This window comes from Nyctereutes procyonoides, unplaced genomic scaffold, assembly GCF_905146905.1.
Source record: "Nyctereutes procyonoides isolate TBG_1078 unplaced genomic scaffold, NYPRO_anot_genome, whole genome shotgun sequence".
NCBI lineage: Eukaryota > Metazoa > Chordata > Mammalia > Carnivora > Canidae > Nyctereutes > Nyctereutes procyonoides.
In genome coordinates, this window is record NW_026575134.1 from 36,706,182 (window position 1) to 36,778,270 (window position 72,089).

The window sequence follows — 72,089 nt, forward strand, 5'->3', positions numbered from 1 at the left end:
TTAAAAAATTCTTTAACCAAAAATAATAAAAAAAAAAAACCTCAAGTGATGGTTTTCCCAGATCATCCTATTGGCCTTCCAGGCTCTCTTTTAAGAATTGCTCTAGGGGCACCTGGGCGGCAGAGTGGGTTAAGCACCCAACTCAGGATTTCGGTAATCTCAGGGTGGGGAGATGGAGCCCTGTGTCGGGCTTCTTGCTCAGCGCAGTCTGCTTGAGATTGTCTCTCCCTTTCCCTCTACTCCTTCCCCTGCTCATGGCAGCATGTTTTCTTATAAATAAATGAATATATCTATATATCTTAATGGCTGATTGGATTTCACTACACTAAGCTGAACTGAAAAACTGGAAAGTTCAGTCCAAATCAAGGTTAACTAACCTTTGGGGGAAAGCTTTGAGTTTATTTAAAAACCCTTAAAGATGCCAGAATTCACTAAACATTCCAGAATCATTTTACCTCTCAATGCCAAAACTAAGTATGTACTTCACCCAGAACTTTGTAGAACCCACTTACGTGGTATCAGTATTGCCACTTACTTTCTCTTACAGCACCAAATGGCCGATTCAACCTAAAAAAAAATAACGGCAAGTAAATACTACCTTGACGTCTAAATCATACACTTGGGCTACCAAAACCAAAATTTAATTTGTATTCATCAAGTTGTTTAATGTCACTGACTGGTTGTTGATAACAAAAGGGTACTTAGGTAATATTTACATCTTCAATGGTTTCAAGTCTCCTTTTGTAGGCCATATTCTTCTATCTTGGTTTTAGAGAAATTCTCTCAAAAAGGCAAAGATCCTGCAACTATGCCCTGTGTCTAGTTTTTATGCATTGGCCTTCACTTCAAAATGTGCCTCCGAAAAGAACTGAGTAAAAGAAGGAACATCCAGCATGTTTATGATGAAAATCATGAGCCAACTTTTGTGTTTTCATGCATTATCTGATGAAGTTGGGAGTACTGGAAGGTTTTGGCTATTTTTGCATTTGTAAGCATTTTACTTTTAGTAAGTCCATTTGTCTCAAAACCATAGCTGAAGATTATGGCAACTCTTTAATAAAAGTTGTTTGCTTATAGTGATATGAAATGAGGAAACTGAAGTTTTAGAATCATTAAGTGTCTCACAAAGAATTTTTCTTAAGGGAAAAAGGGAAAAAGAAAAAAAAACAGTACATTTAGTTTAAGTGCCTTTGATAGGGCTCTAATTAAATACTTCCAAACACTTAAAAAAATGCAGTATTATAAACTCAACTGAGTTAATAATGCTTCATCTGGTAAATCTCCTTTATCTTCTGGAAGTTATTTTGGTAAAATTAGTCAATCCTCACAACTACTGCCATTACAAATAATCTACGAATTGGGGGTACATATTCCACAGGAGTTTATTACGGCTTTCAAACTAAGTGTTCAAAAGAGTGTTTGATGGTTTTTAATTAGATAAAAGCATTATTTCCCCAAGTCTCTCCATTTTATAAAAATAAGTGAAATCCAGAAGTGCCCGTGCATATTTTCATATCCTCACTCATATTCCTAAAAAAAGAAACCTGGTCGATTACTGCTGGGTGAGACCTAAGAATGTTACAAGGAGAAATCATTCGACTTCCAGGGTTCCTTAAAATATCCCACTTCAATGTAATTACCAGTGTTCCCTGTTTAATTGAGAAGCGAAGAGATTAAGCATTGAGTAATAGCAGCAAAGAGTTTATTTACATCAAGATACCAGCAGAGGTCAGCAAAAACTAAGGCAGTGTGTGCCACATGACTTACACGAGGACCTTAAGCTATTCCTTTCAGGGTATCCGCAATGCAGAACGAAAACATCTAATTACCCAAGTGCAGTCCTTTAAAAACCCCTCCGTTTTATATGTTGTCACTTGACCCGGGAGGGTGGGGATGAGAGGCCACAGTGGGATCTGTCTTTTTGGGGCAGCAACAGCTTTCAAAGAACTGTTCAGATTTTGTCCAACAAAACTCACCTCCAGTGCTGTATTACAAACTACGCTACACTTCAGACAGCCATCCCCATTAAAAAACAAACATTTTGTTGTTGTTTACAGAATACTCATGTTACTTAGGCTCTCCAATGTGTTCAGAGGTTCTGAGGTTCTGAACGTGGAATATTTGAAAGGACATAAGTGCATTCTTCTGGAGAATTTTGTCAGGTGGTAGGACAGCTTGTTACACAGAAGCAGATGTAACATTTTAAAAATAGAAGACTCTCAAGTATAACATTTCAAAGGTAACTATTTTCTTATACTTGTAAAAAGAAATAGGAAAAAGATCACAAGGAGGTGCCATTTATTTCAAATACGTACAGGCATTTTTACTTTAATGTTTGTGGCCAATCTGTGTAAGACCAATGTTTATGGCCTTACGTTAACTTCTCAAGTGGGACCCATATACAGAAGTTAAAGGTTCGTATCGCTCTTATTTCTGCTTGTTAAACTAATAGTATCCTAAAATAACTTAGCCACCTGGAACCATACTTATGCAAAATATAAAAAGAATCTAGACAATTTCATTGCATTCTGTATTTCTGTAATTCTAGATTAAAAAATAGTAAGTGGACTCATGATGTAATTTTCCCAAAACACAGCTTTTATTATAGCACACTCTAAATTAGATATACCTCTCTGTAAACATTGTGCATGTTCACAAAGTCTGGTCTCTTAAGGTATAATGAACAAATATAAGCAAAATTGTTCCAGAAATTTACCCTTGAAACTTAAATTAACTATTACCATCTTTGAAAGGTAACAGAAATGTTCTACTAAGAAATGCTGAAATATAGACAAGTTGAATTTTAAAGTCATTTATTCTTTTGAAAATATACTCCTGTTTTAAACAAAAAAAATTTGAGATTTAAATTTGTCTCTATAAAATGGCTTAAGCAAGATACTAAATCGTACTTACTTAGAACCAACAAAAACATAATGCAACTAATGTCTAATGAACCCAGTTCATTAAATAGTATGAACCCAGATAAAACTGGAAGTCTGTGTATCCTCTATAACAAAATACTTCCGTAATTCAGAAAAAAAAAAAATCTAGCATCTAAGTATATAAATCCAAAATAGTTTTTTTTTTTGCCAGTGCTCTGTTGAAATGTGAATTGAAGAACTGATACTAACCATTCTTCTGATAATTAGGTCAGTGAACAATTGTAACTTAATGACAATTCCATAGTTCAAAATGGCATTCCATCACAGTAAAATCTGTTCAACAGATACCAAAAGTATACAGGAATAAAAATAAACCCTACTGGTCAGTTTAATCAAACTGGCTGTATAAATTTCATTTCAATGGCTAAAAAGCATTTTAAACTGCTGAAAGCTCAATCAGATTCCAAGTACTCTAATTTAGGAAAAACAAAGCAAAAACCTAGTTTAGTGGCAATCTCCTAGATGATAAAAGATTTTAGACAGATAGGTAGCTGCTTAAAAAAAAGAGCAGAAAGGTTATCACTCACTCTCATCCTCCCAACAGCACCCATACAAATTCCATACAAAACCTGTATATCAAGATTCAGCCAATTTCCAAATAATTTATATTCTCTCTCAACTAGGGTTTAACTTGTTCTTTTTTTTTCCATTCTTACTACCTTAAAGCCTTTTTTAGGCCTTTTAATCCTAATTGCCACCCTATAAAACTTTAATACCATGGATACAATGTATCCCTGTTTATGTATTGTATATATATATCCATGCTTTATACATAGAATGAATTTTTTGCCATCAACAACAAATTCTCACCAAAAATGTATGATCTAAACCATGAAAGGTTCACAATACTAAAACTTTTTTTTAAGGGTAAGTTGCGAGACAATTTTAGCACACAGGCTGGATTATTTCTAAAATATTTTTAACACTCAACCACCAAGTTTTATCAAAATTAACTTTTCCTGAAGTAGGTGGGCACTGTTCTCAGCTATCGTCCTTGGCTTGCATAGTGGTGTAGGACCACAAACATGGCCATTCAAAGCAATCTTAATAATCAATGGGGAAAATGTTCTTTGACCTTTAAAAATCCAGCAAAATATTAAAAACTTGGTCAGTTATAAATAAAAGAAAATGAAAACATTGTAAAAAGAAGGATTTTAGTACACTGTAATTTAAACATTAGAAACACTGAGAATTAAAGTGTCATTTCATTGTTAAAAAACTAATCAAGAGTGGTCTGAAGAGTGCTTGCTTTTTTGTTAACTTTGGATACTAAGTATTTACTCTATAACCACTGCAAACTATCATACTCAAGTTTGGATCAGCTTCCACCATTTTATCATTTGTACTTCCAATGTTGTAAAACAACTCTAATTTCCTTTAAATGCAGTTTTTAGCATCGCTGCCTCTGGAATATATTTGACCTTCCCATCACAACCAATTGCTCTATTTATGTTAAGCTTGCCTCCACGAGGTTCCCCTAGCTCAGGCTCTAGAATAGCAGTGCCAACATCCCCATCAATGATTTCTTCTACAACCCCATTTACTGTCATTTCAAATCTCACATCTAGCGCTATCATTTTTCATTTCTTCACTCACTTTTATCTTTGTTGGCCAGTTCTTTTGATGATCCACTTTTATAAAATGTCCCATGGGCAACAAGGAGACAACATATCCACAAGCTTTGCTGTCTATGCGCAAACTGAATGACAGATGTGCAGTAACCGATCACGAGCAGAATTTGAGAGAAGTACTGTGATTGGTCAGTGATAATGAAGCACATCTGTTACATAATGATTGGTGGACCAAAGAGCTAGCAGGGAAGTTTGTACCTCATGTAACTGCTCACAGTATATACTGTCTTAACTGAAATTTGAGCTCAGCTAATGGAGGACTGCCTTTACCTACCTGTTGACATTGACCTGGACAGACTTAAAAGCTGACTGCTGAGGAAGAGCCCATCTAAATTTCTATCAAATAATGAATCTTAAAGCACCCTAAATGCAACATTAGTGCACAATGAGTGCGTGTCGAGGTGGTTTTCAAATCTTCATCATTTGGCAATCAACTTTAAAATGTATCTTAGAATGATGGAGTTTTAGAAATAAAGAAGGGATCTTTAAAGATCCCATAATTTGATACCACAAATTATCCAGCATGTTTATTATGAATGATTTCTCCTCCTTCAATTTCGATCTGCTCATATAGCCATTTGCGGTCACAGCGGCACTCAGCTCCACATTTGGTGGAACCACAGGCAGGACAAGCATAGAAACATCCTAAACAGTCTTCATCAAGGCAGTCACAAAGGTCCATTCCACTGAAAATCAGGAGACCCTGGCTATCATAGACCTTACTCTTCGCTGGTATCACTTGCCTGTAAAATAAAATACAAGATTAATTACACCTCACACATTATTTTTTAATATGTTGTTGAAAATAGGGTAATGAAAACAAATTTAAGGAGGTATAATATTTTGCATTAGGGATGAAGTCCTGCAAAACTGGCATATAACCTTTCAGACACAAGCCTACTCTACATTTAGTAGTAAATAAACTGTTGAAAGTAAGAGATCTCATTCGAAAGCATTGAGACAAATCCAAAAAGCCTGAATATGCCTCTAGAAGTCAATTTAAAAGTCAACTCAGTCCATTCCTTTACTATTTCATTCATTCATTCATTCATTCATTCATTCATTTAGCGGGCGGGGGAGAGTAGTCTGATTTGGGTTCCGGAGCCCCGCGGCCCGATGCCCGGCCTGCTCGGGTGCCCCGGCCCAGCCATTGAACTCACCGTGCCGGCCGTGAGTCTATTCCAAGCCCCGGGGAGGGGGCATCCGCCGCGCGCGCGGCCTCTCCTGCCCGAAGGCCCTCGCCGGGGCCGCTCTCTGGGAACTCACCCCCCCACCGCCCCGCGCGCGGGGAGGGCCCTGCTAGGGCCGCCGCTGGCCCGAGTCTCAGACCTTCCCAGGGGCCTTCCCAGGGGCCGGGAGAGTGACGCGCACTCCGCGCGTGGCCCCACCGCTGGGCTTCCCGCCGCCCTCCTTTACTATTTCCAAAAAATATTTGTTTAAAATATTTTTCCCTTACCTTAACAGCAATAAGAATGGATGCTTCATAGTGGTACATTTTGTTGTTTACCAATCTCTTTCTACTAACCTATTGGTTTTTATACTGCAATTAATCTTTCTTGTTCTTTAGTGGACACGAGCAAAACTGGCTTAAAAACAATTAAATGACTCAATGGAAAAACTTAACAGATGGAATAAATAGCATATGTGGAAAATAATTCTGAATGATTATACTAACATTTCTTTGTCAACCTGTGTTTTAGAAATGTTCAATTTAAAAAGTCATATTCTAAACAATTTAGTTTTCTCATTCATTCTGTTGACTGTACCACGACTGTTTCTATTTTAGACATGTAAAAAATAAAAAAGCAACCTTGAAATCTCATAAGATTGAATTTTTAGCTGCCACCCATAGAGAAGTGATATATCTAATTATATACCAATGCTTTAAAAAAATTGTTTTAAGTATGTTTAAATTTTAATTCTCATGCCAAAAATGTTACCTTGTTCACTTCATTGTCACTTTCTTAGAAATAAATTTTTAGAATTGAAAGGGATACCTTAATTTTAAATGCAGTCCTTGAAGATTCTTATAATCCCAGATTATCCAATCTAAAATATCTACCCAGAAAATTCAAAACTTAAGATAGTGAAACAATACAAATGTGAAGCAGCAAGTTAATATAGGCCTTAAATGAACACACAGTTTACCTGTCAGAACCAGCGGTAGCATTTTTTGTGAGCCTTCTTTTTTCTCTTTTACCAGTTTCTGGAGCAAATTCAGTTTGCTTTCCTGGGTTTGCAAATTGCAATGACCTCAAAGCTTTAGCAGTTCTTCCCTGAATAAAGATAAACATATTATCAACTCAAATCTTGATAACAGACCATAAACAGATTAATTTTTAACTTGATGTTAATCCAGATTATCCCTTAACCTCAAGGACAGTTAGGAATTCACAAAAAAGAAAAAGGTTTTAGAGCCCAAGTACAAAAACTACACAGCCCTACACAATATTCAAAGTTTATTGGTTAATTTATTTGTAATATTTTCATTATCTAATTTTAGTCTCTGGCATATGGGGAGGGGCAACAGACATTGTGAAAACTGCAATGGCTGCTGCCAGTATAGGAAGAAAGGCAGAAAAACCACTGTATAACCCAAGGGCATAATGCTGAGGTTCTTGGAGCACTTGGCAGACTCAAATGGTGGAGCTTATAACTCATGATCTTGGGGTTATGAGTCTGAGCCCTATGTTGGGTGTGGAGATTCCTTAAAAAAAATACTAAATCTTAAAAAAAAAACAAAAAAAACAACAACAAAAAAAAAAACTGAGGTTCCTAATAGGATCTTGAGTTCTTAAGGAAAGGTTCTTTCCTTTCCTTAAAAAAAAGCAGAGAGGGAAAAAAAAAAAAAAAAAAAAAAAAAAGCAGAGAGGTAATATGGTTTTAAGTTCTGAAATAGTATTATCTTTTTAAAAAGCTTTAGTAAAACAAAATTTTAATGGTTAAGGATTTAAGTTCATTATCTGGAGGAAAAACAGTTTATCTGATATATTCCACAAGACCAACAAATAAATAAATGAAGACACCTAAAGTGACAGCAGCAAGTACCTAGTATGAACTGCAAGATAACACTGAGTCCTGGATATATGCCTCTGAGGGGAGAACAAAAGGGAAGCACTATATGTAATTTAAAATTTTAATTATCTTTCAATTTGGTTTATTAATATAATGAAAAGGAGGAAATTGAGAAAAATATCCCAGCAGCAAGAATTATAAATTGGTTATAAATAGAAATTTTGAGAAGTGCTCCTTTGATATACTTGTCTTTGTTCTACACCAAAGATAGCTTTATGAAATCTCAATTTTTTCTGATATAGTTAAATAATCTGAATGTAGGGCATGTTAATAAGAGAGTTATAAATATTCAGTATTTACAATGTAAAAATTTATGCTTTTTGACCATAGGGAGTCCTGAAATTAGCCTAATCATACCAAGTAAGAACTCTGAGCTAGAAGCAAAGGAAACACACAAGCATCTAAAAAACCCAAACAAGAATGGTATTAGTGCCAAAGGAGAAAGACTGAAGAAACAATTATTGCAAGTCATTTCTCTGGTGTTTGTTTTAAAGCAGTAATTTTTAAGTCCTTCATAAGAAAGGGGAATTCATTCTGCTATACAGATCCTTAACTCTCACTGAGTTACTTTAGTATTAGAAAACAAACTAAGATAATAATTAAGTCCTGGTTTTACCACAATGTTCTAAAAGCCACTCCCAACATCATAGCCCTAGCTAGGAGTTACAGCTTGAGTCATGGACATAGTATATTATTCCTTTCTCAAGCCTACTTTATCATCCAGTAGGGTATACAGAAATATTTAGAAACAGTATATTCACCTCCCCAACTTTAATTCACAATTAATAAAATAATAACATAAATATGATTTCTTTATAGTTCAACAAAACCCCACATGGTATAAGTAACATAGCAGAAAAAATTACTGCTACACATACATCTGAATCAGGTTTTCTTCTCTGCCGGTCTTCAGAATCAACATCCACACTTCCATTGATTATTTGTGTACATTTTGGACAAAGCTTCCATCCAGGTACAAGTTGTCTTCCAAATTTTGCACTCAGAAAAGTGGCATCATCTAAGTCAATGACATGCAAATTTTTTTTGGCTAGCTTTTTGTGTATGTTAAATGGGTCACAACATGACTTCTGCAAATCCTCAAATCTGTCAATGTAAATTTTTGCATGATGGAAGCAAATGGTATTGTTCCCAGAAAGTGTCATTCCAGTTCTTAGTTGAAGTAAAAGCATATCATTTGATGACAATTCTTGCAAAGTCTTGAAACCCGTGTGACGAGTGTAGTAGGTTTTATGGCACTCATTTGTGGTACGAAGCTGAACTCCAACTGAACATGGATCCATCACTCTTGATTCTGGCAAATCTTACTTGTTTGATTTTACCTAGAAATCTCTCTCTCTAGCAGGTCATGTGCTGATCACCCTAGAGAAAACAGTGAAAAGTCAGATTTTGTGCTGCAAACTTTTAATCTGGGAAAATGAAAAAGCATTTGGTAAAATTCAACACTTATTTAAAAGAAAGAAAGTCTTAGCAAGCAAGGAATAGAAAGGCATTTACCAAAAGCCTATAATAAACATTACTGAATCATAAAACATTAGAGGCCTTCCCCATAAAGTTAGAACCACAAAAGAATACTTGATATTTAACACTATATTAAAGCTTCCACTTAACACTGTATTAAAAGGTATAGGAATTGAGAAAGAAGTATTACTCAAAGATGATGATAATATCTACACAGAAAATACAAAAGGTTCAATAGACAAACTATTACAACTCGTAAGATAATTCAACAATGATGCTAGAAACATTAAGAGATCTTACAAAATAAATCCTACAGGGATCCCTGGATGGCTCAGCGGTTTAGCGCCTGCTTTTGGCCTGGGGTGTGATCCTGGAGTCCAGGGACAGAGTCTCATGTCAGGCTCCCTGCATGGAGCCTGCTTTTCCCTCTGCCTCTCTCTGTGTGTCTCTCATGAATAAATAAATAAAATCTTTAAAAGAAAAAAATCCTACAAAAGATATGCAAGACTTTTACGGAGAAAATTAACAAGCACAAAGACAAAAATGATACCCTAAATAAATGTTGAAATTAATGGAAATCTTACCAAGGTATATAAATTCTCTGGGAATTTATCCATAAATTCAATACTATTTCAATCAAATCCCAGCAAGTATTTCACCCATTCTCCCTTGGAATTTAGCATTTGGCTTATATAGAAGAGTAAAAATCCAAGAAAGTCAAGATAATCTTGAAGGAAAATAAAGTAAGATATTTATTTACTATAAAGCTGTTATTAAAACAGTGTACTGTTTAACATAGTATTAGTACAAATATAGTACAGTATAGACAAATAGATCGATGAAAAGATGAGGGCTTGGTGCAGTATATGACATGCAATTTTATAAAATCAGAGGGTATTGCACATGAAGGGGGAAAAGATTTAATAAAAGATTAGGGGATAACCAGCTAACCACATGGAAAAAGACTAAGAGCTCTTTCTCACCAACAAAAATCAATTCCAGATGGATTAAAGAATTAATAAACAAGAAAAGAAAAACTATAGTAATGTCTATAAAAAAAACCCAGAAGACTGGGATATTGGGATAGAGAAGAATTTCTCAAACAAGAAAGCACATACCAAAGGAAAAGATGGATATATTTGATTATATGTCAAAATTAAAATTAAACATTTCCTTATAACTCTAAAGGATGAAAAACAGCCATACTTGAAAGGCATGGTTAGGATTATTATCCCAAATATATATAAAAAATTCTGACTTCGACAATTAGAAAATGACAAAGAACCCATTAGAAAACTAAGCATTCTCTCTCTCTCAAATAAATAAATCTTAAAAAAAAAAAAAAAGCAAATACAGATAGGCAATTCAGAGAGGAAGAGAACATAACAGCCAATAAATGCATACAAAGATGTTCAACCTTTATAGTTATCAAAAAAAAAACCCACCTAACTAAATACCATTTCTCAAACATTTGCTTAGCAAAATTTTAAAAACCTTTTATTTTTTTTTATTTTTATTTTTTTTATTTACGATAGTCATACAGAGAGAGAGAGAGGCAGAGACACAGGCAGAGGGAGAAGCAGGCTCCATGCACCGGGAGCCCGACGTGGGATTCGATCCCGGGTCTCCAGGATCGCGCCCTGGGCCAAAGGCAGGCGCCAAACCGCTGCGCCACCCAGGGATCCCAAATTTTAAAAACCTTATAATCTGGTTAAAATGTGGCCAATTCTTATATGCTCCTTATACACTGGTAGGAATGTAAACTGCAATTGCCTTAGAGTGTTTTTGGCAATTTCTGATAAAATTAAACAAGTCTACATTCCAGGACCTTGCACTTTCAGCTCTAGGTGTCTGCCAAAAAATATATGTCCCAAAAGAGCACAAGGACTTTCTGTTTTACATATACAAACACTTTGAGCATTTATAGTCTTTGGCAGTGAAAAGCTGGAAATCTAATTTTAAGGAGAAAGCAGTATTCAATAGGCACTTCTATAGGACAGTTAACCACATGAATTAAATGAATCAACATAGGTAAATCTTAAAGATAATCTTAAGTTAAAAAGTTGTAAAAGGATACATACTGTATTATTTATGTAAAATTTTAAATACACAAAATAGTGCATATGTTTTATGGATGAAAATATCATGGTACAATATACATGAATAAGAAATACCAAATTTGTGGTATACATACTTCTAAGGAGAAAGGAACCTTTTAAAAGAGATTTATGGAAGATTAAATTGAAGGCATATACACAAGTGTTTCATTATTTTCTGTATTATTTGAAAATTTTCATAAATATTTTTCAAAGCAAATACAAAAGCTTAGTGGAATTCTTAAAGGAAAGAAACAATAAATACTGGAAAAAATTGCTGAAAATCAATGTGAATCACTGAAATCTGGATAGTGGAAGAGTACTGAAAAATCTAGGATTCTGATATTTTGTATGTGTTTTTATAAACTTTGCTCCATATTAAAAAAAACAACTCGTTACAAAGCTTAGACACTTCCCAATGTTTTCTTTAGAGAAAAACTACATTCATATAAGATCATATAAAACCATATACAAAGATGACTCTGGTCTCATGTAACAAAAAATAGTGAATAAATATACACCTGTTTTCAGTTAAAATACTAAAGTTAAAAAAATAGAATACAATCTAAAGTTCAAAATGTCACTGAACATTTTAACTTAAAATGTTTAAAAGCTGGGGATCCCTGGGTGGCTCAGCAGGTTTGGCACCTGCCTTTGGCCCAGGGCGCGATCCTGGAGTCCCGGGATTGGGTCCCGCGTCGGGCTCCCGGCATGGGGCCTGCTTCTCCCTCTGCCTGTGTCTCTGCCTCTCTCTCTGTGCCTATCATAAATGAATAAATGAATCTTAAAAAAAAAAAAAAGTTTAAAAGCTAACTAAGATGGAGCATATTCATATATTTTTTATTCTATTTTAATCGGCTTTTAAAACTTAACTTCCCAGTAATTGTGGCAAGCGCATCAGATAAAATGGCTTGTGTTATACAGATAATTAGATTTCTTTTAGCAGAAATGTAGGCTAAAATGAATTAAGGAGTGGGAAAGAGGAAGCCAGAGATATAGTTACAAAACAACAAACTATGCTGTACTTTAACAGACATGGTTCTCAAATCTGGCTCTGACTTTTCTTTAACAGTCAACACGAGGAAAGAAACTTGGTCAACAACCAGCCTCCCCAGTACATTTTGGAAACTACTAATACTTACTCTTATTGATGCTCGATTATTTATATTTTTAGGTAACTATCACCAATTTGTAGCCATGAAACTGATTTTCTAAACATAAAATTTCTTAGCATTCAAAGACTTGGACTACCTTCACCATATTTGATAGGAAAAGCATCCTGTGACTTAGGAAATTCATTTTGGAAATTCTATGTGTCCACTGAATTAATACATTTTTGCCCATTAGGGAATTCTTTTCCTTGGCTACTGTGGCATCTGTTCCTTTCCTCTTATCTTTTTTTTTCTTTTTTTTAATTCACAACTTACTCAAAGGCAAGCATTACCTTGATATAAAACCAAGGACTTTGCAAAAAATAAAAAAAAAGAACCTAAATTCCTTGTGAACATAGGCAAAAAATTCATAAAAATAATTTAGTACACAGAATCCCGTAATACATATCAAAAACTACAACCACTGAAAGTGTCATTAAAGAAATATGAAATACTTAGGAATAATTTTAACAAAACATGTAAGATCTGTACACTAAAATGTACAAAATTTGTTGAAAGGTAATTTAAAAGGCCAAAATAAATGGTGAGATACCCTACGTCCATATATGGGAAGACACAGAATTGCTTAAATGCCTGTTCTCCTGGGACACCTGGGTGGCTCAGCAGTTGAGTGGCTGCCTTCTGCTCAGGGCGTAGTCCTGGGGTCCTGGGATGAGTCCCGCATCCGGCTCCCTGCAGGGAGCCTACTTCTCCCTCTGCTATGTGTCTGCCTCTCTGTCCCTCATGAATAAATAAATAAAATCTTTAAAAAAATTAAAAAAAATAAATAAATGTTCTCCTTATATTAGTTTATAGATTCAATGCAATTGTAACAATAAATTAATAAGCTTCATCTAAAATTCATTTATTTATTTATTTATTAAAGATTTTATTTATTTATTTATTCATGACAGACACAGAGAGAGAGACAGAGACACAGGCAGAGGGAGAAGCAGGCTCCATGCAGGGAGCCCAACGTGGGACTCGATCCCAGATCTCCAGGATCACACCCAGGGCTGAAGGCGGTGCTAAACCACTGAGCCCCCCCCCTCCCGAGGCTGCCCCCATCTAAAATTAAAATAGAATGCAAAGGACTTCCTATATCCAAAACAATCATTAAAAAGAACAAAGCTAGAAGACCATCCAGTCCAATCAGAATGGACTTACTGTAATCAGGAGGGTACACACTTATCTTAAAGATAGACATAAACATATCAATGGGATCAAATATAAACCCAAGAGATATACCCCATTTATATGTTCAACTGATTTCTAGTAAAGGTACAAAATAAATCCTATGGGAAAAGGAAGTTTTTTTCAACAAGTGGTTTTGAAACAAGTGGATATCCATGAGAAAAATAAATGTTGGCCAGTACCATACACTATAGATGAAGATTAATTCAAGATAGTTCATTGTCTTCAGCATTAGAGCTACACTAAAGACTTTTGGAGAAAACACTGGAGACCATATTTATAATGTTGTATAGGCAAACATTTCTCAGAACACAGAAACCAACTGCCATAACAGAAAAGGCGGTAAGCTTCATCAAGATTACTTTTATTCAGAAGTCAAAATTCCAAATATTAATTAGAAAGCCGTATGTTGAGAGAAAATATGCAAACAGTATTTATCAGCCAAATCCTTGTATCCAGATTGTTAAAAACTACAACAATAAAAAGACAAACCATTAACACTGGCAAAAGACTTCAGCAGACATATCAAAAAACCAGATATACAGACAATAAAAAAAAGACAATACATGATAAACAATCGACAGCCATCAAAAAGAGTGAAATCTTGTCGTTTGCAACAACATGTACGGAGCTAGAGTGTATTATGTAAGTGAAATAAGTCACTTAGAGAAAGACAAATACCATATGAGCTCACTCCTATGTGGAATTTAAGAAAGAAAACAGATGAACATATGGGAAGGGGGAAAAGAAGAGAGGGATACAAACTTCTTAATGATAGAGAACAAACTGAAGGGTGATGGAGGGGAGGTGGATGGGGGATGGGCTAGATGGGTGATAGACACTAAAGAGAGCACTGGTGTGATGAGCACTGGGTGTTGTATGTGATGAATAACTGAATCTACTCCAGAAATCAATATTGCACATTATGTTTACTAACTAAAATTTAAATTTAAAAATGAAAATAAATAAATATTCCAGTGAATGTGTAGTGGAATATCACTGGAATACTTACTGCAATCTCTAAAGACCAAGTGAGTTCATGTGTTTACTTTCCTTTTATCTTGTCTAAATTATTACATAGTTCGTGAGGGTTGCAATCTTGCTAATAAGCAAGATTCTGAATTATGCTAGTGTACTTAAATGATCTCCCTTAGAAACTTGGAAATATGATTAAATTCCTATTAAATCACTTTTTTATGGTAAGTATTTGCTTGGATATATCTTCCACAAGAGCAAAAATTCTTATATTAACCTTAACCGTGAACCTGAACTCCTAGTTGGAGAGTACAGTGTTAATTAAATGTGTTATTAGTTCAACTTAGCCATGACCCTCTTCACCTTTGAAAACATCCTCTTCTGATAAACAGGTGCTTTCAATTGAAAAGCACTCGTGGCACACTTTTGAGTACTATAATTTTTGGAGGAACACTTCAAGAAATTAAACTGCTGCACAATACCATTTTCTAAGCAGCCTCAGGTGTCACTGTTAGAGTAGATTTACTATGAGTTGCCAGATAAAATACAGTATGCTCAGTTAAATATGAATTTTAGATAATGTGTATTTTATTTATATCCCAAATATTTTTAAAAATATTTTATTTATTTATTCATGAGAGACACAGAAGGAGAGAGAGGCAGAGGCACAGGCAGAGGGAGAAGCAGGCTCCATGCAGGGAGCCTGATGTGGGACTCGATCCCAGGTCTCCAGGATCACACCCCAGACTGAAGGCAGCACTAAACGACTGAGCCACCTGGGCTGCCCTTATATCCCAAATATTGCTAAAAAGTAGTTTGTCTGAAATTCGAATTTAACTGGGCATCGTGTATTTTTATTTGCTAAATTTGACATCATTTACTGCATTTTTTGCATCTTCCAGTGAGTAGAGATACTTCTTTGGTACCAGCTTCACATTATGCCCCACTTCTTATTTGTCACTAAAAGCTGAACTTCCCACTAATAAATTATAGGACCTGCTCACTTTAAAACTAAAATGTCCTACCAGAAAATAGACTTCCAGTTACAGCAAAAATAAATAATTAAATAAATAAATAATAAATTTTACATATTAAAACTCAATGGCACCACTGTACCACTCATTTAAAGCTGTCATAGTTAAAGTGTATTCACCTGTGTCAATGAAGTTTTATTGCTTAAAGTCTTACATTAAGTTTATTCCTGATCTATTATTAGGCAATTTGTTCATGCATGGCTAAGATAAAGCTAAAGAAAAGTCAGGCTAGCTCAAGGAGTACAAGATTTCAGCGGGTGATCTTGAGTGTTTACTGCCTGACTTTTAAAAATTATAGCCTGGGGCGCCTGGATGGCTCAGTGGTTGAGCATCGGCCTTCGGCTATGAGTGTGGTCCCGGGGGTCCTGCATCAAGCTTCCCACATGAGTCTGCTTCTTCTGCCTGTGTCTCTGCTTCTCTCACAGTGCTCTCATGAACAAATAAATAAAATCTTTAAAAACAAATTTAAAAATATAAAAATAAAAATTACAGACTCTGCTCCTTCCCCGTTGTATTACTCAATGTCCTTATTTCTGTCTTCCTTCCCTAAGCTAAAGTTCTGCTGCAGAGCTCTTTGGATATGTTTCCCAGCAACTGTTTCTTTTGCTCATTTTGGTCTGTGTTCTGGCAATGCGGCCCACAATTAATTTTTTTTTTTAATGACTGTCTAGTAGCTTCATGTTGTTCCCTTCACCTACATGATGCAATGTTCTCCATGCAATGATGTAATGATTAATCTAACACCTTCCTTAATTAACAGTCAGAGATGCTCTACTATTTACTGTCCAAGAACCAGTACTGGCATCAGCCAGGAACTTATTAGAAAACAAGAATCTCAGTAAGGACACTGGGCCTACTGAATCCAGGATCTACATTTAAAAAAAAAAAAGATCCCCAGGTGATATGTAAGCATATTAGTTTGAGACCCACTGCTTTAGGTAAGAAAACATTAACCAATCATCTTCCATATTTATAGAGCATATTTAAAAAAAAAAAAAAAGGAAAATACACACACAAATATGAACTTGCCTTCCAGGAAGTTTGAGATTTAGGGAAGATTATGAGGGGAGAGGAGTCATAAATTTGATAAAACAGATATATAGAGAAACATTTGCATTATTGAAAGCACAGATGTCAAGGTTTTCACATTCTGATTATGACAGCTCTGTGTCTTCCACTGCCTTGCTTCCACTGCTATTGTACAGCTGATAATGGTAAATAATGAATAGTAATGCAAATACAATTCTTGACTATATATAAAGATTTTATTTATTTATTTGACAGAGCGAGGGAGAGAGCACAAGCAGGGGGAGGCGGAAAGGGAAAAGCAGACTCCCCACTGAGCAGGAAGCCCAATATGGCTGTATCCCAGAGTCCAGGGATCATGACCTGAGCTGAAGGCAGACACTTAATGGGCTGAGCCACCCAGTTGCCCCTCATCTATATTCTTCTAACTTCTGTCTAATGGAGATTCAGTGGGCTCTCTGGCCCACTGTGGAAGACCATTTTGCCTCCATTTACTCATTTATTTTAATATTCCTGATCAATAAATGTTCTTTTGTCATTTGAACTGGTTATAACATCTTACCAGTTCCTCATTAATAAGGGAAACAAAAACCATGTGTCCATAATTTTATATTTGTGTGACAGTCATGATTTTACTTCCACCCCCTTTTCTTGTGGAACTTTTTGCATGTGGAAAATTCTTTTAAACATAGGAATAGATTAATTTGCTTTAACCGATCACTTTAACCAGTATAATATCTAGAATTCCTCATGCAAGAAGAAGAAAAAAAAAATAGTCTTGCTCTTAATCGGGTAAGATGAAAACCAGTAACAAATAAAAAACCTTAAATGGTTTCATTTAGACCTGATTACTTTAGTTGTGTTCCTCCACCTTTGGGAAGATTTTACTATGATACAAATGAGATCCAGGTCTTCAAGTACCTTTAAGCTACACCTAGTGAAGTAGAATTTACAAAAACTAACACTTAATTTCTGAAGGGTCAATACTTCTAAGGCCTTCCTGTATAGAGGTTTGAATGAATTTAAGTATTTATTTATAATACTTATAAATTTACAAGTTGAATTTATAAGTATATAAATTTTATTTATATACTTATTTTCCATTTCAAATAGCAAAAATGCCTTTTGAGAGGTTGAATTTTACCTGAGATCTGTGTTCCTCATTCTTTAAGAGTTATGATTAAAGAAATTGTCCCATTCCTCTCTTTATGGCTTCTATAAGACTCTTGAGAATACCCCCTTGCCTACCTATGACTAAGAAAGACAAAGACCTTACAAGTTCCCATTCACTGCCTCATTTATAAATCTGTGAATTTTTTTTTTTTTAAGATTTATTTATTTGAAAGAGAGAGTGAGGGAGCGCAGGCAAGCTCACACACCAGCTAGCAGTAAGACTAGAGGAGGGGAAGAAGGGAAGCAGATTCCCTGCTGAGCAGGGAGCTCAGTGAGCCCAATGGGAACCAAAATCCTCCTTAGCTATATTTAAGTTTCTCTCCTTCCTATCAGAGCCCACAACAACTCCAGAGAATAGGCTGGCCTCAGAGTAAAACACCCTGCAATCTACAATCAAATCTAGTTCCATTCTAGCATCTTTTACTCCTCCCTTGAGAGGCTGATAGATCTTTTGGTCAAAGAATTCTCTCCATTACAACAGTTCTTTGTCCCTTATTGCCATAACTCTTTTTTTCATTTTTTTTTAAGATTTTATTTATTTATTCATAACCCTTTCAAATAAAGTCTCTCTTTACTAATTCTGGATTTTTTTTTTGTAATTTGAAAAATCCCTAAAACTTTTTGCATTTTGGGCTTTCTGTTGCTTTAGGGTTGTTAGTCAGTGCCTACATATGCTTTGTGATTCTAAAAGTAACATTTAGTCTTCCTACAGCACTACCAAATGAGTCAAAAGACAATGATCGTTAAGTGTAGAATAGATAAGACAAAATTAGTTGCTCCTTGTGATTTAAACACTGCAAGCTCAAGAAACAAGTTGTTTTCTTTAATTGACGGACATTATTATGTTTCAGAAGTACAAGATAATGATTCAATATTTGCATATGTTGTGAAAGATCACAAGAAGTCTAGTTAACATCCATCACCAGGGGGCTACAAATTGTTTTTCTTGTGATCAGAACTTTTAAGATTTACTTTCTTAGCAACTTTCAAATACCCAATACAGTGTTAGTAACTACTGTCACCCTGCTGTACATTACAACCCCATTACTTTATCTTATAACTGGAAGTTTCTATCTTTTGACCCCTTCACCCATTTTGTCCATCCCCTACCTCTGGCAACCACCAATCTGTTCTCTGTATCTATGAGTTCGCTGTTTTTTTAAAAAAATAATTTATTTAAAATGTATACATGTATATATTATTCCATAGGTTCTATGGAATAAGCTTTTAAGCATTACCACTTCCTACCCATTACCAAACTCTTAAGATAGGCAGATTAGATTGTGGTTGAGCAACCTCATACAAGGAAAGGACGCTAGCAAGCTTTCCTAGTAGCACAAGGTCTAGGACATTATCACAGGGCTCCTAAAGGAATTAAAGCAGGACACCACACCTACCATTGCCACTAACAAAACGAGTAGAAGATAGGGATTAATTAAGGGAGATAATTTTTTTCTTCCCAAAATTTAGAGGGGTGATATAATATTTTCCAGTATGTTGGTTTCCCTTAATACTACTTTTCCAGTCTCCTAATTAGTGAGAAAAAGTAGCATTAGGAGGAAATCTGGCCAAACAAGAAATTGACTGAATTTTTAGATCAACTTACATAGTATAAGTCTTTCCCTTTCTGAAAAATGCCTTTTTTACTCTTGTATGAGGGAGGTGCCTTAGAAATTAACAAGGCATTTTCCCAGATTATCTCTCATTTAATGAAAAAAGAAAATCTGCCCCTACTTTACGAGTCAGCAGTTTTAGTCCTAGGCATACACATAAAAGTCATGCCTCTTGCAACTGTTAACTTTTTGTGCCCATTATCTTCAAATACTAACCACTCACACTAGGAGTGAATAGACATTAAAAGAAGGGTTAAAGACCCAAATGAGATGGTTTTTAATCCTTCTTAAGAGGCCCAACAAGAAAGGTAAAGAGAACTTAAAACCAAAATATAGTCAATAGTGCCATTTAAGATATTTGGTTAAAGTGTTGTAGTTAGTTAAGTGCCAGGTAAAGCACTAAGCACAAACGTCAGCCCCTTAAATTTTGACAATAGTGACATAAGTACTATCATCCCCATTTACAGATGAAGAAACTGAAACTCGAAGCTCTAGTTATCACGCCTAGCACAGAGCCTGTTACAGCGTTCAAGTTCTTGCTTAATGGAAGAAAAAAAAAGAACAAAAAAAAAAACCTAATTTCACTATATATGAAGAATCCCTATTAATTAGGCCCTAATGATTTATCTAATGTACTCCCCTTAGATTTTGTGATGCTTCATGTAGCATACTTTCAGATCATTTTGGGAACAATTTAGCAAACCCTTCAGGCTTCCAAATTCGTAATGCGTCTCTAGGCCTCTAGTCCTTAAAGGTCAAGGAGAACCGAAGTGGGATTTCAACAACTGAGAGACCGTTTCCAGTCCAAGGAGACTTTGCCAAGCTCTCTTAATTCTACCTGATTTGGGATGTGGCCCAAATTATGAAACGATACTTAACACTACAGCTGTTGAATAAGTGACTGTGAAACTGAACTCTGAATCACTCTGTTGAAAATACCTCCATCTCTGCCTCTCTCTCTCTCTCTCTCATAAATAAATAAATAAATAAACAAATAAATAAATAAATCTTTTTTTTTTTTTAATAAGAGTCTGGACTCCCTACCAATGCCATTACTGGTTCAAACGCCACATACTCCAGGCCAAACTACAGCTACCTGCAAAGTATCCTTCAGGGCAGCACCAGTGTCTTCACGTATTTGGTGTGCCTCCCCCACCCCCCACCACAAATACTATTATTATGGGTCCTTTTGCCTCTGCGTCTGCAGAACAATTTCACAGTGCATTACAACTTTTGCTCTATTCTCAGCTGTTGGAAGGCAGGTTTTTATTTTCTGCATCCGGTGAGCAAAAGAGGAACTTCAGGGACTTCCCTTTTCATAGCACCGAGACACAGGTTTTGTTGTCGTCGTTAGTTTTGCAATGATACATTAAGCTCTGTGAGGACAAGGAACCATCTAGTTCCTGTTTTACAGCTGTCGCCTCTCTAGTTTAAAAAAAAAAAAAAAGTATTTGAATACAGGTTCAGAAAGTGCCACAATCTCACACCCCGGAGGATGAATCTCTCCAAGTCAGGGTGACCAGGTCCGCAGGACGCTGCACTCATTCCCCCTCCCTCCAGACAGCACGGTGGGCACGCGCATAACGCCCCCAGCTGACAGCCACATCACAATGTTTCAAGCTACCAGATACATCCAGGGATCATTTACTAGGTTCACGCCCTTGGGATGGGCGAATGGATACTGATCGGCCTCACCCAAGCATCTGGGGCTGGGAGGATGCCTGTTTGTATGTATGTATGTATGTATGTATGTATGTGTGTATGATGTATGTATGTATGTATGTATAAATAAATAATGTATAAATAAATATAAATATAAATATAAATAAAACGAAACAGGAGCCATGCAGGCTGTGCACCAGGTTCAAGGCCACAATCACCCTCTTGTAAATAGTACAAGCATCAGGCAGAGCTTTGCAGGGCTCCAGGTCTCGGGAGAAGAGGCGACAACCCGCGGAGGACACAGGTGCGACCCCGGCCGCGCTGACACGAGGGGCCCAACGAGGAACTGGGGCAGGCGGGGGGCTCCGCGGGGCGGCGAGCTGCAGGAGGCCCCAGCCAACAGCTGAAAGTCCCACTCACGTGTCTAGGCCTCTCGTCCCACCTCTTCTGGGAGACCGGCTGGAGCCGGCCCCGGGCTCCCGGGTTCACCCACGGCCCTGTCTCCACACCCGCGCCCTCCCCAGAACCCCCTCCCCGCCGGCCCCTCGCACCTTAGCTCGCACGGTCCTCTGCTGAGCTCCGGCTGCACCCGCTTTCGCCGAGAGCCCACTCGGCCGCCAGCTCTTCCCTCTCTTCCCCGCGCTACCACTGAGAGGACGGCGGGCGCGGGCTAGAGAGCCTCAGCCGTACCATAAAGAGACGCCCAGGAGCGGCCTAGAGCGACCCAAGCCTGGCCGGCCTCCCGGGCGGAAGGGGCGGGGCGGCGTTGATTGGCGGAAAACGCCCGGGGAAGCAATGGCTGCTTCCGACGCTGCCCCCGGCTTTGCCGTCTGTCCTCCGAGGTGAGGGCGTTGGGAGCTCCGTGAGGCCCTTTCTTCTTACGAGACTCAGGTTCCGCTGACTTAGATCGTGTTCGCAAATCTCTGCGCCTGGGCGTGAGGCCAGATTCCTGCGCCCCACTCCTCTGGTCCCCGGAGAAGTAACAAGAACGCCGAGGACAGACCCGATGTTTATTTGTAGTCTCACAATCGTAGGTGATTTCTCTTGTTCGAGCGAAGAATCTATTTCAGCGCGCGTCTCTTTTATCATAAAGTACAAAAATAGCTGTGCTTATTGCTTCGAGTAGGATGCAGGCTCCCGGAAGATGCTTGTAAATTTTGAGGGGAGAAACGGTGTTTCTTGCATTCCCTATTTTCTGCTACAGCTTAGGTGCTCTGTTGTTGTTGTTGTTTTAAGGATTTTATTCGTTTATTCATAGAGACCCAGAGAGAGAGAGAGAGAGGCAGAGACACAGAGGAAGAAGCAGGCTCCATGCTTGAGCCCGACGCGGGATTCGATTCCAGGACCCCGGGGTCACGCCCTGGGCTGAAGGCAGATGCTCAACCGCTGAGCCACCCGGGCTGCCCAAAGTGGATTTTATTCACCTAGAGGCTTTTGAGAGTTTGTGATCCCTTCGACCGAAGGGCCCCAGCCTTCAACGATTTTCAGGTGGCGGCGGGGCAACACCAAAAGTACTGTTTTTCTCACCTGCCAAGTGAAAAATGTGAGACAGCCCTTCATTGATTGAGGCCCTCACTGTTAATCACTGGCATTAGGGCAAGAGATGCCATCTGACCCTCCTGCCCAGGGCTGTCGGTCTTCCCTATTTTCCACTCTTCCTATAGTTCTACAGTTTTCCTCAGTATAAAACCTAGTATTTCTAATATGGCATAAAAAGGGTACTATTTGTCCTCTACTTATCTCTCCAGCTTTCCACGGCAAGAAGAGGAGGCACACCCACACCTCCGCTGGCGAGTGATTTCTCTGCAGTGAGCCTGTGTTCCTCTCTACCGCTTCCGTTCAGCAGGGTTTTGCTGCTCTGCTAAATCAAGTCACTCTTGGAACTAAGGAACGGGAGAAAGGCCAAACGCTAGGGATAGTCGACCGCAGCTCTGTCTGCAGGAGGCCACATTCAGTCATTCTCTTGTTACTTTGTGGTTGATACTTTGCTAAGAAATATCTACTTGGAGAGAACTCCCAGACAAGCCCGAGAACAGAGGAGTAAACAGTTGGTCACAGTGTGATGTGATGTGATAAATGCCTTTAATAGAAACCCCGAGGGCACGAACAGGACAAAATGAGAGCCACGAAGGCAGGGGCGTTCAGAGGGGGGAGATTGATGCTTGCCTTGAGCTGCGCTATGGAAAACTAACTTGGCTCACTGGCGGCCTCCAAGCGCACGACTAGCGAAGCTATCCTCCAGGTAATGAGACAGAAAGCTTCCAGACCAAATTAAGATGCTTGAATAACCTGGTTTATTGAATCAATTTAAATACCCAGTGAGAAGCAAGGGAAATAGTTGGAGTAAGTTGACACCCTTAGGATAGGGTGCAAGCAAAGGGAAGGGTAACGTCACCTGAGTTACGAGTTATGTAATATTCATGCAATATTGGCAATATTCAATATGCAATATTCATATGTTCTAACTGCCGCATCAGCCTCTTCCACTGATGAGATACTTATGAGGCCTAGAGTTGAGGTCATAGCAAGGAGGTCCACAGGTGGAAAGTACCTTGCACTGGTGGCACACACCTGCTCTGTTGGAGATTCAGGGAAAAGTGCTTGGCCACAACCAGAGCCTACGAGTTAGCTTGGTGGACAGATACTGATTTTATTTGCATTTCTGGGATAGAACACATACCTATGAGACTATATGAAGTGTTATGGGTAGCTAATTTAGGGCTGACAAAGTTTTCAGCCCAGAGATGGCACAGTTATTCATACCTTCGTTTTTCTGTCCCTTTTTAAACATAAATGACTCTATTCCATCAAATTTTTAAATTTAACTTTGGCATGCCTTATAGTTTACTAACTTACTATGTATATTTAACACAATTCTGCCTATGTTTCACAAAGCACATAGTTAACATTGTTTTATATTCTCTAAAACATCCCAGGAGTTTTGCATTTATGTCATAAGCTACTAGTGTATTTGACATTTATTCTAACACTTCTTACGACTTTCTTCCATCCTTAAGGAAAACTGCAAGGAATTCAGTATCTTGCCGTGGAAAGCTGGAGAGATAAGTAGAGGACAAATAGTACCCTTTTTATGCCATATTAGAAATACTAGGTTTTATACTGAGGAAAACTGTAGAACTATAGGAAGAGTGGAAAATAGGGAAGACCTACAGTCCTGGGCAGGAGGGTCAGATGGCATCTCTTGCCCTAATGCCAGTGATTAACAGTGAGGGCCTCAATCAATGAAGGCAGTGGCTCTATGGGGTTAGAGGTGATTCCCTGCCCCGCCCCGCCCCCAGACATTTGGTAATATTTGGAGACATTTTTGATTGTTCAAACTAAGGGGTGCTACTGATAAATACTGGGGTGGAGACAGGGAAACTTCTAAACATCCTGCAATGCACAAAATAATCCCTCATGACAAAGAACTCTTGTAATATCAGGAGGGCCAAGATTGAGAAACCTGAAGTAAAGGATTTAAGGAAGCATAGAGAGGATAGAGGTTAAGCAATTAGATTTAGTTGGATTTTATAACTGATTAGAGGTAGATGTGAGGAAGAAGGAAAGAATGATTTTAGGGTTCTAGCTCAGGTAACTAGGAGGACAAAGGGTTAGGGAAAATAGAAACAAAGATAAGTTTGAGACATCTCTAAGACATGTAGTAACCAGTTGGAAAATAGAGATGAGAACAAAATGAGAATCTTCTTAATAAAAAATGTACAGATTAGATTAGAATCTGTGCAGATAAACTCTGAGAATCTGCATTTTTGGCAAGCAATTAGGTGATCTTGCAGTATGCCAAAATTTGACAACAATAGTTTTAGGTCTCAGAAGAGCGTTCTGAGGAGCAGTGAGGTAGCAGGAAAACTAGGGAAGAGCAGAATCCCAAAAGCCATGGAAGAAGAGAGTTGACCACAGGGATTTTATTAGTACAAGAGGCTGCTGTAAAGGAGTACTGGTCATTAGAAGTATAATGCGAGTCAGTGTAGGTAATCATAAATTTTCCAGTTGCAATATTACAAAAGTAAAAAGAAACCAGTGAAATTAATCTTAGAACTATATTTTGTTTATTATATCTAAAACATTTGAACATGTAATTAATATAAAATTAATAAGGTATGTTATATCCTTTTCTCTTACAAAGTCCTAGAAATCTGGTGTGCATAATTCAGTTTTTTATGTTTTAATAGATATATCTGAACTTCTGCTTATGCAGAATTGCCCGCCCCCTGGATCCAACTAGAAAACTGGGCATGACATTTGAAGTGACTGTTTTCAGACGTGGGACAACATGCAATAGAGAATTGTGATTCCTGAGAGGAGAGAACAAGTAAGGGAAGTCCTACAATGGCTCCAGCCTACTGCCTGGAGGGCAGAACAGGAAGGGAATTTAAAGAAAGACCAACAGTTTCACTGGAGACAGAGAAGGAACTGAGGGAAGCCAATGAGAAGACATCGGAGAGGGGGAAGTGGCACAGAGAAAGATCTGTCTACCCAGGTGTATCTTTCCCCTTGTCCTTTGGCTGAGTATTGATCTGTGCAATGGAAGACTGAAACTCCATGAGAGCTGGCACCAAAAAGCAGTAGGCCAAACAGTTTCTTTTCTTTTTTTTTTTTTTTAAGATTTTAAAAATTTATTCATGAAAGACACAGAGAGAGGTAGAGACAGGAGAAGCGGGCTCCATGCAAGGAGCCCAATAAGGGATTGGATCCCTGGACTCCGGGATCACGCCCTGAGCCCAAGGCAGATGCTCAACTGCTGGGCCACCCACTCTTCCCAAGCCAAGCAATTTCTGATGCTTACACAGGACTAGGAATAGTTTGTGTTCCCATCAGCCAGAGTACAGAGACTTTGTAATACACATATTGTTTCTACCAATCAAAATAAAAGCTGTTGGAGGCTGGCCAGCTTGCTCGCTCTCTTTCTGTCTTACAGGTCTCTCTGTTTAGGCTAGTTTGGTCTTCCTCACAGCATAGTAACCATAGGGTACCTGGGTTTATTACATGGTGGCTCGGAGCTCCCAGTGCTTGTGTTTCATCAAGGTGAAAACTGCTTTGCCTTTTATGATTTATACCCTAGAATCATGTATTGTCACTTCTACCTCATTCTGTTGTTTATATGCAACTCACTGAGCTTGGTCCAGATTCAAGAGGTGGGAACATAGCTCCTACCTCTCAATGGGAAGAATATAAAAAAAATTTGCAGATATATTTTAAAACTGCATAAAATGGCATAGTCTAGTACCAAATCTAATAACTACCATAATTTCAAAGTAGTAATGACTAAATGTTATATTGAGATATCTGTAACAACTTTGATACAAAAAAAAAATCTGTGTTTTTTTTTTTAAGACTTTTTATTTATTCATGAAAGACACAGAGAGGCAGAGACATAGGGCAGGGAGAGAAGCAGGCTTCTTTAGGGGAGCCCAATGTGGGACTCGATCCTGGGACTCTGGGACCATTCCCTGAGCCGAAGGCAGACACTCACTCAAGCACTGAGCTCCCCAGTCATCCCAAAATCTGTGATTTCTGTTGGTGACTAAATTTCAGGTACTGTGGACACAATACTGCAGCAGTACTAATAGATACAGCAATTCTGTGACACCAGCTGGGAGATAGTGTCAGGCCCCATAGGTTAAGAGTTCAGTTGTACAAGACTGCCCCTTCCCCACTTCAGATGCTAATCGTAAGTGCATCTGATCCACTGGCTATACATCAGAGGTTCCCATCATTCCCTTCTTAGGTGCTATTGATTTGCTAGAATAGCTCACAAAACTCAGGAAAACATTTTACTTAATAGATTACCAGTTTATTAGAAAACAGTGTAACAGGAATCACCAGGTAAGAGATGCATGGGACAAAATATGTAGGAAAAGGCACAGAGAACTTCCATGCCCTTTCTGGGGCACACCACTTTCCTAGATCCTTGCATGTGTTCCCCAACCTGGGAGATTTTCTGAACCTTGTGCTTTTGGGTTTTTATAGAGGCTTCATTAAGTAGGTAAGATTGATTAAATCATTGGCCACTGTGATTAAGGTAATCTCCAGCCCCATTTCCCTCCCAACCTTTGTGGCTTCTCAATAGTTCTTCATTAACATAAACTATGGTGCGGTTGTAAGGGGCTTGTTATGAACCACAAAAGACACTTTTATCACACTGACCACTTAGGAAATTCCAAGGGTTTTACATTCCTGCAAGGGAAGAAGACCAAGACCAAATATAAATTTCTTGTTATAGATTACAATATCACAATACCCTTCATATATATATATATGTGTGTGTGTGTGTGTGTGTGTGAGTATACCTCATATATGTATATATCATATACACATACACACATGCATATACAAAGTGCCTAGCACACTGTAAGCTCAATAACTGGTAACTATAATTACTCTTACTACTATTTATGAACTTCCAATTATATCTGGAAACACTGGAGTATCAGCTCACATATGTTCTGCCATTCATGACATACTATGTTCTAATCCTGAAAGATGGATATTAACCTGAGTTATTATTCATTGTTATTTGAACCTGTATCTCCCGACTTCCCTCTCACCACTTTGTACCCTCCTTCCTTGCAACAATATTTAAAAGTCAATTGATTTAAAGAAATGCAAAATAGGGAGTTTAACAACTGGACAGAGGTACAGATTGAAGCTGCATTTTTAGCTTCTGATTTTTCTCATTTGAAGCAAAAATTTCAGACTGTTGTGGGGGAGGCATGGGGAAGGAAATGCAGATCTGTTCACAGCTGCTACTCAAAATACTAGCCATATAACCAGGAGAGAATTTGGCTCAAATTAAAATCCCTGGGCTCTTCATTGCCCTCATAACCATTATTGTATCAATTAAAATTCATTTGCATGTCCACAGTGCGTTTGGCACTACATCAAGGAAGGAAGCTGATGATCACAGAGATGGTTTCAACCATTTTGCTTATGTCTGAGAATGACCCAAATGGTATAAAGAAGCAGCAGAAATAAATCATTAAAATTTTGTAATTTAACAGCACTTGGAATCATAAAATATTAGAACTGGAAAAGGATCCAACAGTTCTGTTGTACAGCTTCTTTACTTAGAGGTTGATAAAACTCAGCTCCAGAAATAGTAATACTATACAACCAATATATGTGACAATAAAGATTACACAACCAGTAAGTAATAGGGAAAGCCAAGATTCATACCCATGTCATCTACTCAAAATGCAGTGTTTCCTCTGCTTTATCAGCCCACACCACAATCTATGAGTAAGAATCACATTCTTAGAAAACTAGAAAATAATTACTTTCTTTTGAATTACTCTCTTGGAAAATTAGGAGTCAAGCCATTAGAGTCTACATGTTTTAGCTTTTTCTATATTAGCCATTATTAATGAGATGGGTAGGTTACAGATGGGTTTGGTGGGGATATTTTGGCCTGAGAAAGGGCTTATTTAGATGAGCAATATGAACAGTTTTAAATATTTTTAGGGATTTCATGAGAACCCTTATTAGGCCTTTGGGCAGATCTTTGAAGAGCAGTACTGCCTAGGAGCCAGCAGAGGGAGAGCAGAACATTGTTTTGCCAATGTTTACCAAGTTCCTGGCAGTTTTACCTTTAGCTCATTCTTTTTTTTTTTTTTTTTTTTTTTGCTCATTCTTTTTTGCACATATTTGATATATTCCTTGGTGGTGATAAGAAAAATACCACCTTTTCCTACTCTTGGGAGAGGGTATAGAATGCCTCAATCAATGAATTAGGGTTTTATTTAACTTACTGTTCAATAGGCTATCAAATGAGCTGGGTTTAGAAAGTCCTTAAGCATATTAGGAATTTTTTTGTGTGGATTTCACATACTTTTCTCCATAATATTGGGTAACTTAAATGATTTTATTTATTTTAAAGATTTTATTTATTTATTTATTTATTTATTTATTCTTTAAGATTTTATTTATTAGAGAAAGAGCATGAGGCAGGGAGAGGGAGAAGCAGCCTCCCTGCTGAGCAGGGAGCTGATGCAGTGCTCAGTCCCAGGACCCTGAAATCATGACCTGAGCTGAAGACAGCCTATTAACTGACTGAGCCATCCAGGCGCCCTTAAGTGATTTTAAATGTATGTAATCAAATATATAGGTTGTATTTTAATAATTACTTTTAAGAGAAACTAACAATAACAAGATTTGGAATTCTCTCATTAGTCACTTCATTTTGCTCTGGAAGAGGATGAATGTAAACTGAATCCAGAGAAAATTCGAAATGATGACTTTTTATATCTAGAGTTTCTTTTATTTATTTATTTATTTAAATATTTATTTATGAAAGACACAGAGAGAGAAGCAAGCTCCCTGTGGGATGCCTGATGTGGGATTTGCTCCCAGGACCCTGGGATCATGACCTGAGCCAAAGGCAGATGCTCAACCACTGAGCCACCCAGGCGGCCCTATATCTAGAGTTTTAGAAATAAAGTCCACATATCAGTAGAAGTAATCATCCACTCATTTTTCTGGAAATCTATGGTCAATTTACACTTTCATTATTGTTTTGTTTTTGTATCTTCAGAGTTTGGTATAAAACTGAATGTGATAATACTCATTCTTACAGAGTTCATGAGAGATTGACACAAACATATCATTGAAAAATTTAATAGTATTAGACTGTACTAAGTGCATGGAACGTAAGCTAAGGGGATGTGGAGTGATTCCTGGAGGAGGGCCACCTGAGCTAAGTCATAAAGGATCAGTAGGACTGTATTCTATTCAATGTATTTTTAAATCTTCCCTCCCATATCTGCATGGTTATGTTGAAAGCAGCCATTCATTGAACTATTACACTGTATTCCTAGGCTAAAAAATTTTGGTTCACAAGTGGACACTGGAAACATGCTGGGCCAGTTGGTGTCTCTGCCATAGGATTTTTCAACAGAAGACCCAGTGAAATTGGAAAATCATCAACTGTTTTGTTTTCTGCCTTTTAGACGAAAACAACCATAATAACCTTGACATTACATTGACACACAGAGGTTGAGGCATAGACAGCTCTGGAGAGAATGCATCCTCCCAGCATTCAAGCCTCTGGCTCTCTTGTTGCCCACAGTATATGTGCAGCTACTTCCCAGTTCTGTTTCATGAGACACTCCAGTATCCATAGAAGTTTCTCTTTTTTCTTATTCTAGTGTGAGTTGACTTTCTTTCCTTTGCAGCCACAAGAATTCTAGCTAGTATAAAGAATTAACCAAGGCAAAGAGGGAGAGTGAAGGACATTTTGGGGGCTGCAGGAGCAAAGACATAGAAACATTAAAAAGCATATGACCTGTATAAAGAAATATAAATAGTTCAGTATTGTTAAAACATATAATGAAAGAGAGAGTGCTAGCAGAAGTAGTGGGTAATCTGCCATTTTAAGGAATTTAACTTTACCCTAAAGGCAATGAAGAGCCATAGAGTAGTTTGCACAATGACATAGTCAGCTCTGTGGTTTAGATGGCTTACTCTGCCAGGAGTTTCTTCAACATTTCTCTTCTCTCTGGGCGTATCAGGTGCTGTTCCCTCACGTAGGACCCTGCAGGAAGGGGATGGGACATGGAAAAATGTATTATGTCTGTAGGCAGAGCAAATCCTAGGGTTATGACTTTTTATTTAATTACTTTGTAACAGTCTGTCTTCCTCTCCATTCTGAAAGTACCACTAGAGTAGGGGCTATGTCTACTTTGTTCATCATGAATTCCCAAATTAATTAAATGAGGTAATTTCCATCTTAGTACCTGGAACACATGATTATACAATAAAATTTGCTAAGCCAATAAATGAGTGAGTTAAATAAATAGTGATGAGATAGAGAAAATAAGTTCATGATATATTTTGGAAATAGGGCTTGGTAAGTTTGGTAAAACTAGCTATATGTATTGAGCACTTATACATTAAGTGGGACGCTGAGGGTTTTGCATGTGTTACTTTATTTAATCTTCACAACAATTCTCTGTACAATATGGATCACACTTTCCTCCATTTTACAGATGGAAGAAAAAAAGAACCCTAGAGTTCGAGAACGAGGCTGAACCATATGAAATTGCCATCTAATAACTTGCCAGTATAGGTAATCCTTTATAAGCAGAGACCTGTTTGGTACTAATCTCTAAATCAATCACCCCTGCTATATACTATTCACAGATGGGATGACCACAAGACAATGTCCAGCTGCAAGTTAATGTCTGAGTTTTAAAAGTCTATTGCTGAAGATTGCGATTCATGGTTCATTAAGTTTCAATTAAATAAAGATATTACATGATGTCTAACAAGGAAAGTATGCTGTTTAAGATGAGTACTGGATAGAGGCCAGCATTCTCTTGGGAAATACTACATAGGAGACACAGAAGTGACTAACAAAGACTAGAGAACCCTGAGAGTATGGTCTCTATGTGAGAAAAAGGAAATAGGGAAATTTAGTAAGAAGGAAATAGGAAGGAGGGAACAATCTACAGTGTCATTCGCAGCAGAGAGTTCCTGTGAAATATATACTGAAAACTATCCATTGGGTTTGACAGCCAGGAGTTTATTGTTGCTCAAAAGAAACAATATTAATAAAATGATGGGGTAGAAGCCAGACTACATGTGGTTGAAAAATTATTGGAAAGTACATCCAAGAAGAATGAATAATACTTTCAAATGTTTACGGTGAGAAGAAAGAGGTCAGACATTAGTTAGATGAAGACTCTGAGAAAAAAGAGACTTTTTTATTTTCAGGAAGAGACAATTGAGGATGTTTACCAGCTTTGGGAAAGAAGCCAGTGGAGAGGTTGAAGGTATCCAGGAAAGGATATTGGAGAAAAGGACTGACAAAGAAGGGAGGGAATTAGATAAAGCTTACAGATGGAGGAGTTCATCTCCAGGAATTGGAACATTGAACTTCTGAGCTTAAAAGAAAGTAAGTGGAGATATATGTGAATGTGTGAATGGAAGCAGAATTTTGAGAAACATCATGCTTGATGGGCTTGATTCTCTTGATTTAACAGAAAGCCTTGAGTAGGAACTTTAGAAGAAAGTATGGGATAGTCTCATTATTCAATATGGGATTGCAGACTGACTGAATATGAGTAAAGGATTGAAACTAAATGAGAGGTCAGCCAAGGTGAGAGATCATTTTTGATAAGGGTAACAATTAGTATGGTTTTGAGGTATTCTCAGTCTTCAGCTTTCTAGTTGACTCAGGAGTAAAGACAGACCATCACGTTGATCCACTGTTAAAATTTTACTGTGTCAATTGCAGTTGAAGGACATTTGTACAAATGAATTGAGGATGCTGATGTAACAGCACTTTAAAGGATATTACTTCAGAAATTTGGACTAAAGTGTAAAGAGATAGCTATTAGATTTTTTTAAAAATGAAATGTGAAAAAAAAATGAAATGTGATACTAACCATATTCAGATTTTCAAAAGAAATAACCAAACATTAGTTTCATGGCTATTAATAAGAAAAGAAGAAACCCTCACTTACAAATATAAATGGATCAAAATAAACTGGTGAGTATTAGGGAAAATATTTCTTAGGAGAATGCTGCTTCTCTGCTCCCTTATATTCAGAGTGGATGGCTGCGTGATGCTTTGCACCAGAAACCTACATGGGTGAGAGAGCTCTCAAAGATTATTTAGAGAGCATAATAAAGTAAATAATGAACTAATGCATAAGACATAAGAAAGCAGGAGAAACTGATAAGCTACTTTGGTGGTAGAGTGCTTACCATTCTATTCATCACTGTACTAGAGATTGTAACCAGTGCAATAAAGGAAGAAAGTAAAAAGACATACAGATTGGAAAGAAAGAGGTAAAACTTTATTTTCAGACAATGTGTTTACCCATGTAGGAAATCCTACAGATTCTATAAAATCACTACAAAAATTAATGAGTTAAGCAAAACCTCAAAAGATCAATATAGAAAGTTAATTGTATTTTTATACACTAGGAAAGAAATACTGGGAACCCCAAACAAAACAATATAATAAAGCCTAGCTAGCAATGCACACTATAATGAGGTTCTATTTCTTCCTCAGAAAATTTATTTAAAAATATAGATAAGATTGGAAATTTTGCATAAGTTAATGAAGTTTCTGGATCTGAGGTGGCACAAGAGCAAGCTGACCTGAACAAATTCAGGAGTAGAGACAGAGAGAGGAGAAAGCATGCTGTAGAAATCATGCTGGTACTTCTGGGAGCCTGCTGGGCTGACTCAAAGCAAATATTGAGATATTTATTCCTAATAACCAAAAAGAAATTGTGGATTTTTAAAAGCCCCAAACTTATTTGTAAGATGATGTCACTTCAAGAAAAGGAAGGGGTTCAAGAAAAGGAAAGTTAAAGCTAGAGCAATAAACTTACCACCTGATGCTCTGATATCTTGGGGGAGGGGAGCTGTTGACTGTATTATAGTACCAGGACCTAAAGTCAAAGATTCCCTGGGGACAGAAGAAAAGGTTTTGGCTGCTGTGAGACAGAAAGTTAGAACTGAGGTCCCTGCATAAAGGCAGGACCATGGAATGCTCTCTTTCAGTGAACAGGGAATTGGGAACAACTAAACACTAAAGCTAAAAACTAATAAGAGTTTCCTTGATAAATCAAAGCTCCAAGGTTTTTCCATATACAGATGTGAAGTCTCATTTGACATTCTCCTTGGATTTTATTATGAATGCTCATCTTTCACACCAGTGAAATCCTAGAATGTCCAGTAGCAGTAAACCTCTTTGTTGCAATACTTCCAAGAGTCCAGAGCAATAAGGGACTCTCAAAAAAGAGTTAGTGACTAAAAGTTATAAATCATGGAAGAAAATAATTCACCATGAGAGAATAATTAGACATGGTGGAGGAGAAAATTAGATCTTTAAGGAAATATAACAATCTGGGGGATACTATACGGGAACTATGCTTCACAGTATTCAATTGATGAAAGGAGGAGTAAAAATCAAAAGTAAAGAATAGGATATTTGTATAAGAATATGTGAATTTGAAAAATAATTGACAACTCTTAGAAATGAAATTATTGAAATTAAAAATTTGATGGGAGGGTTAAATGATAGGTCATGGTAAAAATGAGAATTATTGAACTGGAAGAAAGAGTTGAGAAAACCAAAATGCAGCAAAGATAAATAAAATGAAAACTAGGGAAAACAAGGTTAAGACATAGAGGATAAACTTATGGGGTAAGCATATGTTTAACATAATGAGAGTTTCAGAGGAAAAGGAAGAAGAGTGGAGAGGAGAGGCAGTATTTAAAGAACTTCCTATAATTGAAAGTGTGATAGTTGTAAAGAGCATATTGTAATTTTTTTTTCTGTCTGACAATCTTTGTTTTTCTATTAAAGTATAGATTCTTTTTGTAATTAACATTACTGATCTATTTGGGTATATACTGACTATTCCACTCTGTTTGGCTCATTTGTTCTATGTTGCTTTTTTTCCTCCTTTGCTCAATTAATCAAATATTTTTATTACCATTCTTTTTATCAGCATTAGAATTATGCAGTCTATGAGGGGTTAAAGTTGCACTGTTCGATAGAGTAGTCATTAGGAACCTATGGCTATTTAAATTTAAATGTGAATGTAAATTAGTGGCAATAAGATTTTAAAGCTTCAGTTTTTCAGGTCAGGTACCCAATAGCTGTATGTGCGCAGTATTGAACATAAAACGTTCTATGCAGTATCTTAGAACCTTAGAACACATAGAACATTTCCATCATTGCAGAAAGTTCTATTGGATAGCACTGATCTAGATAAATCCAAAGGTCTGTTTATATCATTTGATTTTTCTATTTGTCTGTGTCTTGGTATGTCTTGTCATATTTCATCAAATAAGTCCTCTTGGGAATCCCTGGGTGGCTCAGCGGTTTACCGCCTGCCTTCAGCCCAGGGTGTGATCCTGGAGACCCAGGATCGAGTCCCACGTCAGGCTCCCTGCATGGAGCCTGCTTCTCCCACTGCCTGTGTCTCTGCCTCTCCCTCTCTCTGTGTCATGAATAAATAAATAAAATCTTAAAAACAATAACAACAAACTGGAATTATTTTAAAAAAAATCCTCTTGTGAAGTGCCTGGCTGGCTCAGTCATAGCGCATGCGACCCAGTCTCAGAGTGGTTAAGTTGAAGCCCCATGTTGGGTGTGGAGCCTAACACAAAAAAAAAAATTTTAAAACAAAAATGAGTTCTACTGTATATAAATATTTGGAGAGGTTCAAGACGCTTTTATCTCCCCTCAGAAAGGGTTCAGTCTCTTTTCTGTTAGGAATCTAGGGTGTTGGTCAGGTCATCTTAATTTGATCAACGACTGAGTTGTCATGAATCATCTGTGTTGTAATTTTTATTAAGATTAATATACAACTGGTTTGTCACCATTCTCGGGGATATAGTCTTCCAAGGATTTTAACTGAGAGGCTGGGGTGTTCATGAGGACCCCTCATTTTCCAGGGTCGTGTACTCTTAATTTTGTCTCTCTGGCAGTGTCAGACTATTGAAAACACCGTAATTCAAGTGGCATTCTACTTAGGTTCTAAGCCTTTTGCCTTATGTATCTTAAAAATTTTGACTATGGCTCGGGCTTGCCTTCTGCCTCCCCCTGTTCTTGCTATGGTGGTGACTCTGGACTCTGTTTTTGTCTTTTCTGTCCTATGAGATTACCAAAAACTCTTTCAGCTACTTTGCCTCTTAGCAACTACACCCTGACCAGATTCTTAACCTTTTGCCCAGGAGAAACTTACTCATCCCTCTCTCCATCACCTTTCTTTAGATCTTGGCCTAGGAGAAACTTACTCATCCCTCTCTCCATCACCTTTCTTTAGATCTTGGCCCCTTAAGTCCAGGTTGCCTCAGCAGTTTTTAAGGCTTTCAGATAATTTTTAAAACCTTTTTTTTTCTTCTAGTTTTTCTTCATCTGAACATTCATTGGTTTGCTACAAGCTAGGCTACTATAGCTGGAAATAGAATTCCTTCCACTTCACTTACAGTTGATACTGGTGCAAGCTTTACTAGTATTGATAGGAGAGTCACTTTATTATTACCATTATTTCCATATAGTTACATCTCTTTCTATGGTATCAAAATGACTGCTACTATACTTGTATCTGTAAGCCCTTAATGAAATATTGGGGATGTAGTAGAAAAACTCGTATGGTTTAATGAGGATTTAGTTTTTTGGCAAGCTTCTGAGAGCTATAATAACAAGTGCCATTTATCAATCACCTATCAAATACCTTGTGTGTTAGATATATATTTCTTCTGATTATTAATAACAATTCTGCAACATATATATTATTGTTACAACTTTACTGATGAGAGAACCAGGACTCAGAATGGTTAAATAATTTCCCCTTGGAAAATCTGCCTTTAAAGTCCTCAACATAATTTCATACTTATTCTTGAGAATGTAGCATAAGCCTAGGAAGACTCTGTTCTTCACATCCCCTCACACTTAGCTGCAGTCACTTGCTATAATTCAATCCAGCCTTGCTAGGTGAGATCCCAAAGATATAAAAATAGAAATAGTGACAATAAGTCATGTTTATTGTACTGAGAGGCTCCCAAATCATTTTTAATGAGCTAAGCCTACAAGGATTAGTAACAGTCTAATAGCTACCAGCATGTTCTCTGCTTTAGACAAAGTTTAAGCTGGGAGTACCATGCAGAGCCAAGTAGAAGATGCTGGGTGTTAACTTTTGTTTTACCTGCTGGCTTTGGAAGATGGTTCTATGACCCTGAAAATAGGACCTGAAAACTCTTCTCCTCATCCTTGCTATATGCAGATTCCAGACTACCCACCACTGGTCTTCTTACTCCCTAGCCTCCTTCTACAGTCTCTTATTAATCTTATTCTTTGTTTTTTTCTAATCTGAAATAGAATGATTGGAAATTAAATTACAGTTGTGGGTACCCTGTAGTTCTGAAGTCAGGTGTTAGCAAAGTGATAGCTGAGGAATGATTCTAATTTATTGGGAACCAGATGGTTTATTTCATATTATAACTCTGAAAACACTTGGAAATGGGAATCTAGATATTACAAAAAAGAAACTGATCTTACGAATAGTTATTATAAATATATTCATAGTTCAGAGAATACTGTAAAACATTTCTTTTTTTAATGATTTTATTAATTTATTCATGAGAGACATGTAGAAAGAGTCAGAGATATAGGCATAAGGAGAAGCAGGCTCCTTGCAGGGAACCCAGTGCAGGACTCAGTCCCAGGACCTTGGGATCACATCATGAGCCAAAGGCAGATGCTCAACCACTGAGCCACCCAGGCATCCCTGTAAAACATTTCTTTACTATTGCCTTTGGGTCCCCTTTCAGTCCAGACAGAATACTCATCAGATAAGCACCAAGAAATATCTTCTTTTTCAATATCTTGACCTCTGTCCTTTCATTGCTTCTGTCCTCTTCCTTCTCCTTCACTCTCTGCTATGGTTTGGTAAATTTTACTGCCCAGGGGAAACCTATTTCAGACTCCATATTTGAATAGCAATGGTGAAACTTTATTTCCTTAACCACCTAAAGGCAAAAGAAAGATTTTTTTTGAATCAAAAGTCAGTCCTAGAATATTAACATTGCTGCATTTTTATGAGAGCAGGTCATCCTCTGTGCATTAGAAATGAGAATGGAAAGTGCTGGGGTAAAGGTCACAGAGGCCCCTCTGTTCCAGGGCTATTAATAGAGTAGGCGTGGCATGGCAAAATGGGAGAAGATTTTAAGAAATGAACAAAGATGGATTGCTGTATAACTCTAAGGAGACCACACATCCATGTATTGTGTTTATTAATTGTGTACTCTGTATCAGGCATTAGGTTAGGGGGAAAAAGGGGTATGTATTTGATAAATGAAATATAAGCAGTTCCTGCCTTGCTTAATATACAACCTCATTGGGAAGATAGAGAGCAAACATGTTAAAACAAACAATGAGAAATGCAATGAAGAAAAAGTAGAAGATATGTTTATAGGAAATGCATGCAGTGTGAGTGTGTGCCTTCACTGGCTGGATACAAAAATAGAAGACATCAGCACATGGAGGACATTTAAAGCTGTAGGAATCTATGCGATCAACAAGGGAAGGAGGGTGCAGAGATGAGAAAGACTCTTAGACTACACCTTGGTAGACTTACTTTTTTAGGGAGGTGGGGGTCAAAATGAGGCTACATCTGGTTTCATCTACTAAGATTGCTTCAAAGTTCATTATCAGGCATTTTATTTTGCAGATTTCCTTCCCTCGCTTGACTTTTACAAGAACCCTGGGGACTTAGAAGGTCCTTAAAGGCCAACACAACAGACTGTTGAAGGTTAATTGCTCCAGGGTGTGCTTCGTTTCCACTGCACCATGTTTAACCAGAGAGACTCCCAAGAGTGTAGCGCTCCTTACCTAATCAGAACCTTCTATATAGCCCTTTCACCACACAGGCGTTTTAGACAGGTCAATCCTGACACCTATGGCAAATTTGCAATCCTAGAGAATCAACAGCTATCAGCCTGCCAGATAACACTCCTTAAAACCTATTCTGCACTCCTTTCCAAAGTGGTTTCATTTTCAAAATGGATCCAGACCTTTGAAGCATAAAGCCCTTTTTAGGGGCTAACTTCTTGGTAGGGGATTCCTGCCTGGCAACTCCTCCTTTAGGCTCTGATACACAATATGATTGTTTATTCTAACTTAGATCTGGCCCAGGCCTGAGAAATCAAGACCTGATTTCCCTGGGTGGTGGAGATGACATCCTCCCTTTCTTCCTTATCAGTGTAGCTGTAGAATAGCCAGAAACAAAACAAAATTATTATTTCAATAGATTATTCTGCTGCTTTAAATGATAGAATGCATTTTAAATAAGTTTAAGTTCAAAATACACAATTCATTGCAGGTTGGAATAGGAACTGGTGAAGTATTTCTGGACATTAAATTAATAGTATGACTGTACCCTCAGAACCAGCAATCTCACTCTGGGTACATATCACCCAGAAATTTTCCTACATGTGTATCTAAGGATATTCATCATCATGGTCATTCAGAGGCTGCCGAGGTGGTCATCACTAAAGAAAGGAATGAGTAAAAGTGTGAGATTTTCTATTTACATAATAGTGTCATCTGCAACTAACAACTATATATTTCTTTTCTTGCAGTTATTTTTTTGTCTAATTGTACTGGCTAGATCATTTGTTATAATGTTGTATAGAAGGTGATTTAATTTTCTCCTGATTTTAGTGGCAGGATGTTTATTTATTTTCTATTAAGAATTACTTAACAGTAGGGTTTTGTTTTGGTTTGGTTTGGGTTTTTTTTTTTTTTTTTTTTTGGTAAATGTTCTTTATCAGGATGTGTTTCTATTTCTAACTACTGGGAGCTTTTTTTTTTTTAATAAAGATTTTAAAAATTTTATTTATTTGACAGAAAGAGAGCAAGTGCAAACAAAGGGAACAGCAGAGGGAGAGAGAGAGAAGCAGACTCCCCACTGAGCAGGGAGCCTGAAGCAGGGGTTCAATTCCAAGACCCTGGGATCATGACCTGAGCCAAAGGTAGATACTTAACCGACTGAGCCACCTAAGCACTCTTCTGGGAATTTTTACTATGAATGGATGTTAGTTTTTGTTCCATTCATTTAATGCATTTATTCAGATGATATGACTATTCTCTTTAATTATGTGATTGTGGTGAATTATACTGACTGATTTTTTTTCTATTTTATTTATTTATTTTTTTTGCTCTTCCTGGTGATTTTATTTTATTTTTTTAATAATAAATTTATTTTTTATTGGTGTTCAATTTGCCAACATACAGAATAACACCCAGTGCTCATCCCGTCAAGTGCCCCCCTCAGTGCCCGTCACCCATTCACCCCCACCCCCCGCCCTCCTCCCCTTCTATCACCCCTAGTTTGTTTCCCAGAGTTAGGAGTCTGACTGATTTTAAAATGTTAAACCAAACTTTCCATTCCTGAGGTAAACCTCAACTTAGCTATAGTTATTCTTTTTAGGTAGGTTATTCTTTTCCGGCATTGATGTTTTCAATTTGTTATGTTTTGTTAATAACTTTTGCATCTGTATTTTTGAGAGTTATTGATCTATACTTTTCTTCTTGTTAGAATGTCTGGAAGGTTTTGGTTTTAGGGTAATATTGGCCTCATGATATGACTTGGGAAATGTTCCATCTTTTTCTGTTTCCTAGGAGAGTTTGTGAAAGATTGGTGTTGTATCTTTCTTAAATGTTTGATGGAGTTCTCCATTTGAATGAAGCAAATAATGGACCACCATTTTTTTTTGTAGGAATGTTTCTAATTACTTTGGAAATTTTATTAATTGTTATGTCTATTTCAGATTTCTTTTCCTTTCTCTGTTGGTTTTGGAATTTGTTGCCTTTCAAGGAATTTATTCATGTTATCTAAGGGTGTATAAAACAATGTTGATGCTGAAGAAGACTGTTTATTTTTCTGGGTTGAAAAACTAAAACATGTCCTACAGTAATTCAGCTGGAAGGCCATTAAGGGCAGCTAAGAAAAATAAGAAAAATAGACTAAGGTGTGGATTTTCTGGTGTCTCTATTGAATATCTCAGGTGTTTATGAAGTTTGTACTGTGACTGGTCATAATTTAGATGTTCTCAGTAGATAGCTTATGGCAAGCTGATATTTGCTCTTTTTGTTGTAGTTGCTTTTTGACCAGCTGTGTGATATCTTAGAATCACCCAAGACTTGAGATCCTGGCATATTTTCTCTGCTTAGTTCTGTTCCCTTTTCTCTGGTTCTCTGCCTCACAAATTTCAGCTGCTCAGACTCTAAAACTCCGGTTTCTGTCTCCCAGTTCTGTAGATTAGCCTTCTCTGCATGGCTTACACCTCCCTGCTTTGTAGTCTGGACAGTTCCTTTGGACAGAAATTGGGGAAAAAAATGTAAGAGATCACAGTCCTGAACTACCTGTTGTCTAAAGTCTGAAAACTGTTTTTTCATAAATTTCATCTAGTTTTCCATGTTTTTATGGCAAGATGTCTAGTTTAGCATCAGTTATTCTATCAATACCAGAAGAGGATAGCCATTCTTTCCCAGAAGTCTATAGCCATCCTGTCCTAGGCCAGAATTAGTTAGATTTTCGTATTTGTTCCCAAACCAATCACCTGCAAGGAGTATGCAATTACCATCTTTGATTCAATCTAATGAGAGTCCACTTGTGGAGTTGAGGATGGCAAACATTTTTAAGAGCACATTTGAAAGAAAGTGCATATCAAAGAGATAAGAGGGAACTTTTCTTTCTTTCTTTCTTTTTTTTTTTTTAAGAGGGAACTTTTCTGAATGCGTTCAATGTTTTATATCTTGATGATAGTGCTGGTTACACAACTTTTATACCTTTAAAACTCTTTCAATTATAAACTTAAAATTGGTGAATTTTATGGTAAATTGACCTCAGTTGAGCCAATTAAAAAATTATTGCTGCCTGCTTTTGCTGCAATTTATAGAAAACTGTATTTTTAAAAGTACAAATATCAACAGAAAAAAAGAGCCCAGTCTTTCAGCTTCCTAGGGAACATTATGCAACATAAAGTTTTAACTATAGAATCACTAGCAGCCAAAGAGAAACAGAATATCTTTCTAGGCCAGAAGTCTTAAGAACTTCTTTTCTTGTGTTTTTTTCTCTTGGGGTTTTTTTTTTTTTTCCTGGTTAGTGTCATCTCTCAAGTAGCCAGGTTCTTTCTCTCTCAAACCCCACTTGAGGAGAAAGTGCTTTCTTCCCTTTAATGGAATGACCTCTTTTTCCTTATAGGAGCCCATTCTCCTTAGCCTCCCTTAATAGCCTGCAGACTAAAACAATGCAATGTCTCAGTTTATCTTCCTAGAGAAATAATCGTTTCCTTGGTATCAGAAGTATCTTATCCTTATTTTATTTGGGGCCATTGGTAAAGGAAGCCATTATAGCTTTGAATTTGCTGCCCTTTAGCAGACACCAATGTTTGTCTATAGAGCATCTATTCTTCTTTCTTCAACTCAGTACACTCTGAATCTGTCCCAGTATCTACTAACAATCTCATGCTGCCCGTGAGACTGAGGGGCAACTGACTTCATCTTCTTTCCATATAGTATGAGCTCAATAACTCTTTGTTGAATGAATTGCATTTGTTAAACTTTATGTTAACTTTTTTTTTAAAGATTTTTTAAAATTTATTCATTCATGAGAGACACAGAGAGAGAGACAAAGACACAGGCAGAGGGAGAAGCAGGCTCCATGCAGGGAGCCCAATGTGGGACTTGATCCTGGGACTCCAGGATCATGCCCCGGGGCCAAAGGCAGGCACTAGACCACTGAGCCACCTGGGCTGCCCACTTTATGTTAACTTCTCATTTGATCCAGTTTCCCCTACTAGACTTAGACTTATTTCCTTTATTAGGTAGTGTTGGTATAGTGTCTAAGGCCTGAAGACAGGGCCTCTGAAAATGTAAAAGACCTTTTTAAAAAAAAAAAAGGATTTTGTACTAGTCAGCATTGGTTATATTGTGCTTCAGTAATAATTATTTTCCAAGTCTTAGTGTATTAATGCACAAGACTTTATTTCTAGCTTATGTTACGTGTTCATTGCTGGTTAAGGATGAGAGAAAGGTCATTCTGGGCTACACAAAGTTCTTCAAAAACCCAGGCTGATAGCACTGTATCATATAGAAAACATAGCCTGTCTTATTGCCAAGGTAGAGCAAGAGAAAGCTTGAACTCAGAACAAGCTTTTCTCTGCCTTGTCATTCACCTTTCATTTGGGCAGGACTAATTAATCACATGGCTTTGCTCAACTGTAGGGACTGAGAAGTACAGCTTTCTATTTGCCCAGAGGCAAGGAGGGCCAAATATTGGTGAATATTATTATTATGTCTAGCCAAAATTCCAGAATGTGAAAATAAAACTGAAAAATCCAAATTTAGAAATGCAAATTAATAAATCTAAAATTAAAAAATAAAATCCAAATTAAGAAAAAATTAAATGTTGACTTTATTATTAAGTTGGGTATTCATAAACATTTCATTGCATTTGAAAAGTCTGTTTCTTAATTTCAAAGTCTTCAATAAGTATAATTGCTATAAAACCATAATGATTTATGAGTTACATGTACTATTTGTGTCCAATAATATCAAACACAAGTTTGTAAGACTACTTTCATAACTTTTACTAATACACTTAAAAATGATATGATGTGCGATATGGACTTCCAAATTAAGAAATCCCAAGAAAGTCTTTTAATGAACCCTATCAGGCAACAAATTCCATGAGGGCATGGTCTTTCTTGCTTGTCATTTTATCCCTGGGGTTCTAGCATAATCCCTGAAATAGTGGAGGAACTTGTAAATACTTGTTAAACTACTGAACAAATAGAATAATTAAGTCCTCACTTTTTTAAAAGATTATATTTATTTATTCATGAGAGACACACAGAGAGAGGCAGAGACACAGGCAGAGGGAGAAGCAGGCTCCAGGTGGAAAGCCAGGTCCAGAACTCGATCCCAGGATCCCGGGACCACAACCTGAGCCAACGGCTGATGGTCAACCATTGAGCCACCCAGGCACCCCAAGTCTTCACTTTCAAGGCAAGTATAATCTTTGTTAAAAAAAAAAAACTGACAAGTAAAAAATTTCAATACATTTTTGTAAATGTTGTTGATCAGAATCCCAGTAGGAAAAAGCTGGAATGCACAAAAATTGAATAATTTTGGGAAAATGTAATGAAGATGTGGGCAGATCTGAAAGGAAAGAGGAAGAAGCATTTTCTAGAAAGAGGGCCACTTACAGCAAAGGTGACTTTAGGTCAAGAGACTTAGCTAGCCTACAGGGACTGTTTCAAATAGAGAAAGTTGGGATCCCTGGGTGGCTCAGCGGTTGAGCACCTGCCTTCAGCTCAGGGCATGATCCTGGAGTCCCGGGATCGAGTCCCACATCAGGCTCCCTGCATGGAGCCTGCTTCTCCCTCTGCCTATGTCTCTGCCTCTCTCTCTCTCTCTGTGTGTGTGTGTGTGTGTGTGTGTGCGTGTGTGTGTGTGTCTCATGAGTAAATAAATAAAATCTTTAAAAAAAATAGAGAAAGTTTCAAATAGAGAAAGTAAGATGGGAAACTATGCCAGGCTGGGGATCCCTGGATGGCTCAGCGGTTTAGCGCCTGCCTTTGGCCCAGGGCGTGATCCTGGAGTCCCGGGATTGAGTCCCACGTCGGGTTTCCTGCATGGAGCCTGTTTCTCCCTCTGCCTGGGTCTCTGTCTCTGTCTCTGTGTGTGTGTGTGTGTGTGTGTGTGTGTCTCATGAATAAATAAATAAAATCTTTAAAAAAAAGAAAGAAAGAAAGTATGCCAGGCAGAGTAAATAGTATTTAACAAGGCAGGGAAGTGTGAAAAGGCCTAATATGTTAAAGCAATGGTAAGAAGTGCAGCATGTCAGGAGTAGGCAGGACAGGAAGATTCTGGAGTGGAGGTTAATGAAGCTAGAGAAGCAGATAGGAGTCATACTGTGAAGGATCTATAGAAATGTGATATTCCCTTGTTGGCATGCCCCACTGACTGATTAGGAAAACAAACCCTCCAGAACATTCCTGAAGGTTATAAACTTCTCCCTAGTGAAAACAGAAATATAACCACAGGAGCTAATCCAGAGAGGCTTTACAGGTTAGTTTTTTGCTTTTGCCTTCAAAATATAATCAGAAATATTTTTTTCAGCCCAGTTTCAAAAATTCCCTTCATATAAGTTGAGAGATTAAGCCAAGAACATATCAGAACATGGCCCCTGCTTTGTGATGGCCAGAGAATATGTGAAAGGAGTGTAGGTGATGAGGGATCTGGCCAGAGAAGAAAGCAGAGGAGGAGGAGAAGGAATTCTGAGACCTAGATCTTGAGTCCCCAGACCCAACATTACAGACCCAGAGCCACAGTTTCTCACACGATCCACCTGTTACAAGAGTTGCCTTGGTATGAGGTGCTCTAGCTTGGTTTAAGGCTTTGACTCAGCCACTATGTTTTGTCTGGATGTGCTTCCCAGAAATTGCTGCTGATTCGCTATGGCCTCCATTCCAGCCGGGTGCAGACAATTTTGAGTTCCACCAGTAGGTGAAAGAAGCAGCAGTAGAGAGTTTAAGAGTTTGCTTCACAGGATCCATCCAAAGGCCAGGAAGCAGAGTGCAGACACCCTAGATGTGAGTGGGTGATGGGAGGGTAGCTGTGTAGGTGAGCTTACTCACAGTTTCTCCTTTTAGTGCCTGCAGACTTTAGCTCCTGACCTTTAGTCTTTCATTCCTGGGCTGTCCACACGCCCACATATCTCTTTCAGGGCCATTTTAGTTCTCCTACATTCCTGTCCATCTGCTTCATGGCTGATTTCCAGCCTGTTTTACTCTTCAGCTCTGGGTGTGATTACCACTTGGAAGTCTTAGGTTCAACCAAACTACCATAGGCCAGATCTAAAATAAGCTTCATTGGTCAGGGAAAATAAGATGCCAGTAAAGCAGTCAAATATCTCCAGTGGGAGCAGTTCTTGAAACAACCTGTATAATCATCCAGGAACCAGTCTTATTTACATCCCCACCCACGTTTTAGCTCAGGTCTGAGGAAGGGAGGTTTAACTGGGTAAGTTCAATATCCACTCTGGCTTAGAAGCCTTGTGTTCCACATATGACCTGGTATCTCATGTTACAGTCTCAGGAATGGGAACATGTTCCTTCAAGGGGTATGCCTACTTATAAGAGTTAACCCTTTCACAGACATCCAAAGCTATAGATTCCAAATAAGAGTTTATAGTTCATATACATAACTTTCATTCCAGATGCTATTTACCAATCAGGAGTTGTTGTTTTTTTATACCACAAACATAGTTGCTTAGTATACTGCACAGCTATTCTTACACCTTTATGAGATTTCAAGGGAACCGTGGGAAAACGTTAACCCAAGGTCAGGTTTGTAGAAAAAGAGAAAGGGTATTATTTCACTGAGAAGATATCATTTGAGCAAAGACTTGAAGAAGAGAGAGTTAGCCATGTGGTTGTCTGGTGAAAAGTTCTCCAGGCAGAGGTACAAAATACGCAAGTTGGAGGTGTGTCTGGAATGAGAGAGGAATCTCAGTGATGTTAGTCTATGTCTATCTAGAATAGAGTGAATGAGGATAAGGGTATAGGAACTAGCTAGAGGTGAATAATGGGAGATGCAGTGTTAATGCTTCTTAGGATGTGTCAGGACTCTGAAAATTTCTCTGACTAAAATAGGGAGATGTAGGGGAGTTTTGAAAAGAAGAGTGATGGGATGCCTGGGTGGCTTCAGTAGTTGAGCATCTGCCTTTGGCTCAGGTCCTGATCCTGGAGCCCTGAGATGGAGTCCCACATCAGGCTCCCCGTGGGGAGCCTGCTTCTCCCTCTGCCTGTGTCTCTGCCTCTCTCTGTGTGTCTCTCATGAATAAATAAATAAAATCTTTTACAAATTTTTAAAAAGAACATTCATTCTGGGAGTGCCTGGGTGGCTCAGTTGGTCAAGCATCTGACTCTTGATTTTGACTCAGATCGTGAGACTGAGCCCTGTGTTGGACTCCATGCCTAGTGTGGAGTCTGCTTGGGATTCTCTCTCTCCTTCTCCTTCTGCTCCTCTTCCCACTCATGCCTTCCATGTTTCTAAAGTAAATAAATAAATAAAATCTTTTTTTTTTTAAAGAAAGTTCATTCTGGCCATTGTCTTGGGAACAGACTGTAGGAAAGGATGAAAGTGGTGTGTCTTGGGAGGCTGCTACAGTAATTCAGTATGGACAGTAATTTGGGCTCCTGTAGTAGTAGCAGTTGAAATGAAGGATACTAATTACATTGTTGATATAGACAGAGTGTGCAGTTCCATGTTTAGGTTTGCATTCTCTATAATATACAACTTATTAAGGTTATTCAAATATCTATATAAATGAATATAGAACATAAAGAGCTACAGCCAGGTTTGCTGAGGAATTTGAAATATGATCAGTAAATGTTCAGTCTTGGAGAATGAAGCAAGCAAGCAAGAAAAAGAAAGGAGGGAAAGAAAGGAGGAAGTGAGGGAGGGAGGGAAGGAGGGAGGGAAGGAAGGAAGGAAGGAAGGAAGGAAGGACGGAAGGAAGGAAGAAAAGAAAAGGAAGAGGGATCCCTGGGTGGCTCAATAGTTTAGCGCCGCCTTCAGCCCAGGGCGTGATCCTGGAGTCCCACATCGGGCTCCCTGCATGGAGCCTGCTTCTCATTCTGCCTGTGTCTCTGCCCCCCCCCACCCTCTCTCTCTGTGTGTGTGTGTGTGTCTCATGAATAAATAAATAAAATCTTAAAAAAAAAAAAAAGAAAAGGAAGAAAAGACCTATATTGTCCAGACTGAAGTATGAATATCTTTGAAGGCTGCATTGCAGTATGAGAGGCCAATGCTAGTGTTTCTAACTGTATGGGAAATTCATTATCCTTCTGTTTTGTAAATTATCAGGCATTTACCTTCCCTCTCATCTTTACTCAAGTGCCACATTATTGGCCAGCCCCTTCTTTGCTACCATCTTTAAAACTAAAAACTATTTTCTCCTGACTCCTCATCCCCAATACCACTTCCCTACTTTATTTTTCTCCATAGCATGATCACTTTTTGATATATAATGTATTTACTTATTTATTTATCATCTGTTTCCCCACTAGAATGTTAAGTTCCTTTATGGACAAGTCTGTTTTGTTCACTCATATTTCCAGTGCTTGACAAATACTAGGCACACATGTATTTTTTTAAATGAATAAATGGTATACTTAATACAAACCAGTTTGATTTCAACTAACCCATGTATTCTTTTCTCCTGATGTACTGTTGTTTTGGTTGTTTGCTTTTGATGTCAGCCTGTTTTTTGCCCCCATGCATGTCTTCTCAATTAGGGAAAATTGCAAACACATCAAAGTAAAGAAAATGGTATTAAGCCCCAAATAGCCATCACCTATCTTTGATGGTTATCAACTTAAAAGATTTATCATTTCCCCATCCTTATCATCACCCTGGTCCACAAATTATTTTCAAGCAAATCCAAGGTGTATCATTTTAGTATATCTTTTTAAGAAATCAGGACTCTTAAGATATATAGTTACAATACTATTATCATACTGTAAAAGAGTGAGTTGCAACTCAAGAATGTCAGCATGGGAGGGAAAAAAAAGGAGCATTTCATAATGTTAGCAAATACCTAGTCACTATTTGAGGTTTCTCAGTTGGCTCACATTTATTTTAAGTTTGTTCACATCAAAACTTAAGGATCTCTATATTACAATTTGGTGGATGCATCATTTATCTATTACTTCTGTAATGCGTTATAACAAAACCCACCATACTTATGAGGTAAAAACAAATAAGAAGTTATTGCTAATTGTTTAAAAAATGCAACTGAGCAAATGTAAAGATCTAATTGGATTTATTTGATTCATGAATCAAGCAGCATCTCATGTAGCAAAGAAAAGATCTGAACTGTACAAAATGGAAGGTTTTTTTATAGGTAGAAGGAGGGTGAACCAAGGAAATTAGAAAAGTGGATTATTTCTTTTTTAAAAAAGATTTATTTATTTATTTATTTATTCATGAGAGACACATACACACACACACACAGAGAGAGGGGGGGGGGCAGAGACACAGGCAGAGACACAGGCTCCATGCAGGAAGCCTGACGGGGACCTCAATCCTGGGTCTCCAGGATCTCCAGGATCACGTCCTGGGCGGAAGGCAGGCACTCAACAGCTGAGCCACCCAGGGATCCCCCAAAGTGGATTATTTCAGATCTGATTACTTTCCCTTAGGGGAAGGTGGAGGAATATTATCATGCATATTACCTCATTAGTTCTGATTAAGAAATTCTAAACTGGGGCACCTGGGTGGCTCAGTGGTTGAGCATCTGCCTTTGGCTCAGGTCATGATCCTGGGGTCCTGAGATCAAGTCCCACATCAGGCTCCCCGTGGGGAGCTTGCTTCTCCCTCTGCCTACATCATTGCCTATCTCTCTCTGTCTCTCATGAATAAATAAAATCTGGAAGGAAGGAAGGAAGGAAGGAAGGAAGGAAGGAAGGAAGGAAGGAAGGAAGGAAAAGAGAGAGAAAGACAGAAAGAGAAATTAATTCATTCCAAAATTCCACTACTGGGGGAGACTGAAATTGCAGTTAAGTCAGGTTTTAAGTCTTGATGGGGCTTAGCAAAAGTGACTCCATTTTGGGTCTGTTTCTTTTTAACACAATGTGTCAAAAAAAATAACACAATGTGTCTAGGTCAGTTTAGCAACTCTGTTGATCTTGTCTGGGCTCATTTGCATATCTGGATTTGACTGGCTGTTGGCTATATGGATGGGATAGGCCCTACCTGGGGCGATATGGATTGATTTGGCCCTAATCCATATACCTGTCACCATCCAGTAAGCTATCCCTGGCATGTTCTCAGAGCAATGACAAAGGAGTGAGACAAACAGTAGCGTGCAAGTCTCTTGAAGTTTGGGCTTAGGTATGTCATATTATCACTTGTATCTCATTCTTTGGCCAAAGCAAGTAGCATTCCAAGTCACAATGTCAGATTGGACAGCACTACAAAGTTAAGTTGCATAGGGTGGGGTGAAGAAGGGGGCAATTTTTTCTTAGTCTATTGCAGTGGATTTATCAGGTAAGTTTCTTTTAATCTATTGGTTCCCCCTCCAATGTTATTTTCCTTGTTGTAATTCATATGTTAAAGAAAATGCCATTTTCATTACTTTCTTTTTCGCTCCACTCAGACTTCAGAGTCTTACTGTTCACTCTTGCTATCATATCGGGCCACTCTCTCAGCCTAAGACTCATACAACTGCCTCTATGCAGAGATATTTCTGAACGATAGTCCTTAGATTTCAGTGGAATTTTTTATTAAGGAAATTCTGTGGGCAAACTCATAGCTATATGATTATATTTTCAGGTATCTTAATTAAAGGGGGGTATGTGTTACCAGTTTCCTTATTAACAAAAACAAAAAATTCCATTTGTGTTCCTTTTTTCCTCATGGTCAGCTGAAAATAGGAACTGGAACATGCTGTCACATGTGTGACTAGATGGAGGTTTCTTAGCCTTATTCTGCTAAGTGGATGATTTATGGAGTTCCAAATAACTGACATGATATCTTAATGTTAAGTAAAATTGTTTATTTTTAAAGATATGATAAAATATATTTTAAGAAATTGCTCGTAATGCTATGACATAAAAATGAAGTTTGACCTGCTTACGGTAAGCCTAGATTTTCATCCTTCCTTCCAGAAAAAAAGTTATGCAGTCACCAGCATATAGAAATTTTTTAATTTTTTATTCACAAAGGGACCATGCTTTATAAGTTATTCTGCACTTGCTTTTGTAACTCAACAATATAGCTTAGCAATCTTTCCATTGTCAGCTAATATAGATCTCCATTCTTGTGTTATGGACTACATTGTATTTCATAGTCTGGGTAGGTCATATTTTATTTAGTAAGAACTATAATTCTAAAACATGTGTTTCAATTTTCAACTACAGTAAACACTTTATACATTCATCTTGGTTGACTTTTGCAAGCGTTGCTATAGATAAATTCCAGTGGCTCACTAGGCCAAAGAATACATATACTTTAAATTTTACATGCTGTCAAATTGACTGTAAAATGTTACACTTCTGGGCAGCCCAGGTGACTCAGTCATTTAGCGCCACCTTCAGCCCAGGGTGTGATCCTGGACACCTGGGTTCAAGTCCCACGTTGGGCTCCCTGCATGGAGCCTGCTTCTCTCTGCCTGTGTCTCTGCCTCTCTCTCTCTCTCTCCCTCTCTCTCTCTGTCTCTCATGATTAAATAAATTAAGTCTTTAAAAAAAAAGAAAATAAAATGTTACACTTCTACCAACAGTGTCAGTGTTGGTCATGGTTAAATTTTAAAAATTTTTGCCATCTTATGGGTGGAAATAATATCTTGTTTTGGTTTGCATTTCTTGAATTTAAAAATTAAAAATATATGTTCATATCCTTTGCTTATTTTTATTTTATTATTTTATATATTATTATTTTTATTAGATTATGTGTCTTAATCTTGATTCATATAACTTCTATGTTAAAGAAATTATTCCTTTCATATATGTAACATAAGTAATTCCCCCAGTCTTGAGTAATATTATTATTTTTATTTTTTTAGTATTATTTTTTAGTGAATAATTTTTTGATGTAGTTGTATAACTTCTAAATTGTATCTTGCTTAGAAAGACCTTTTCCAGTCTAAGACTTTGAATACATTTATCGATTCTTTCTTCTAGAACACTCAGGAGTTTATTTATATTTACTTATATTTTTTATTTGAATTCCAGTATAGTTAACATTAGTTTTAGGTGCATAATATAATCTTGATTACATCAAGATAAGTGTGCTCTTAATCCCCTTCACCTATTTCACCCATCCTCCCCACCAACCCCTTCTCTGGTAACCATCTGTTTTCTACTGTTAAGAGTCTGGTTTTTTGGTTTGTATCTTTTTGTTTATTTTCCTGTTTTGTTTTTAAATTCCACATATAAGTGAAACCATGGTGTTTGTCTTTCTCCGGCTTCTCTTAGCATTATACTCACTAGATCTATCCATGTTGTTGCAAATGGCAAGACACCAACACTTATTGTTTCTTGTGTTTTTGGTTTTTGCTTCTCTGACAGGTATGAGATGATATCTCAGTGCAGTTTTGATTGCATTCCCCTGATGATGACTGATGTTGAGCATTTTTTTCATATATCTGTTGATCAACTGAAGGTCTTTGAAGAAATGTCTGTGTTTCCTCCCCATCTTTTAGTTGGGTCATTTGTTTATTTGGTGTTGAGTTGTACCAGTTCTTTATATAGTTTGGATACTAACCCTTTATCAGATGTCATTTGTAGATATCCTGTTCAGTAGATTGTCTTTTATTTTGTTGGTTGTTTCCTTTGCTATATAGAAGCTTTTCATTTTGAAAAAGCTGTACTTTGAAAGACCTGTACTCTGAAAACTATAAAACATTGATAACGGGTGCCTGGGTGATTCAGTTGGTTAAACATCTGACTCTTGATTTCAGCTCAGATCATGATCTCAAGATTGTGAGATTTTTTTTTTATAAATTAATTTTTATTGGTGTTCAATTTACCAACATACAGAATAACACCCAGTGCTCATCCTGTCAAGTGCCCCCCTCAGTGCCCATCACCCATTCACCCCCACCCCCCGCCCTCCTCCCCTTCCACCACCCCTAGTTCGTTTCCCAGAGTTAGGAGTCTTTATGTTCTGTCTCCCTTTCTGATATTTCCCACACATTTCTTCTCCCTTCCCTTATATTCCCTTTCACTATTATTCATATTCCCCAAGATTGTGAGATTGAGCTCTGTGTTGGGCTCCATGCTGGTCACAGAGCCTGCTAGAGATTCTCTTTCTCTCTTTCCCTCTGCCCCTCCCCTTACTTGTGCTCTTTGTCTAAATAAATGAATAAAATCTTAAAAATAAAAAACCAACATTGGGATCCCTGGGTGGCTTAGTGGTCAAGTGTCTTTCTTTGGCTCAGGGCATGATCTCGGGGTCCTGGGATCAAGTTTTGCATCAAGCTCTCTGCAGGCAGCCTGCTTTTCCCTATGCCCCAAGTCTCTGCCTCTCTCTCTCTCTCTCATAAATAAATAAAATCTTTTAAAAAGAAAAACAACATTAATGAAAGAAATTGAAGATGGTACAAACACATGGAAAGATATTCCATGATCGGAGATTGGAATAACAAATATTATTAAAATATCTGTACTACCTGAAGCAATCTATAGATTTAGTCATGCAACCCCTGTCAAAATACCAATATCAATTTTTACAGAACTAGAACGAATAATCCTAAAATTTGTATGGAACTGCAAAAGACCCTGAATAGCCAAAGCAATATTGAAAAAGAAAGACAAAGCTGGAAGTATTATAATTCCAGACTTAAGTTCTATTACAAAGCTGTAGTAATCTAAACAGTATAGGACCAGCACAAAAATAAACACATAGATCAATAGAGTAGAATAGGGAGCCCAGAAATAAAACCACAACTATATGGTCAATTGATCTTTGACAGAGCAGGGAAAAATATGCAATTGGAAAAAGACCGTCTCTTCAACAAATGGTGTTGGGAAAACTGGATGGCTCTATGCAAAAGAATGAAACTAACTACTTTCTTACCCCATAAATAAAAATAAGCTCAAAATGGATTCAGGACCTAAATGTGAGACCTGAAACCATAAAAATCTTAGAAGAGAGCACCCACAGTAATTTCTCTGACATCTGCCATACCAACATTTTCCAAGATATATCTCCACAGGCAAGGGGAACCAAAGCAATAATAAACTATTGAGACCACATGGATTTTTTTTAAGTGTTTAAATCTTAGATCTTTCTGGAAATTATTTAGTTGCTACAAATTATGTAGGGATCTGGCTTTATTTTCTTAATTGGTTATCTGGTTGCCTCACATGATTTATTGAATAATCTGTTCTTTTTTACCATTTATTCGAAATACTCATTTATCAAATGGATTTACATCCAATTTTGTAGTCTCTCTTCCATTCTATTGATGTTTATGCTTTTTCTTCAGTCACGAACTAATTTAGCTTTTTACCGTGTCTAATTATCAGGGTGAGCTTATCCTTTCTCATTTTCTTTTTCAGAATATTTCTGGCTTTTGGTATATGTGCCTTTTTCCAGTTGAACTTTAATTCATGTACACAGAGAGGAGTCTAAAGAAATCTTTTCTTGTCCTCACTTGTGTTTTTTTACACGTGAACATAACAACTATATACGTGTGTATTTCAACTGGGTTCTAGATCATTGAGAATATAATGGATTTGTATACTTAGAAAGACAAGTGATGGAAATTGGACAATTCGTTTTCCATATACATGCCTCAAATAAGAAATAGCAAAATCCTCCATGTAGAATTCTGGAAGCTTGGATGTATGTGTGTAGGTTGTCAAAACCTTGTGATTCTTGTTTCTACAGTGATAAAACCTACCAATAAATATGAACATTAAGGAATATAGTAAAAATATTTGAAAATAGTCTCTGATTTACTGACTGGGCATTTTCCTGCCTTCTTTCCCAATACTCAAAGTGCACTTGGTGTAATCAAGTATCATTTTAAATTTTGTATGGTTGGTTGTTTTTTTTTTTTTTTTGACATTTTCCCAACCTTTTTTGGACTCTTTCTGTGTTGGCACTAAACTTAGAACAATCTTCTTGGGAATCTGATGCCCTTTCAGTTCACTTCCTTCATCTTCTTAAATATTGACAACCATTAGTTAAACCCTAAAATCCTATCTCTCCCCATGGATTTTATACTAGATTTGATTTCTTTTCTTATTTGTACTTCCCTTGATAGAGGAAATAACAGCTAGCATGTTGCCCTAAATGTTTATACCTCACCCCCTTTTTAAATATAAGTTGATATTTCAGCAGCTGGCTGCTCAGCCCAGGGAGATTTCAGAATCAATCAACATTTTTTGGAATTTTATTAGAACTCTTAATCTTAGTAATGCTCTAAGGTATATATCATTATTCCCATTAAGCAGAAGAGTAAATAAGCTAAAATAAGCTGAAGGGGAAGGAAAACAATAGTTATATTTATTGTGAACATATGGCTAAGAGTTGTTGGGTGCTTTAGTCCATGAGGGCAGTGACCGGGTTTGTTTTATTGACCAGTCCATCCACAACATCTAGCATGCCGCCTGGGACATAATACCTACTAAGTATTATTTGTTGAAAGCTTAAGTGAACATTCATTCTGCAAGGCTGGATAAAAATGGCTGGCAAATAGGGGGGTGTTCTCCCTGTGTTGATGAGTGTATATGCGGTGTATCCCTCCCTGTATACCTGTACAAGAAAAATCTTTAATAAGACTGGATTACTTTGATCTGTTTTTATCAGACCCATCTATCCTCAGTGACTTTTGGAAACTCCAGCAGAAATTTTCCAACAGTTTTCACCTTTACAGTTTTTAATCCTTCTACGTTAAGGCTAGGGAATATACACATCAGGGCAGTACATAGAAAACTATGCTTATTCTAGAAGCAAGGTATCTGGAATGTATTTTCCATTGTCAAATGTTGTTACTCTAACTTCTTTAATATTAGAAACATTATTCTTTTGAAGACAACGTTTGAATTAAATTTTATATCCCTCCCCATAGGTAATGGTTCCATGGGAGAAAAATGTGTTTCATATCTTAAAACTTGAACTTATATTTTTGGGATAAACTCAGTCTGGTTGTCATTTGGCATTTAATGATGTTTGTATTATCTACAACACTTCTTTCCATTAGCAGAATTAATCAGAGTTGATTACACCTCCTCCACAAAGCCACTCTGTTTTTCAGTGTTTCCATTTTCATCGCTTCATACGCCTATGACAGAGCTCATGATTAATCACTCACTTTAAACATTTTGAAAAACAGGAGTGCTGTCTTTCTCAACCCTGGAAAGCCTGGGGAAGGCTACCATCACTTATAGCACCCATGAAGGGGTACGTCACAATGGCCTCAGGGTGTCCTACAATTTAGGAGTAATTGTTCACAGAAATATATTTTAAAATTCAAGAGCAGTTGTATGCCTTTTCTTCTAAATTGCTGAGTGATTTAATGTCTTTTTAATGTGAGAACCTATTTACATTGTCCTGAAATGTTTCAGCTTTTAAACCAATCACAAAATTGTACAAGGCTCCATTTACTCCCAGATTTCAAGTGCTATAGTAACAGTGAAGGAAAAATCATACTCATTTCTCAAACATTGTTCGCTGTTTCTGTGCTACTAATGCAAAGGTTTGGTTTTTAATTTATTGGTTTCTTCAAAGCACAAATCATATTATCGGTTTTAAATGATGATAGATGCTATTATTTTAGGTATGTAAAAAACAAAACAAGATTGTGGTGTGAAAATTCAATTTTAAATTGCTTGATTAATTTATTTTAGTAGCATATAGCAAAGACTATTATTTATTATGCTGGAATAAGCCAATTTACTGTAAATCAGTCTAACAAATGAAATGCCTGGAGGTACTTTATAAATTGCAGTACTGTTTTTGTTGTAGTGAATATAAATGAATCAAATGCAAATTCCTGAGACAGTTTGAAAATGTTTCTAGCAACATATGTATATAAATCATTAACCCAACTTCCATAGTTGATTATATTCACCTAAGATTTTGTTTGTTTATATCTTCTCAATTCTGACAGATATCTGAAATTGCCAGCCATTTTAAATTACAGATGTCCTTTTATTTGGTTAGTAAGGAAGTTTCTCCATGGTTCTTTCTCACTGGCCATGCTATAGAGTGAATATTTGTGACCCTCAAACCTGATCACCAATATGATGGTATTTGGGGTGGAGTCTTTGGAAAGTGATTAGGTCAAGTGGGCAAAGCCATCATGAATGGATTAGTGTTTTGATAAAAGAGACTCCAGAGAAACCCTTCCCTCCCCTTTCACCATGTGAAGACAGCAAAAAAGACTGTTATCAATGAAATAGGAAGAGGCTCTCACCAGGAAAAAAGAAAAAAAGGTACTGGCGCCTTGATCTTAGACTTGATAGCCCCCAGAATTGTGAGAAATAAATTTCTGTGGTTTATAAGCCACTCAGGCTATGGTATTCTTTTATAACAGCCCGAACTAAGACACACCAGAAAATTGCTTAAATGAGAGGATGGTGAAGCTTTCCTAAAAATCTAAGTGTACAGTGGATTATTATGCAGCCAATGCAACATGAATTAATATAGGGGGCTTTCCATAGATTCCACTGAGGGATAAAACCAAGATATAGAGAAGAGGAATATTGTGTGTATATATATGGGTATGTCCTATGTGTGTATACTTATATATCTCCATATTTAGAGAGAGAGAGATAGCTATAGATGCAAACATATTGGTTGTTTTTTTTTAAATTTTATTTATTTATTCATGAGAGACACACACAGAGAGAGAGGCAGAGACACAGGCAGAGATAGAAGCAGGCTCCATGCAGAAGCCCGACGTGGGACCCGATCCTATGACTCAAGGACCATGCCCCTGGGCCGAAGGCAGGCACCAAACCGCTGAGCCATCCAGGGATCCCAACATATTGGTTGTTAACATGGGTTTCCCAGGCAGTGATATAAGAAGGAATTGAACAAATTTAAAAGAAAGTAAATACTCAGGCAGCCCTGATGGCTCAGTGGTTTAGCGCCATCTTCAGCCTGGGGTGTGATAGTGGAGACTTGGGATCAAGTCCCACATCAGGCTCCTTCCATGGAACCTGCTTCTCCCTCTGCCTGTGTCTCTGCCTCTCTCTTTGTGTCTCTCATGAATAAATAAATAAAATCTTTTAAAAAAAAGTAAATACTCACCTAAAATGCAGGTATTGTGTTTATTAAAATGGGCATGTTCCTACCAGTTAGTTTTGGTTTTTAGAGGGGATAGCTTGTCTTCATTTACAGACTGGTAAGTATCCTAGGCTTCTCTATACTTACATAACTTAAATATTGAAGATTACATAAGGAAAACTGGAAATCTGCCTGAGTTGATGAAATAAAATGAAATAAAATTTTTGTGACATAACATAATCAACCACCTTTAATTATTGGTAAGCAAAAGCCCTAAGGTGGATGAGTAGTCATTATAAGGCTTTATCTCTCCATTAGTAAGCAAGCCATTATTTAGTGCCTAATAATGAGCCACATAGAAGTAAGACAGGGCAAACTTCAAGGAATCTAGAGTATAGCTGGGGAGTCCAACGAACAATTAATTTGAAATGTTTGCCCAGTAGAAAAGCGAAAGAAGAGAAGACTTTCCAGGCAGAGAGAACAGTATATCCAAAGCCCCAGATTTGAGAACGAGCATGGCATTGCAGAAGCCGTGGAAGGAATGTGCTTAAGCAATGTAGGGGAGGAAAGCTAGTTGGGAAGAGAAGGGTTGGGAAATATCAGGAAACAAAACTAAGGTGAGTTTGGATGAGATTGTGTAGTAGCTTAATGGGCATGCTATGAAGAGCTCAGGTGCCCTACCACAAGTAACGAGGGGCTCTAGAAAGTATTAGTGTGGAAGTGACATAATTAAATTTATATTTTTATAAAAGAAACGCTAGCAGCGAGTCAGAAAATATACTTGAGAAGTAAGAGATTTGAGGCTGTGAAACTATTTAGGAAACTTTTGGGAGACAAAGGGGATAAAATAAGGGTATACGGGAGAGCAAGGAGATATTGTGGGAGATAAAATAAAGGTAGAATTAATAGCATATAGTGATTATTTTGAAAGTTTGGCCAAGAAAGTCAGGAATTAAATATGCCTCCAAAATTTCTGTGAATAAAATCAGTGTAACAACTAATTCGCCCTCATCAATTTGATGAGAAGGGGAAGAGCTTATATTAGAATATGCTTATAAAAGACCCTCTAGTAAACACAAAATTAATTTTTACTGTGTTTATTATATATCGGGGTAAACATATTATATGCACTATTTCTTCACCAATATTCATTAAATAAATGTATATTGAGTGCCAAGCCAAATATTTGCCTGATAATGTTTTAGATATAATATTTATTTACTATAATAAGAAAATAATAATAATTATTATTATTTTCATTTTATAAATGAGGAAACTGCAACTTGGACATGTTAAGGAACCTGACCATGATATCAGCTAATACGTGGTAGAGTCAGAACTAGAGTCAGGTTTGTTCAACTCTCAAATATACCTTTCAAAATTGTGCTATGTTGCCTTTTTGACATTATGTGGACTTAGGCTTAGTATTTTCCAGCAAAACAAGATATACAACCTATCTGGTTGCACATTTATTCCAGTATCTCTAAGTAACATGGTTTCATTCCAAGCTATTGATTTCTCTCTTTGAAAAACAAGAATATAATATAATCCTTTCCTCTCTTTGTCCCACTAACCACATATGACCTTTTTATCTCTCATACTCTCAATGCAGTGATGATCTAATTTTGGTTTAATATACTCAGTATTCTTAGGTTAAAACTGTATTTCCTAATCACAGCTGAGCTTTGTATAGACATAACATTACCTTTCCTTTACTATGCAATTTTAATATTTGTCCCTTTTTTATTTGCTTAATTTTTTAAAAATATGGTATCTTTTTTTAATAGATTTTATTTATTTATTCATGAGAGACACAGAGAGAGAGAGAGAGAGAGAGAGGCAGAGACACAGGCAGAGGGAGAAGCAGGCTCTGTGCAGGGAGCCTGACGTAGGAATCGATCCCGGGACTCCAGGATAACACCCTGGGCCGAAGGCAGGCACTAAACCGCTGAGCCACCCAGTGATCCCCTATATGCTTAATTTTTAATGTACCTATTATTAATCTAGTCTCAGACTCTTGACAGTTGTCTAGAATGCCTCTGAATGCATTCATTCACACTAAGATTTCTGTTTTGTCTTCCTGAAGAGGTCTCTCTTACACTGTTCCTAAATGTACCTGTCTGAATTGACTCCTCTGCATGGTGTATATTTGATCACTTTCTTGGGACCTACTTTCACAAGCATCGTGAGATGCCCTTTTGTTCTTCTTTCTGTTTTGTAGGCTGTTTCTGATTTTTCTTGTCTTTCCTATTTAATTCTTGGAGAAAGTAATTAAAAATATTTTTTCATGTTTGAAAATGTATTTTTTCTTTTATTATTAAATGGTAATTTGGCTTGGTAATGAAATCTAGGTTGAAAATAGTGTTCCTTCAGAATTTTAAAAGGATTCACTATTGTCAACTAGCTTACAGTATTAAGGTTAAGCCACTGTGAATCCCATTTTTCCTTTCTGGTAGATTGCGGGATATATTCTCTTTGTCCCCAGTGATTGAAAATTGCCTGATAGTTTTTGTTTTGTTTTGGTCAGGATTGGGATGATTCTTCCTCCACATAGTCTCTCTCTTTTGTTCCTTCCTTTCCCTTTTCTCCCCAACCTCCTACATCTTTAGTTTTAAAAGTGTGGTGTAATAAATATATTTGGTCTTTTTCCTGGTTTCTGGCACAAAGCTCGTCAAACCTTTGGAATTTCCTAAGGGATAGGAGTGTCATTGATTGTTCATAAAGAGCCCCTTTTAGGCACATCTGAACTTTAATGAGGTGACTTAGGATGGTGCCCCTAGTCAGTATCACGATGGGTACATTGGTCACCAGAAAGACCAAAGTAATTGGAGGGTTGAACCTCTCAGCCCCACCAACTAACCTCTAGAGCAGAAGGTCGAGGAAGGCTACAGATTAAACGCTATAAAACCTTTTGAACAATAAGATTTGATGAGCTTCGAGGTTGGTTAACTAATCCATGTACTGGGAGGGTGGTACACCCCAGTTCCATGGGGACAGAAAATTCTTGCTCTAGGGACTCCTCTGGACTTCACCCTATGTACTTCTTTGTCTGGTTTTTCATCTATATCCTTTATCCTTGTGCTCACTTGTTAAGAAGCTGGTAAACATTAGCAAACGTTTGATTTCTCTGAGCAGATTTTGCAAACTAATTGAATCTAAGGAGGGAGCTGTGGAAGTCTCATGCCAGTGGGTGAGAAGCATTGGTGATGACTCATGCTTGGAATCTTAAGTAGACAGGGGAGCAGTCTTCTAGGAGTGAGTCCTTAATCTCGAGGATCTGATGTTATCTCCAAGTATATAGTGTCAAAACTGAGTTAAATTGTGCAACACCCAGTCAGCATTTCCTGACAATTGGAGAATTGCTGGATTGTGTTAGGAAAAAACACCCATTGGAAGAAGCTTTGCTTTTTTTTTTTTTTTTTTTTTTTGGAAGAAGCTTTCCTTACATGTGTGTTGTTCTGTGGCTTTCAGCTTAGATTTAAGAGGAAACTAAAAAGCTAATTGAAAAATATGAAAACATGAGTATGGCTTGTCGACTGTGCTCCTTTGCAGGTTGCTCTGAGTAGACGTTTTGAATGGAGAAACTGATGTGTTTATCTTCCAGGGCTGGTGAGATTCTTCAGAGAAGAGTCTTCAGTCCCCTTCCTGGAGGGTGAAGGCTGGCTGACAGCATCATGTAAACCCAGTGGGGTAGAGATCTCTATTTTTAATTATGTGTCCCTTGAGGTCAGCTGTTCTCAGTGACTTCAGCCCAAAAGGGAGGTCCCTCTATGTTATTTTTTTTAAACCTCTACCTTCTATTCTTTAAAGACAAAAACTCCAATCTTTTGTTGGAATAGACCATTGCTAGTTTCCTGACTATTCACAGGGCGTTGGGGATTTGAGAACTACAAGACTTTCAGATAATTTCCCCTTTTTTTCTTTTTTCTTTATTTTTTTGAGAGAGAGTGCTTCTGCATATGCATGAGGGAGGGGCAGGGGGAGAGAAAATCTCTATGGACAGTGCTGAGCCAGAAGTGGGGCTGGATCTCACAATCCTGAGCTGAAATCAAGAGTCCCAGATTTAACTAACTTAGCCATCCAGGCACCAAATTTAATTTTTAAAGCTCTTATTCCTTTACCCACATTTTCAGAGATATCCGATACTGACAATTTTTGAATCTTTTATCACCAGCTGAGGATTGTTTTCTTATGTCTGCTAAGACATTTCTTTCTTTTCCTTTTGTTTATATTGTCTCAAAATTTGTCTTTGTTTCATCTCATGTTACCCATGTTTTTGTGGATTTGCACTGTAAAAAAAAAATCCCTTTACTATTTTAGTGGATTTTTGATAGGTAGTGGAATTTGGTATGTATATTCAGCATTCCAACTTTGCTCAGAAGTCAAAAAATGCCAGGAAACTCTATAGAGTCTGTTATGATGTTGTGCTTCTGATTTATTTTATTATTTATTTTATTATTTATTTATTTATTTATTATTAGAGTTCAATTTGCCAACATATAGCATAACACCCAGTGCTCATCCCATCAAGTGCCCCCCTCAGTGCCCGTCACCCAGTCACCCCCACCCCCTGCCCACTTCCCTTTCCACCACCCCTTGTTCATTTCCCAGAGTTAGGAGTCTCATGTTCTGTCTCCCTCTCTGATATTTCCGACTCATTTTTTCTCCTTTCCCCTTTATTCCCTTTCACTATATTTTATATTCCCCAAATGAATGAGACCATATAATGTTTGTCCTTCTCTGATTGACTTATTTCACTCAGCATAAAACCCTCCAGTTCCATCCATGTCAAAGCAAACGGTGGGTATTTATCATTTCTAATGGCTGAGGAATATTCCATTGTATACATAGACCACAGCTTCTTTATCCATTCATCTTTTGATGGACACTGAGGCTCCTTCCACACTTTGGCTATTGTGGACATTGCTGCTATAAACATCGGGGTGCAGGTGTCCCGGCGTTTCACTGCATCTGTATCTTTGGGGTAAATCCCCAACAGTGCAATTGCTGGGTCGTAGGGCAGGTCTATTTTTAACTCTTTGAGGAACCTCCACACAGTTTTCCAGAGTGGCTGCACCAGTTCACATTCCCACCAACAGTGTAAGAGGGTTCCCCTCTCTCCACATCCTCTCCAACATTTGTGGTTTCCTGTCTTGTTAATTTTCCCCATTCTCACTGGTGTGAGGTGGTATCTCATTGTGGTTTTGATTTGTATTTCTCTGATGGCCAGTGATGCGGCGCATTTTCTCACGTGCTTGTTGGCCATGTCTATGTCTTCCTCTGTGAGATTTCTGTTTATGTCTTTTGCCCATTTCATGATTGGATCCAGATTTCAGGTTGTACCACAAAGCTGTGGTCATCAAGACAGTGTGGTACTAGCACAAAAACAAACACATAGATCAATGGAACAGAATAGAGACTCCAGAAGTGGACCCTCAACTTTATGGTCAACTAATATTCGACAAAGCAGGAAAGACTATCCACTGGAAAAAAGACAGTCTCTTCAATAAATGGTGCTGGGAAAATTGGACATCCACATGCAGAAGAATGAAACTGGACCATTCTCTTACACCATACACAAAGATAAACTCAAAATGGATGAAAGATCTAAATGTGAGACAAGATTCCATCAAAATCCTAGAGGAGAACATAGGCAACATCCTTTTTGAACTTGGCCACAGTAACTTCTTGCAGGATACATCCATGAAGGCAAGGAAAACAAAAGCAAAAATGAACTATTGGGACTTCATCAAGATAAGAATCTTCTGCACAGCAAAAGAAACAGTCAACAAAACTAAAAGACAACCTACAGATTGGGAGAAGATATTTGAAAATGACGTATCAGATAAAGGACTAGAATCCAAGATCTATAAAAAACTTATTTTATTTATTAAAACCGGTTTCTGGGATGCCTGGGTGGCTCAGCGGTTGGGCGTGTCTGCCTTTGGCTCAGAGTGTGATCCTGGAGTACCAAGACTCAGTCCCCTTGGAGCCTGCTTCTCCCTCGGCCTATGTCTCTGCCTCTCTCTTTAAGTGTGTCTCCTGAAGAAATACATAAAATCTTTAAAAAAAAGAAAAAAAAAACAATTTCCCTTGTGGCATCCTTTATGGAGATGAAGAACAACTAGCCAAAATACTCTTACCAAATGAACTGGAACAGCCACGTTTTGTTGTTGTCTGCTTTGGGGTTTTTTGTTTGTTTGTTTGTTTGGTTGGTTGGTTGGTTCGTTGGTTGGTTGGTTTTATCTCTGTCATCAACTGGCTTTGTGATTTGAGTCGAATTCCTTAAATTCTGCTCCTTAGTCTACTCTAAAAGAGAAACAAGACCCTGCATTCACAGGTTATTTCAAAAATAACAGGAGATAATCTGGCAGGGTTTGTGAAAGGGTTTTAATGTATTCCATTTGTGCAAACTAGTCTATATGTGAAGACATCTTAGTGTTTTTTATAATATTAACAATGTGAGTTCATAAACCCTTTTCCACCATGGATTCTTTTTTTTTTGTTTTGTTTTATATGGCCTGATTATTTTTATTGCTTTTCCCTGAAACTTCTCTCCCGTTTCTGAGAGCAGCCAGTTGCTCTACTCTATGCCAAGAGGAGGGAAATGATTATATTCCACTCTTTTATGTCAAACTTCTGCCAATACCTTCCGTGGCATTTCTTCACTAAGACAGGAACAATGAAGGAATACATTCATCTTCATCTTCAGTTCATTATATCTTCTTTGTTTCTACTGCCTTTGAGTATTCCATCTGGTTACTCTAGATGAGGGATTTTTCCCTTGTGCCATCACCAAAGTTGCAGATTAAATGACAGTAACTGTCAGCAACTTATCCCACTGGCAAACTGTGGAATATACTGCTCCGCTAGCTGAGGAAAAAGTTCTGACAAAAAAGGGCCTGGATTCAGTGACCTAAGCCAAAAATAGTTACAGGCAGGAAAAAAAAAATCAATCATTTGTGATTCCCTACTGGTAGCAAAGAACTCCAAAATAGCTGCTCTTCACCTGAACTTTCTCTGAAAGATTAATTGTCTCATGATTGTATAGCATCAGTTCCTGAAATTCATGTGCTAGAGATACAATTCTTGTACACCTTTTGTAAGAATTTCTTTTGAGGCTGTTGATGGTTGGAAGCTCTACTTTTTGTAGTATAAAAAGAAAATGAGATGGCCTTTGATGTCTGTACTTGACGGAGAAGTTGGGACCAGCGGAGCCCTCTACCTTTAAATAACTAGAAAACTGGACAAAATTGTATGGAATAACATTTTTTAAAAACACTGGATAATAACCACCCCATAACTCTGATCCCTGAGAAGGGAAACAAGGTGAGTCCTAAAATCACTTGGTTTCCTGCCAGAGGAACAGGGATGGGAATCCCAGGATGAGCAGAATGATCTCTCCAATTTCAGGAGACAGAGATCACAGGGTGGGGAAGAGAGGAGATAGCTGAAATTTGCAGACAGAGTACAGGAGAGGAGAAAGCTATGCAGAGAAAGAGTTCCAGAAATCTGCATATGAGTCCATTGGGTCTGATGCTGAATACAAATCCAGAGATTTATAAGTAGAAACCAGTGAGGCCAGGAAAAGATCATTGGGCAGTTATTAGTTGAGAATTCCCATAGTTCACAGAGGGCTGGGAGATGTTAAAATTCTGACCGGCTAGAGTAGAGAGGACCTAGGACATTTCCATAGAAACCTCAGAAAGGTCGTAGTTTAGAAGTATGGCAAAACCAGCCCTGACATAAGCTAGACTTTTCATAACAAAGCTGAAAAAGAAATTTTGAAAAGATTAATGTTATTATAAGTAAATTAACTGTCTGGCATAACAATATCCAACACTATTTAAACACTGAAACAAATCTAGTGTTCAGGAAAATAAAATTAACAATGACCGACATCCAGTAAGAGGTACTAAAACAGTAAAGAACTGTAAGACAGCTTTTATGGAAACATGAAAATAAGAGAATCATAAACTGTAAAAAAAAGAACCAAATGGAACTTCTGGAGCAGAGTAATGCAATACCTAAATAAATTTACTGGATGGGATTAATAGTAGATTAGATACTGTAAAATAAAAACATCAGTGAACTTTAGTATATATAAAATAGTGTTGGTTCAACCTGAAACTCAGAGGAAAAAAAGGCTGAAAAAAATTAAGAGACTCAGTAATCTGTGGAAAATATCAATTTATTTGGAGTCCCAGAAAAGATTAGAGCTCAAGAAAATACTAGAAGAAATAGTGGCTGGAAAATACTGAAACTTGATGAAAATTATAAAGACCTAGTCCCAAGAAGTTCGGTGAACCCCAAGTAGGTTAGACTCAAAACTGTATGGAGGTTGTCCACCCAGAAAGAATTCACTGAAAATTTAAGCAAACAGGCATTTATTTAGGCAATTAGAGTAGCAATTTGGGAGACACAGATTCAGGTAGAAACCTGACTGTGCTCTAAGGAAGACAATGAGGGGGCAGACAAAAAGACAAAAGTTTGAGAATATAGTTCTTTTTAGTGCCTTCATGCAAGACAGGGATTAAAACTAGGTTAACTGGGACTGGTTGGGTTAACATGCAAATGATGGATTAAATTTGTTAAACTGCATTGACTTCTGTGGAAATGAAGAATGCCAGTGATTCAGGAGTCACGGGGAGGAGGAAATTAAGTCCAGGCCAAGGATTTGTGGCTGGCAAAAAGTTCACATTTCCTCCTATGAGGACACACATCAATTTCTCCTTCCTTGTGGCCTCCCAGCACTATTTTTAAAAGAGACTGTCTTAGCTAAACTTGCTTGCTCCATTTCAAAATCTCCTTTTCAAGGGACATCATAATCAAATTGCTAAAATTAAGGTTCACTTAGGTAGGGAAAGACTTTCACCAGTCAGTTCAGTTTGGGGTACTAGATGTGTCATCTGGTTGAGTCCATGGACAGGAGGGGTTTGCTATTAGGGTCTCTACTTAAGTGAGGCCACTGCCTGTGTTTTGAGGTGGGTGGGTGAGGGGCTGAGCTGCTGGCTGGGCTCTGTAGTTGGTTGAGCTGCTGGCTGGGTTCCACACTCAAGCAGATCACTAGGGGGCTCCCTATCTGGGCAGGCGTAGGCTGAGCTCCGTGGATGAATAGAGCTGTAGAATTCCTCCCCATAGGCCATGTCTTCCTTCCACCCCAGCAGGCCATTCCCTGGGTGGGTTCCCGACTTTGGTAAAGGCTTCTGCACCCCCTGGTGGTCACAAATGGAAAAAAGGTGAGTCCGACACCATACCTCCCCTTCCCCTTAACAAATTTGTTAGCATAATATGCTGAGTGAAATAAGTCAATCGGAAAAGGACAAACATTATATGGTCTCATTCATTTGGGGAGTATAAAAATTAGTGAAAGGGAATAAAGGGAAAGGAGAGAAAATGAGTGAAAATGTTAGTGAGGGTGACAAAACACGAGACACCTAACTCTGGGAAATGAACAAGGGCTGGTGGAAGGGGAGGTGGGCAGGGGGTTGGGGTGACTGCGTGACGGGCACTGATATATATATATATATATAGCAAATCATTATGCTGTACACCTTAAACTAATACCATATCATATGTTAATTATGACAATAAAACTAGGATATCAAAAAGAAATTTTATTTTCTATGAGACGTTTCCATGAAGAAAAAATATAATAATATTATATAATAATAATATAATAATATTAATATAATAATCTTTTGGTTAGCCTTATGGAGCCATAGCAGAAATGACTGTATGATTTCCCTTAAACTTTTTAAATATTGAAAATACTGTACAGAGCCCTCTTAAGTGCAGCTGGGGTCCAGGAACCCAAGAGGGGCCTCATCAGCAGACCTCTTTGATTACGGCATTCTATGCGAAGGGAGTTACAGACTTCAGGCCTTCTTTAAAACTCTTGTTAGGCATGAACCCTATTTTGTGCAGTTTCTGTTAACATATTAATATTTGCTCTTCCCTGACAGGCAGAAGTATGGCTTCCACCTGCTAGATTTGTACAAGGAACTGGACAAAGGCAAGTTAACTGGATTGTGGGACCTGGGCAGGGGGGAGTCCAGGGGATGGTGAAAAAGACTGACATTGAGCCCAAGGGGACTCCTGGGTCTCCACATAGGTGGACGGGAACTTCAGGTTCCAGGCTCGGTAGGAGCCCCTTTTCTCTGATGTAGTTTTATTTTCCTGCCCCACAGTGGAACTTGGTTTCCCGTCCACACTGTCTTGGTGCAGCAGTTTCCCCATTAAACGAACGTCATCCAGGTCAAGCGTGCATTTTGGCTCTGTATAAATCAGCCAACACTCTGGTTGGCAAATAAACCAGAGAGGATCCTGGCATTTGGGGCTCTACTTCCCTCTCTCCCGTCCCTGTGACCCTACTTCTTTCCCCATTGGAGAAAAGGATGGAGCCTTATCCCATCTGGACCCAGCTGCGGGACAGGTGAGACCACTTTCTGGCTGGTGCCCCCTGAGGCATGGTGTTGAGTAGAAAGAGGTAAGGGGAACTAGAGAATTTAAGGAGAAGTTCCTTTCTGTTCCCCAGAGCAACTCGTCCCCACCCAGGATCTCCCACCCACCTCTGTCTGATAGACCTTTCCTCCATTTCATTGACTGGCAGATTTCTGCTCCTCCTTCTAGACCAAACCCTCCGGTCCACTCAGGCGGCCCCTTGGCCCCTCTGCCTGTCTGTTGCCCAGAGAACTTGTTCAGACCTCTTTTTAAGGTTCACCCTTGCTTACCCACCTGCCTCCCTGGCTAGACCATGAACTGCTTAAGAGCAACAAACCCATATAATTCACCTTCTAGGGCTACTGTGAAGTAAGTGGAATGCAAATATTTGGAGAATAAACCAAAGAATGGTTGGCTACTAACACACATGCACGCTCATAGGCTCCCTGGGGAGAAAAAGAAAATCTTTCCTAAATTTTGTGTCTTATATTCCACATGTGAGATCATACGATAATTGTCTTTCTCTGATTGACTTATTTCACTTAGCATCATACCCTCTAGTTACATCCATGTCACTGCAAATGGCAAGATTTCATATTTTTGATGACTAGGTAATACTCCATTGTGTCTATATACCACATCGTCTTTATCCATTCCTTTGTTGATGGACGTCTGGCCTCTCCATAGTCTGGCTATCGTGGACATTGCTGCTATAAACATTGGGGTGCAGGTGCCCCTTCAGATCAATACATTTGTATCTTTGTGGTAAATACCCAGTAGTGCAATTGCTGGGACATAGGGCAGCTCAAATTTCAACTTTTTGAGGAACCACCACACTGTTTTCCAAAGTGCCTGCACCAGCTTACATTCCCACCAACAGTGTAAGACGGTTCCCCTCTCTTTGCATCCTCACCCACATCTGTCATTTCCTGACTTGTTAATTTTAGTCATTCTAACTGGCATGAGGTGGCATCTCATTGTGGTTTTGATTTGTATTTCCCTGATGCTGAGTGATGTGGAGCATTTTCTCATGTGTCTGTTGGCCATGTGTAGGTCTTCTTTAGAGAAATGTCTGTTCTTGTCTTCTGCCCATTTCTTGACTGAATTGTTTGTTCTTTAGGTGTTGAGTTTGATCACTTCTTTGTACATCTTGGATACTAGCCCTTTTTCTGATACGTCATTTGCAAATATCTTCTCCCAATCTGTAGGTTGTCTTTTGGTTTTGTCGACTGTTTCCTTTGCTGTGCAAAAGCTTTTTATCTTAATGAAGTCTCAATAATTCATTTTTGCCCTTATTTCCCTTCCCTTTGGAGGCGTGTCTAGTAAGAAGTTGCTGCAGCCAAGGTCAAAGAGATTGCTACCTATGTTCTCCTTTAGGATTTTGATGGTTTCCTGTCTCACATTTAGGTCTTTATCCATTTTGAGTTTATTCTTCTGTATGGCGTGAAGAAATAGTCCAGTTTCTACATGTGGCTGTTCAATTTTCCCAGCACTATTTGTTGAAGAGAGTATCTTTTTTTCTACTGAATATTCTTTCTTGCTTTGTCAAAGATTAGTTGGCCATGAAGTTGAGGATCCATTTCTGGGTTCTCTTTTCTGTTCCATTGATCAATATGTCTGTTTTTGTGCCAGTACCATGCTGTCTTGATGATTGCAACTCTGTAATAGAGCTTGAAGTCCAGAATTGTGATGCCACCAGTTTTGATTATCTTTTTCAACAATCCTTTGGCTATTTGGGGTCTTTTCTGTTTCCAAACAAATTTTAGGATTATTTGTTCCAACTCTGTGAAAAAAGTTGATGGTATTTTGATAGAGATTGCACTGAATGTATACATTGCTCTAGGTAGCATTGACATTTTAACAATATTTGTTCTTCCAGTCCATGAGCATGGAATGTTTTTCCATCTCTTTGTGTTTTCCTCAATTTCTTTCATGAGTGTTCTATAGTTTTCTGAGTACAGATCTTTTGCCTCTTTGGTTAGGTTTACTCCTAGGTATCTTACGGTTTTCAGTGCAATTATAAATGAGATTAACTCCTTAATTTCTGTTTCTTCTGCCTCTTAGTTTGTGTATAGAAATGCCACTGATTTCTATGCATTGATTTTATGTCCTGCCACTTTGTTGAATTGCTGTATGAGTTCTAGCAATTTTGGGATCGAGTCTTTTGGGTTTTCCATGTAGAGTATCATTTCATCAGCAAAGGGCGAGAGTTTGGCTTCTTTGCCAATTTGGATGCCTTTTATTTCTTTTTGTTATCCAATTGCTGAGGCTAGGACTTCTAGTTCTATATTGAATAGCAGTGCTGATAGTGGACATCCCTGCCATGATCCTGACCTTTGGGGAAAAGAGAATGATATTTGCTGTGGCCTTTTCTTATATGGCTTGTATGATATTGAGGTATGTTCCCTCTATCCCTACACTATGAAGGGTTTTAATCAAGAAAGGATGCTGTACTATGTCAAATGTTTTTTCTGAGTCTAATGAGAGGATCATATGGTTCTAGTCCTTTCTTTTATTAATGTAGCATATCACATCGATTGATTTGCAGATGTTGAATCATCCTTGCAGCCCAGAAATAAATCCCACTTGGTCATGGCGAAAAATCCTTTCAGTGTACTTTTGGATCCTATTGGCTAGTATTTTGGTGAGAATATTCACATCCATGTTCACTGGGGATATTGGTCTGTAATTCTCCTTTCTGGTGGGGTCTTTGTCTGATTTGGGGATCAAGGTAATGCTGGCCTCATGGAAAGAGTTTGGAAGTTTTCCTTCCATTTCTGTTTTTTGAAACAGCTTCAAAAGAATAGATGTGGAATCTTTAAATGTTTGGTAGAATTCCCTTGGGGAGTCATCTGGCCCTGGACTCTGGTTTGTTGGAAGATTTTTGATGACTGCTTCAATTTCATTGCTGGTAATGGGTCTGTTCAGATTTTCTGTTTCTTCCTATTTCACTTTTAGTAGTTTATACATCACTATGGATGCACCTATTTCTTCCAGATTGCCTAATTTGTTGGCATATCTTTGCTTATATTTATTATATACATATAATATATTTGCTTTTAATTGTCTGTATTTCTTTGGTGTTGGTTGTGATCTCCTCTTTCATTCATGATTTTATTTATTTGTGTTCTTTCTCTTTTCTTTTTGACAAACTCTGGCCAGGGGTTTATGATCTTATTAATTCTAAGAATCAGCTATTAGTTTTGTTGATCTGTTCTACCATTCTTTTGGTTTCTATTTTATCCATTTTTGTTCTAATCTTTATTATTTCTCTTCTCCTCTGGGTTTAGGCTTTATTTGTTGTTCTTTCTTCAGCTCCTTTAGGTGTAAAATTAGCAGGAGCCCAACATGGGGTTTGAACTCATGACCCAAGAAATAAGCCCATATATCTATGGTCAACTGGTATTTTTTCTTTCTTTCTTTCTTTCTTTCTTTCTTTCTTTCTTTCTTTCTTTCTTTCTCTTTCTTTCTTTCTTTCTTTCTTTCTCTTTCTTTCTTTCTTTCTTCTTTCTTTCTTTCTTTTTTTCTTTCTTTCTTTCCTTCTTTTGCAGTAGGCTCCAGGCCCAGCATGGACCCCATTCCAGGACTTAACTCACAACCCTGAGATCAAGACCAGGACTGAGGGATGCCTGGGTGGCTCAGCTATTAAGCATCTGCCTTCAGCTCAGGGCGTGATCCTGGAGTCCCGGGATCAAGTCCCACGTCAGGCTCCCTGCATGGAGCCTGCTTTTCCTTCTGCCTATGTCTCTGCCTCTCTCTCTCTGTGTCTGTCTTGAATAAATAAATAAGATTTTTTAAAAAGACCTGAGCTGAGATTAAGAGTCAGAGGCTTGAGCAACTGAATCACCCAGGCACCCAGGCATCATTTACAAAGAGGTCTTCTATCATGTTGTTCAGATTTTTTCCTAGCATGAACTTCCATATGCCATATGCCTTTGATTTGACAGTATAATTTGAACTTTATAAATTTGTTTTTATGTTTATATAAACTCCTCAATCCCTGGAACCTTAAAGCACAAAGTGCTACTCTGAGGAGCCTGGTTAAAGAAGCCTTACCCAGAGGAGGCTGCAGTTACTTTGAGCTGCAGGAGACATGTTTGTTTCTTAGAAAACCTTTGAAACACCTGTCATGAGTAACAGATAAACATAGTAGAGCATAGGTGAAAAGCAGTTAAATAACTATGGCTTAAAAATGTTTATAACTGGGATGCCTGGGTGGCTAAGGAGTTGGGCATCTGCCTTTGGCTCAGGGTGTGATCCTGGGCCTGGGATCAAGTCCCGCATTGGGCTCCCT

General features: G+C 37.8%; 1 protein-coding gene and 1 long non-coding RNA gene across 3 annotated transcripts; one reads left to right on the plus strand and one right to left on the minus strand.

The window, feature by feature from the left end:
• Positions 1–2,577: 2,577 nt before the first annotated feature.
• ARL14EP (ADP ribosylation factor like GTPase 14 effector protein) lies at positions 2,578–21,710 on the minus strand. Of its 2 annotated transcripts, none has more exons than XM_055301257.1 (4): positions 21,603–21,710; positions 8,527–9,028; positions 6,722–6,849; positions 2,578–5,316 (listed from the first exon to the last, which is right to left on the minus strand). In XM_055301257.1, the coding sequence occupies exons 2-4, from the start codon at positions 8,947–8,949 to the stop codon at positions 5,088–5,090; spliced, it is 780 nt and encodes a 259-aa protein (XP_055157232.1). In that variant the 5' UTR covers positions 8,950–9,028; positions 21,603–21,710; the 3' UTR covers positions 2,578–5,087. The 2 variants fall into 2 exon arrangements, with proteins under 2 accessions (XP_055157232.1, XP_055157233.1); XM_055301258.1 differs by lacking the exon at positions 21,603–21,710 and adding an exon at positions 9,428–9,657.
• A 125-nt stretch (positions 21,711–21,835) lies between these two features.
• LOC129494067 (uncharacterized) lies at positions 21,836–25,940 on the plus strand. The gene is made up of 3 exons (XR_008661294.1): positions 21,836–22,081; positions 22,310–22,539; positions 25,242–25,940. It is a non-coding gene; the product is annotated as an uncharacterized LOC129494067 (long non-coding RNA).
• Positions 25,941–72,089: the final 46,149 nt, after the last annotated feature.

Coding starts and splice junctions, on each gene's coding strand:
- ARL14EP (XM_055301257.1), bottom strand. CDS start 8,949: ATGGATCCATGTTCAGTTGGAGTTCAGCTTCGTACCACAAATGAGTGC. Junction 6,850..8,526: donor GAAGAAAACCTGATTCAGAT/GTATGTGTAGCA, acceptor ATCTTTATTCAG/GGAAGAACTGCTAAAGCTTT. Junction 5,317..6,721: donor GCTACCGCTGGTTCTGACAG/GTAAACTGTGTG, acceptor TTTATTTTACAG/GCAAGTGATACCAGCGAAGA.